The sequence below is a fragment of the Crassostrea angulata genome, chromosome 2 (assembly GCF_025612915.1).
Source record: "Crassostrea angulata isolate pt1a10 chromosome 2, ASM2561291v2, whole genome shotgun sequence".
In the NCBI taxonomy this organism is placed as follows: Eukaryota; Metazoa; Mollusca; class Bivalvia; order Ostreida; family Ostreidae; genus Magallana; species Magallana angulata.
This window is the reverse complement of record NC_069112.1, coordinates 37199562-37271650: the sequence shown is the minus strand read 5'-3', so window position 1 is coordinate 37271650 and position 72089 is coordinate 37199562. Positions and strand designations below refer to the sequence as shown.

General features: G+C 33.4%; 2 protein-coding genes and 1 pseudogene across 2 annotated transcripts; all 3 read right to left on the bottom strand.

Moving 5' to 3' along the window:
* Nucleotides 1–30052: 30052 nt before the first annotated feature.
* Nucleotides 30053–30949, bottom strand: LOC128172314 (olfactory receptor 52B6-like). The gene has a single exon (XM_052838107.1). The coding sequence runs from the start codon at nucleotides 30920–30922 to the stop codon at nucleotides 30053–30055; it is 870 nt and encodes a 289-aa protein (XP_052694067.1). The 5' UTR covers nucleotides 30923–30949.
* Nucleotides 30950–36022: 5073 nt separating this feature from the next.
* On the bottom strand, nucleotides 36023–41566 carry LOC128174281 (uncharacterized; annotated as a pseudogene).
* A 28719-nt stretch (nucleotides 41567–70285) lies between these two features.
* LOC128172315 (uncharacterized) lies at nucleotides 70286–71107 on the bottom strand. The gene has a single exon (XM_052838109.1). The coding sequence runs from the start codon at nucleotides 71078–71080 to the stop codon at nucleotides 70286–70288; it is 795 nt and encodes a 264-aa protein (XP_052694069.1). The 5' UTR covers nucleotides 71081–71107.
* Nucleotides 71108–72089: the final 982 nt, after the last annotated feature.

Here is a 72089-nt window from a genome sequence, read left to right as displayed (position 1 = left end):
TTATTATTTTACGACTGACAATCAAATTTTATTTGATCATTAGAAATGTATTCCGTATTCGTTTTAAATAATAAAAACAGAAAAATAGAAGTTGAAAGTAAAATTTGACCAAAAATGTTACCATACCTGTTATGTTGTTGCATTATAATTTGTTTATTGACATAAGCGACAGTCAGTTGACTGAATGGCAGAGATTCATCCTGTGAAAGCTAACATTTTTTACCGTAACATATCTTTGACAAGTTAGATCTGAATGACCAAAACCTCACAAAGACAATCGTCAAGTTGGTTACATATGGTGAAACTGAAATTACACAGAAGGATATCAAGACTTTGGAGTGTTCTGTACGTGGCGAAAAGTACGACTTGCCTTTTTTCATAGTGAATTCAAATACTTAATCAATTTTGGGAAAGAATGCCGGCACAGAAATTGGATCTAGTGTGCGCGTGCACTCGGTGAACAAGGACTTGTTGAAGGAAAACCCTACTGAAATCATATGAAGATATTATCAAGGGACTCGGTAAACTTCCTGGAATGCACCACATCACCATTGACGACACTGTTACTCAAATAATTCATCCACCGAGGAAGGTCCCTGTCGCTCTAAGTATTAAAAGCGAAAACGTTAGGAGTTATCGCAATGCAAGATGAGCCCCCCGATTGGGTACACAGTCTGGTTACAGTTCGTAAACCTATCAAGATAAGACTCTGCATTGTCCTAAAGGACTTGAATCGTGAAATTAAGAGAAAGCATTACCGCTTAAAAACAGTCGACAAAGTGATTGAAAACCTTCAAGACAACTTGTTTTCGAAGTTCGATGCAATCCATGAATTTTGGCACAGCAAACTTGATGAGACCAGTTCAATGATGTTGACATTCATTACCCCATTTGGTCGGAACAGATTCCTGCGTTTGCCATTTGGAATAAGCTTTGTACCAAAAGTGTTTTCTAAGCGAGTACAAGAGATGTTTTCGGATTTAACGGGCGTAGAGTGCATAGTAAACGACATCCTAGTATTAGGAGAGACCATTGCTGAACACAATTCCCGGGTACACCAGATGCTACAAAGATGTCGTGAACTTTAAGTTTAACAAGAGCAAAGTGGTGTTCCGTGTACCTGAAGTGAGGTATGTCGAACATTTGATTGCGAACAGTGGTATTAAGGTAAAACCCTAGGAAAGTACGAGCGATAGTAGACATGCCAGCACCAAAGGACGTTTCATGAGTCAAGCGCATTTTAGGCGTCGTACAATATGTTGGCAAGTTCATTCCGAACCTGTCTGATGTGACTGCACCACTTCGTACACTCCTGCAACAAGACGTCAAATGGCATTGAGATGCACCATAGCAGGAAAGTTTCGACACACTGAAACAACTGGTCTCCAGCACACCAGTACTCAGTATATATGATGTTCACAAGCCTGTAACAATTTCCAGTGACGCAAGCTCCATGGGACTTGGCGTAGTCCTCATCCAAGATAGACATCCGGTAGCATACGGTACGAGGGATTTAACAGAGACACAGAAGAGGTACGCTTAGATTGAACGTGAAATGCTAGCTATTGTATATGAATGCAAGAAGTTTCATCATTACATTTATGGCCGAAAGTTGACCGTGGAGACGGATCATAAACCCCTGGTCGCAATCTACAACAAACCACAGTATCGAGCGACGCCTAGACTTCAACGAATGTTTATGAAGTTACAACGCTATGGCCTGAAGTAAGTGTATATACCGGAGACGGATATGCATATTTCAGATGCATTGAGTCGGTCTTTCCTGCAAGAGAGTTGATGATATCGATGTTGATTTGATTGAGGCACAACTACCCAGCAACTGTCTCCAGCAAAACTACAGCAACTCAAAGAGGCGACTGCTGCTGATGATACATTACGAACGCTGAAAAATACCGTTTTGATTGGTTGGCCAGTCGGGAGATCAAGTGTTCCATTGAAAATTTTACAGTATTGGAACTACCGTGACGAAATCACTGCCATCGATGGACTTTATACAAAGTTACAAGTTAATGTACATAATTCAAATATAGATAGGACACCAATGAACCCCCTTCATATTTTTTTCAGATTTGTAAATCTTCAAAATAAGGCTGCAGCTTGACAGCTGATCTGATTAAACAGGTTTTGTCCTGTTCTTGAATTCATAATACATTTAAAACAACATGTAGTATGTCATATTGCTTTGATACTGTCTGCCAGTTTTGGGCAGAAACAATCCAGCTCAAGAAATGTTTGCATTCCTTTCCTCATATGTACAAGATGGCCGCACATTCCCCTTACATATAAGTGTGTGCTTTGAGTTTGTAATTAACTACATTAATGTCCCAGTATGTTTTATGGAACTGTGTTCATATCCAAGCACAGGGCGAAAAACAATCTTTAAGCAAGTCCTTAAAGGTGGCTTAAAGGATATACAATCTTTAAGCCACCTTTAAGTCATCTTTAAGCTGAGCTTATAGGTCTTTAATGTCCAAACCTCTTTAAGTCACCTTTAAGCCATCTTTAAGCTACCTTTAAGCAAGTTTAAGTGGCATTTACGCTCCCTTTAAGTTGTCTTTAAACCATCTTTAAGTTCCCTTTAAGTCAATTTTGATCAAACTGAACAATAAAAACATATATTAAATGCAAAAGCTCTTTTATAGGGAGGGGAGGGGGTGATCGGAGTGATGATATAATTTCCAAGGAAGGGGGGGGGGGGGGTGTTCCAGGCGGTTTTTGATTGTCGCTCCATTAAACACATATCGCTATCATCAACAACGCTCCGATGGACACAGATTGCCGTTATAAAATTCTTTATAATTTTTGTTTTTTTTCAAAATTATTCAAAATTATTGTAGGGCTGAGCGCAGTCTCCGTATCTAAATTTGCGCATGAAATTATATGTTTGTTTCCTATTATAAATTAATCGGTGAAATCTCTCTCTCTCTCTCTCTCTCTCTCTCTCTCTCTCTCTCTCTCTCTCTCTCTTAGTTCATCCGGTTATTAAAAAAAAAAAAAGATAATGAACCAAAACTACATGATTTAATTTAATAATCGGTTGAAGGTATGTATTTTATTTCGATTTTAATTATTTCTAGGTCTAATTGGAGATCTGCTAGATACATGTTAACAGAGACATAAATAACTATTTATAAATATTTATGTCTCTGATGTTAAAGATGAAAAGACTCTCAACTGCCTTTGTTATATCGGGCAGGATATTACTGCTTTGCTCGTCTAGACATAGTTTTGTTCGTTTGTGTATATCTAATTAGAGTCTATTGTTTGTCCAACTTAAGAAAACCCCTGGAACTAACACAGAATATACAAGATATACACAACAGTTGTGTCGTGTGCCCAGGTGCACGTTTGTGTATATCTCATTAGAGTCTATTGTTTGTCCAACTTAAGAAAACCACTGGAACTAACACAGAATATACAAGATATACACAACAGGTGTGGTGTGCCCAGGTGCAAGTCAGGGTTTCTGAATGCGTTGAAATCTTAGTATGTATGTGTATACGATAAGTCTAGTGAATAAAAGTTTATTTACATTTTTAATTCATTTTCAAAGTATTATTTCCTAACTCTGGGTTTTAAAACGTCTACAAATTAACGATACATGTATGTAAGAGTAAAATCTAGAGGCTAATTAATTCCTGTACCGGTGATAATAAGGGTCAATTGTTTAAATTTATGTATAAGAGTAAATATGTCACATACCCGGCCTGGTACATCATACAATTGTATGTACAAGTATATGTATACATCATTTGCAATTGCCACATGCAGTAAATACGTCACCCGTTATTGGTTATATTGTTTGTTTTAGAATTGATAGTCTAAAAATCATGTATACAATGAAATGTTTAAACATACTGGAACGGCGCCGTGATCATGAAAACCGGGAAAATTGCGTAGAACTAATACCCTAATAGTTTCAATGCATTTAATAAAAGAAATGATTTCATCTTCTTCCTTGCATTTCATTTAGCTATGAATTAGATGAACGTTTATCTACTCGGTTTAAATTTATTTACTAAGGAAGCCTAACGGTTTCCATTAAGGTATAATATATTTTTTTTTTCACCGAAGACCAAGTTCCGTATTTCATTCTCAATATATGCATGCATGTAATTTATAAATTATATATGATTGATTGTTACAAACTGAATGGAAGTAAAAATCTTCTCAAGTAAAAAATACACATTGAATACATTGATTTAATATCTACTGATATATAGGATATAAAAACCGCCTTAAATATGTAAGTTGCCGTGGCGCAGAGGAAGTGAGGTGATGCTGGTAAACGAAGGGTCCCGGGTTCAAACCTCGTCTTGGGCGTTTTGATTATATATATATTTTTTTTTTTCTAGAACAAAAACCGTTTTTGATACCTTTTCTATCATTATCATATAGTTAATATATTTTGTTGGTAAATTAAGCACAATATTAAATTAAAAGATTTTTTATGGCTTAAAAGTGGCTTAAAAGGTGGCTTAAAGGTAGCTTAAAGGTGGCTGAAAGAAGTTTGGACATTAAGGACCTATAAGTTGTCCTTAAAGGTGGCTTAAAGATAATCTTTAAGCTGCCTTTAAGCCATCTTTACGCTTTCTTTAAGTCATCTTTAAGCAACACATATAGCTTAAATGTGGCTTAAAGATCGTCTTTAAGCATCTTTAAGTTATGTTTTAGGAGAACTTAATGATGGTCATTCATCCTGTGAAGTGTGTAATAACCCCCAGTGACAGAGATGTTAGCTTATGTTGTTTTGGGAAACATGAAATCCACTGTAGACACTCGCTACAAAGAGTTGTCTGATTAGCATACAATCAGAGCAGTGGATTGAGATTATTGGAAAGAGGGTGTATATAAACTGTCAACGATAATAGTTACCATCTGCTTGTAATGCACTTCTCTTTTGTTTTGGCTCGCCTTTAAAGAAAAACAACACACATGTTACAAACAATATCTTTGCACTATTTTGGTTAAATGGAATGTTAGTTTTGAATACATGACAAATACATATTACCGTATTTAATAATTAAAGGTTTCGAATTACATTAACAGTAATGTTAACAATGTTTTTTTCGGCAACATTTTATGGGTATACCAAATAAACCATAAGCAAATGAGAATTGAAATTATCATGCTGTGCTTTAAAAAGAAACCAATAAGGCAGATTATACAATCGCTTACCATGTGGTATGCTGTCTGACGTGCGTCTTTTCAGTTTTTGTTCGCCTATGAAAGGTAACAAGACACATTAAATTGATTTTACAACGCAGTTTATGTTAAAATAAGTATTCTACATTCTTGTAAGAGTTCCCGTCCAGCTGAGTTTGAGAAAAAAAAGCTAGTTTTCAAAATTCATTAAAAACAAAATCACAAAAATAATGCACAATCACAGGATGAATCTCTGCCATTCAGCCAATTGAAAGGTGACTGAATGGTAACTGAAATGTGACTGAATGGCATATGTGTGCCATTCAGTCACCTTTCCAGACCATTCAGATATCATTCAGTTGACTGAATGGCAGAGATTTATCCTGTGAATCTTCAAATTTACCTGGTTAGTGTTTATAGCCTGTATAAACCTCTGTCAATCAACTGAATCGATGCCAAATATTGAATGTTACATGTAGAAAATGATAAGCATATGTTTACTCGTCCTCTTATCACACATACATTATTTGTATTTCATATTGAAGCAATACAAATACAAATGATTTTATTTAGATTAATGATGGGGTAATTAAAGTTGATATATGATATATGAGTAGTAAATAACTGTTACCCTCATTTTAACATAACACATAAATGTGCATTGAGCATTGATCAGATTTGTACAACGTCATGGCGACTTCATATCACGTACATGTATCAAATGCATGTTATGTTTGGCATTCAATAAAATCAATAAAACAGCTTGAATGTTTTACATTTATTCTTTCAGAAATTTGGAGAGAGCATTTTAAAATTGTTATGATTTTTTTAAGCAGGGCCAATTTTTTTGGTAGGTCTTGAACCGGTTTCTTTCTGGCACCGACACTTGAAGAGAAAATGTTCAGACAAACCTGGTACATAGGCAGCTGGTTGATTTAGATTTATACCAATAAAACACATATGTAAACAAAAACAAAGCTTAGGCTTTGTTTACAAAGATTTTAAAACTGTGTATCTTGCTTATCACTCAATTCTTGACTTTCAAATTTTGACAAAGCATTAAAAGTACTTTTATTAAACATTCTAAACATTAAAATTGGAAAAAGAAAATTTCAAGTTTTGAGCTTAAATCATGCCAAGTCCCTTTAAGAAATCTCCTTTTTCGGGTTTTTACCTACCAAAACTTCTCATTCATTGAAAATGGAATAGTTTTTAAGTCAAATATATATCATATGTCACCTGTTGTTCCTTTCAAGCTTATTGTGCGAAAGTCATCTTCAAAAAAGTCGATGTTCAGTTTGCTAAGTTTGTCTTTGTCGTGTTGCTCTATACTAAATAGTTTATCAATGTAAATTCCTCTGATCGATAAAACTATAAAAAAAACTGGTCGAGCGGATATATCCATTAACCCTGACGTCTTCTGTAGAACATCCAACTATATTGGCGACGGTTTCTTTCATTTTGGTTTCATCTTCGAAACTAAAATGATGTAAATTTGCATCTATGTGGAAACGAACGTTTTTAAATCCGTTTTCTGAAAAAAAAATAAAACAGCTATAGATAGATAGATAGATAGATAGATAGATAGATAGATAGATAGATAGATAGATAGATAGATAGATAGATAGATCTATCAGCTTTTAGACAATTTTCTTTCACAGGTCGTCATATCTGATGCAAATCATGCTATTTATTTCATTAATATTCTATGCTATTTTTCTTTTTAATTGTATATCAGCTCTGCGTCATTAAGTGAAAAACCGCGGTCATAAAGGCCTAGAATGAAATATTAATTATCAGGCAGTAATGAATGTTTTCAGTTTTTATCATATTAAGCCCCTTTCACAATTGGCGCACAAGCATTTCACGACACTGCGATCGGAATTTGTACAGCCCCTTTCACAATTGGCGCACGAGCACTTTACAACACTGCGACCGGATTTTTTTTAGATTTGCACGAGCTCTCTCATTCGTTGCACGAGCTCTCGCATGCATTAGTTGCATGCGTTTTAGTGCTCGCATCAAGTCTCCTCAAAATAGTGGACATGCACACTATTCAGACGCAACCAAATGCGGTCCAAATTATCACAGTGTAACGAACGAACATTAGTACGAACCTTTTACAACGTATTGTGTACTCGCAAGAGTGATGTTGAGTTTTAAAAGTCGTAAGATGAATCGCTGCTGTGTATATTGCGACCGTGAGACTGTTGCTCAACATGTCTCATGTAATCGTTCAACGTTGTACTATCATTGCACGACATATCAGCCTCAACATGTCATGCTTTGCTACTATACTCTGTCCCGAGTTTTTGCTTCCACCACTTTTTGCTTGATATTTCAATAATAGTAAATACCTTTGTGCTCAAACTAAGTTCATCCACTAATATAAAAAATGTCCAGATTATCTGTTTTGAAACGCCCCCTCTACCACTTCAGGTTTCAATACACATCCCGAAATTGATAGTCTACGGAGGTTTTGCATTGCATCAGCCATTAATAAGCCCGGATGATAACGTTAAAAAATTGCGCGATGTATTCCGAGTGTATTCCGAATGGAGAAAAGATGTAAACATTCCCCATAATAAATCTCCGTAAGGAATCTGTTTTCGTTCCTGTGAATTTTTCTGAGTGGAAAGGGATAATTGTTCAATGAAAATATCTTGGATATATTTCCTTTTAACGATTTCAAATGTATTTCTTTCACAGGTATGTGTAATTTTATTAAAAATCATCAAAAAGCGATGGAAGCAATAACTTGGGACAGACTATAATATATAAACCATGTAATAATATCTCTGTTTCAGAATTAAATTGACAATATACAGACGCGATATATATCTTAAGATTCAATTTGTTTACATCGCAGTCTGCTCGCTTAGATCATGTGAAATTCGTACAAATACCTTTTCAAATGCGATTATTTCGGCAACAATTTGCAATTAAAGCCCATTTTATAATTGGCGCACGATTAGAAGCGACCAAATATTCGTGCGACCGAAAAAATTAGATATGAATCGTAATATATATATAAATATATATATATATATATATATATATATATATATATATATATATATATATATATATATATATATATATATATGCCTATGACAAATTTAAAGTGCATAAAGAAGAGGGAGATGTAATAAAAAAGAGTAATAGTAGCAACAAAGCTCCTGACTTCATGATCAGGGACTAGTAAAATAAGATCAGAAGCTCCTGACTTCATGATCGGGGAATAGTAAAAACAAGATCAGAAGCTCCTGACTTCATGATCAGGGACTAGGAAAATAAGATCAGAAGCTCCTGACTTCATGATCGGGGAATAGTAAAAACAAGATCAGAAGTTCCTGACTTCATGATCGGGGACTAGTAAAACCAAGATCAGAAGCTCCTGACTTCAAGATCAGAGGCTAGTTATACAAGATCAGAAGCTCCTGACTTCATGATCGGGGACTAGTAAAATAAGATTAGAGGCTCCTGACTTTATGATCAGGGACTGAATGGTTACGTTACACAAGTTACACCAAAAACACAAAATACTGAGGACAAGATGATGTTAAGCTTCTATCGAAATGGATAACATAACGATAAATAACGTTACAACTTTAGGGTTGGAATTCTGATATATTTTTTAAATGCCAACGACTTCCACCTGCCCATTTGCTGGATTTGAACTTCGGAGGAGCCTGACGATGCTGCTGTCGTGGCTGCGCCAATGCGGAAGCTATGTGAATGGTACTTGTGTGTGTCAAGTCCACAAAACGCAAGTGATTGTTTGAGATTCTCCGTGAAGAATTTTCTAGATATTTGGGTTCCATCCATAAATGAAAATAACGGTTCCTCTATAGAAAAGTGTGATCGAATTAACAAGTCCGTTTGGCATGCTTTCAGAGGGCACAGTGCTGGTTGGGCCGTATTTTGCTAGATATTCAGTTTCCACATTTTTGGAATGCTTATAATGGGGAATAGTCAGTTCCAGGTAATCCTCTCTTTGTGTGTTGCAGACAAATGTCAGGTGTTTGCGTAGTAAAGAGTGCTGATTTGACCGGGTTGTTTTTGTGATTTCTCCAACTCTAAGTAAAGCATACAAGGCCAGGAGGTACATTGCCTGCAGTAAAGATTTCGTAAATTTTGAGTCGGTTGTACATGGTAATGCTTCGATGATTTTAAGTAAAACAGGAGGGGTGATGGTTAATCTGCAATAGTGTGGGTCGAACTTTAGAGAATCCTTGAAGTTATTTTTTCACCAGAAAGTTCTGCGTCAAATCTGGATAACCCGCAAGTTGAAATGTGTAACTTAAAGCAGAGATATGAGTTTTGGTTGTGGAGGCTGCCAACCCTTGTTTGTAGCAATGTGCAATGTACAGGACGAGATGGGATAGCACCGGTGGAAGCGGTTCTTTGTTTCCGAGCACAAAGTTAGTAATAAATGATTTGTATGCAGCAAAAACCTTCTTTTACGATGTCAGGGAATCATCAGACAGGGAAATGTTGATCAGCCAGTCTGCAGTTGTCTTTAAAAATGCAGTAGAGCTTGAGGGACTGGATAATTGTTGTCGTCCATAGTTGGGTACAGTGTCCGAAAGCGGGAAATCTGTAAACGAGAGAGAAGGTCAGCTGCAATGTTAAGAAGACCAGCTATGTGTTCTGCATTAAAATGAATATTATGCAAGAGGGAAGCCACCATGAGGCGCCTCATTAACTTCATGAGATTTGGATCTTTAGATGTGTTTTTGTTAATAATATGAACTACAGCACTATTGTCAGAATGAAACACTATGGATGAGTTTGATAGAGTAGCCCCCCACATTTCCATAGCAATTGGGAAAAATTATCGCACTGATATGTGGTAGTCAAGCCAATGTTCTGCAAAAGTACCATAGAACCATTTAGTCCCAAAAACTCCCCCATAGCCCAAATTACTAGCATCTGTAAAAAGATGCAGGGAGTGTGATGTGTGCTCCACCCCAGAGGGAAAGAAAGCTCTGCCATTGAATTTATCAATGAAGATAGACCACGCTTTAAGGTCAGCACGAGATTCTTTGTCGAGGTTTCTATGGTGATGTGGTTTTTGTATTCCCCTGGTTAAATTTATAATTCTTCTGAGGAAACTTCTCCCGCGGGGCACTACTGCACAAGCAAAGTTCAGCAGCCCTATAAGTGATTGTAGCTCTTGCAGTGTAGCAGTACGTTTACACATGAAGCGGCTGAGAACTTCCTTTAATGATGTAAGTTTATCCTCTGGTAATCTCACTTCGCATTTCACAGTGTCAATTTCTATTCCTAAAAAGGTCAAGACTGTGGTTGGAGACAAAGTTTTTTCCTCTTGTATTGGGATGTTGATGTCCTGAGCTAAAGTGCGAAAGGATTGCAGGGCTTTGGCGCACTCAGGGGAATTAGGGGGACCCACAAATAAAAAATCATCTAAGATATGGACACAATATTGGACATTAAACTTGTTTTCCAAAATCCATTGGAGGGAGGAGCTAAATTTTTCAAATAGATTACAATAGTAGCTAAGTCCAAAGGGTAATGTTTTGTCGCAGTAGAATTCATTGTTTATCTGGAAACCTAAAAGTTCAAAGTCATCTGGATTAATAGGAACTTGTTTGTAGGCATTTTCCAGGTCAGTCTTAGCTAGAAGGGCACCAAAGCCCACCTTTTGAATAGCTAGTATAGCATCATGAATGGACTGGTACTGCACTGTACAGAGTTCATGTGGTATGCCATCATTAATTGATGATTGATCTGGGTAGGATAAATGGTGGATAAGTCTGAATTCCCCAGGTTTCTTTTTAGGAACCAGTCCCAGAGGAGATACTTGAATATTTTTGAAAGGTGGGTACTGAAAAGGTCCCATCACCCTGCCAGATAAAATTTCTTCATTAATTCTGTCCAAGAGAATGTGTTGTTTATCTTTAAGAGACGAAAGGTTTTTGGAAAAACGAAACTGACGTTGACCCCGGAAAGGAATTCGAAAACCTTTAGAAAAACCAGAAACTAAGAAATGAACTTGGTTGCTATCGTAGCCAGTTAGGTAATCTAAAAGTCTAGGTGCCCGGATAGGTGTTACTATGGATTGAAGTGAACTACTTGGGGGCATTGGTTGGTCGCTTGGCTCCATCAGGGCTGTTGGGTTTGGAATTGATGGTGTAAAGGCTCTGCTTCTGTCTGCACAGTAGTCTGCAGTGTTTTCCTGAGCAGTACTGGCAGATGTGGGGAAAGGGACAGGAATTCCCTTTGCCACATGTACCTTTGTTGTTAAACGAGAAGCAGTACTTTGGTTTTGGTTGTAAGGAACGAAATGGCTGTCTCCTGATCTTTTGTTTATTGTCGATGCCCTTTGCTAGAGCGTCCTGAAAGAGTTCTATATTCTTTTGGTGCCACGGGCACATGTCAGGAGGAGCGTATTGACGCCACTGTCTGAATTTCTCATCATATTCTAGTGCAGCGTCATCCCCGCAAGTTTTAGCGATTCCCTGAATGATCTGGGCATAGGTCATCAAATGGCCAACTTCAGATGGGTGGTTTGAGCAGTATATTGCCACGAACACGTGGAATGCTTGAAGCCATGTTGTTAAGTTCCTGATTTGACCGGCCTCAGTTGATTTCATGAAAAGCAGTTGACCATCTTTCTCAATTGATTTAAATTTTCCATCCGCATCGAACGGAGACTTTGGCAGGAGGGAAGCGAACTTGACAAATTCGTTTGCAAAAATCTTTGCCTTAATTTTAGTATCCACTCATAGGCCGACTGGTCTTGCCACACCAGGTTCATGTTGTTGGGGTGATGTAGAATTACCTGTGTCAGTGGACGCACCAGTAAGCAGTTGTAGATTTGAAGAGTTGAACTCTGTGTGATCCTGTGAAGATTGAGGATGAGGAGTAGAAGTTGGTTGACTGGAAATAACATCCCGGATCGTTTCCCTAATGGTTGGGAGAATGGCAGCCACACATTTTTCCACCATATCCTGCGTTGCAGCATCATTTCCATTGGACTGAGTTTCAGTGTTATTAGCAGCTTTCCTTTTTCTTGGACGAGAGGCCATCCTAAAAAAGTATGATATAAATGAATCAGTATAAAAGCACTAATAACCAGTAGGACATATATTTTTGGGCAGCCAGAGCTGAAAAAACATGTATTATTTAGACAGCCAGTGCTGAATTAATATAGGAGGACAGCCAGAGCTGTATTGATAGTGCTTGACAGCCAGAGCTGTATACCTTAAATAATTTTGACAGCCAGAGCTGCATTATTATGTTTAACAGCCAGTGCTGCATTATTATGTTTAACAGCCAGTGCTGTACTATTATGTTTAACAGCCAGTGCTGTACTATTATAATGTTAAACTTGACATCCGTGGTGTGTTAAAATTCTTTGACAATGTTGACAGCCAGAGCTGTATTGATAATAATATTGTTGGACAGCCTGTGCTGTAATATGTACATGATAAAGTTTACCAGCCATAGCTGAATTAATACTTTTTGAACAGCCAGTGCTGTGTAAATATTGTTTAATGGCCAGTTTTATATGAAGATGATATACAGAATTTATACCAGAAAGCTAGAGCTACATGAATCAGGATATACCAAACATCAATAGTATTTAAACTGAATACATAAAACATTTTTCAGATATATATTCAGGTACCGGTACAATGCCAGTGACCAAAACAATAGGTTTAGCATCACAAATACAATAGAGGAGAATAAACATTTGTTGCTGATGTTGTACAACAATGGTGATCTCTAGATTGGGGGGGGGGGGTGAATAACTTTGATAGTACCAAGCAATAATGACAGAAATAGTGACTAACAACAACACAAACTTCAAAAAACCCTACCTGAAAAGTAATTTAACTATAAATACTCAAGATGAGTAACAGGCTAACCGCTTAGACATCCTTGTATATACATGGAGGTTAATAAAATGAAATCGCCAAAGCGCTACATGCGAGTCTCCCAGACAGAGCGTAGACATAACAAAGTCACGTGATGTTTGTAAACACCGAACTTAAGTGAAGTTATGTAAAACACAATCCTACGATAATCACAATAAAGTTTCAATGGACGTCATATAACCTAGTAACTTATCACAAAATAAACTGTTATGATGAAGAGAAGCGCTCATCTCTGACAGGAATGCTTTAGATCGTCGTGCCAAAACGGCCTACTGTCCCAACTCGCATAGTCACATATAGCGTAATTGAAATAATCTACATAACACACAGATAGTTACCTCAATCGATTGAGAGTCTCTGCTATTATGTGTCCTGGAGCTCTGGGCACAATTTGATCGCGATCCCGATCGCTATATTCGAAACCTTCTTAAAGCAAAGCTGTAAACATACGTTTCGTCAGAAGTAAACAATGGAGACTGGCGCTATCTAGCTGCGCATAAGCGTGGCAGAAGATATAGGTGCCACTTATGGGTTATACGCAAAACATCAAGTACAAATGCGTAACCGCTGTATGCAAGAGTCTCATAAGACATAAACACAGCAGCAAAATACAAACATAGCTATCAGTTTCTATAAATGTTTTTATAGATAAAAATTGTTTTTAAAACTTTAATGCTACTTAAATACTTGAAAACGAAAGTAAAATAATATCTTTTCATATCACAATACATTTTTGCATACAGGCTGAAAAACTGTTTACGACTGTATGTTAATTCACGGCGAAACAGGTTTTCTTAATAATGCAAATTGGATTGTGTAGTTACGCGTTTTCGCTAAAGTAGTTCGAGGAGTAATTAAGGTCTTCCGTTTCCGTTTCCAACGGAAGACCTTATAGTTTTCGTACTGTTTCTTATTATTAAGGTCTTCCGTTTCCAACGGAAGACCTTATTGTTTTCGTACTGTTTATTATTATTTTTTTCTCCAAATTTTGTGCACGCGATTTCTCAAAAACTACTCAACTGATCTCAACAATTTTTTCACAGATGATGGAACATTATCTGAATTTTATATGTTTTTGAATTTTTTGTCGTCGTCACTTCCGGTCCGGAGTTACGGTCGATTTTGTATTTTTTTACGACCAATTTTGTGCAGAGCTGATCTCAGAAACTATTAGAGATATGACTTTGAAATTTTCAGGGTAGGTAGAGCATGGTTTGAAGTTGTGCACTATTTAGTTGTATTGCACCAGTGGTGCTATTCCTTGGAGCTCGCTTAGGCACGAAAATGGGGTACAGATTTCGAATCCAAATTTTCATATGTTTTGATCAGTATCTTTTTATCAGTTGATATTTTGTTAAGACATATAGAACAAAAGTAGTAGAGAATCAAAAGTTCTTTACAACAAAATCAAGAAAAAGGGGCTGGCCCCTTAAACTAGGGGCCAATAGACTCCTAAACTCTATTACTCATACCTTAAAAATGATCAAGATTTTGTAATGCATTATAGAAGCAAAGTTGTTGATAGCAGCAATATATGTTTGTAAAACTCATTTCCAAACCCATTGATGACGTAATTAGAGATTTTAGGGGACTAAAATCTTAAATCTATAATGTGCTCTATGTTAAAAAGCAAAACACTTTGTTAAGCATTTTAAAGGATATTGACAATCGTATACATTATCTAAAAGGAGGTGGTTGAGGGAGAATTCTGAAATTTCATTGATATTTTAATCGAATCGTTTAAAAAATTGAACGGAAGACCTACTCGTAACGAGATCGTATCTACTTATTATTTTTTTTCCCAAATTTTTTGCACGCGATATCTCGAAAACTATTCGGCCGATTTCGACCATTTTTTTCACAGATGATTGCCAGTGGTCATAATTTTAGAAGTTTTTTTTGAAATCCTCACTTCCGGTTCCGATTTACGGCCGATTTTGTAAATTTTTACGACCAATTTTGTGCAGACACAAACTCAGAGACTATCAGAGAAATGAATATAAAATTTTTAGGATAGGTAGACCATAGATTGAAGTTGTGCACAATGCAGTTTTTTTTATGCCAGTGGCGCAAAGTTTAGGAGCTCGCCTGGGCTCGAAACTTGGATACGAATTTTGAATCAAAACTTTCATACGCGTTGATCTGTATCTTTTAATCAGTTAATATTTTGTGAAGACATTTATAACAAAAGTAGTAGACAATTAAACGTTCTTTCCAACAAAATCAAGAAAAAGGGGCTGGCCCCTTAAATTAGGGGCCAAGACACTCGTAAACTCTTTTACAAATTACTTAAAAACGATCAAAATTTTGTAATGCAACATAGAAGCAAAGTTGTTGATTGTAGCAATATTTATCAGGTAAAATCATTTTCACACCCATTTATGACGTAATTAGGGATTTTAAGGGGCCAAAGAACTTAAACTTTGACGCAATATATCTAGAGAAGGAGACATATTTTGTTAAGCAAATTAGAAAAGAAAATGTTTGCATTGATGATTCTAGTCGATTCCATCAATCAAAACACCAATGTCTGTCCCCATTAAGGATCTATAGGGCTGGCCCTTAAAATACTCAATCATTTGTTTCTCAAAAATAATAAATAATTTTAAATTGATGTAAGAACAAAAAATATTATAATTTGTGAGACCTTTACATTGAATTCCAGAAAAAAGGGGGCTGGCCCCTTCAATTAGGGGCTAAGACACTCGTAAACTATATTACAGATAACTTAAAAATGATTAAGATGTTGTAATGCATTATAGAAGCAAAGTTGTTGACGGTAACAATATATATCAAGTAAAATCATTGCCACGCCCATTTATTACTTAATAAGGGATTTTTGGGGCCAACGTACGTAAACTTTGACGCAATATATCTAGAGAAGGAGACATACTTTGTTAAGATTTGTACAAAAATAATGCTTGCATTGAAAATTCTAATCGATTCCATCAATCAAAACACCAATGTCTGTCCCCATTAAGGATCTAAAGGGCTGGCCTCTAAAATAATCAATCATTAATATCTCTAAAATGAACAACAATTTCTGATAAGTACAAGAACAAAATGTGTTAGTATTCTTTTCAACAAAATCAAGAAAAAGGGACTGGCCCCTTTAATTAGGGGCCAAGGCACTCGTAAACTTTATTACAAATAACTTAAAAACGATTAAGATTTTGTAATGCATTATAGAAGCAAAGTTGTTGATCGTAACAATATCTCATAGAACAAATCATTGTCACGCCCATTTATGACTAAATTAGGAATTTTAAGGGGCCAAAGTTCTCAAACTTTGACACAGTATATCTAGAGAACGAGACATATTTTGTTAAGCATTGTGGAAGAGAAAATGCTTGTATTGATAATTTAAATCGATTCCACTAATCAAAACACCAATGTCTGTCCACATTAAGTATCTCAAGGGCTGGCCCCTATGATATTCAATCATTTTTATCTCAAAAATAAATAAAAAATTAAGATAGGTGTAAAAACAAGAAAGGTAAGTATGCTTGTAAGTATACCTTTCGTATGAAGTTAACAAAAAGGGACTGGCCCCTTAAATTAGGGGCCAAGACACTTTTAAAGTCTTTTACACATAACTTAAAAGCGATCAAGATTTTGTAATGCGTTATAGAAGCAAAGTTGTTGCTTGTAATAATATCAGTTTGTAAAACTCATTGCCACACCCATTGATGACATAATTTGGGATTTTAAGGAACTAAAATATTAAATCTTAAATGTGCTGAATGTGAAAAAGCAAAACACTTTGTTAAACATTGTAAAGGGTATTGACAATCGTATACATATCTGAAAGAAGGGGTTGAGGGGGAATTCTGAAATTTCATTGATGTTTTAATGGTATCGTTTAAGAAATTGAATGGAAGACCTACTCGTTACTCGTAACGAGATCGTATCTAGTGATATTTACTATTTTAAAAAAAAATATTACATTGAGATATTTCTTTTGTATATGGATTATACTCAATTGTTGTTGTTTTTTTTAATAAGCGGCCTTTACAGTTAAATAACCTTAGGTGTAATTAGTTTGTCACCGAAGTAGACGTACGTAATCGGTCGATTTTTTTGTGTCTATAAAGCATTGTTTAAAACGTTCCAGATATAAGATTGTCAAAGACGATACATTCATTAACGATGGTATTGCACAAACAACATAGCATTTTAGAACAGTGCGAGAAACGGACATCTGGTGTCGTAGTGCGTCTCAGTGTCATTGTAACATAAGTGAGATAGGCGTTTATGACTACATTGTAACTCAACACTAAAATAGCCAAATAAATGGTGTTTTCTGACTTAAGGTTAGATATTCATCGCTATTGTGTACGTATAAACATGAAGTTGACTGTTAATATTTGCTAGCTGGTTCATTATGTAGAGATTACAATGATTACTATGTAGTACTACTTACATCAGATATCATAGTCAGTTGTTTCTAGGGATGATATTCTAAATTTTATATTCATTTGTATCATTTCCATACCCATCTTTCACTCTTAAAGTAATCTTGCTCTGTATTTATTCTTATTTTAGATATTAACGAATGTGAATCTACTATTTGTGGAATTAAGACGATCGAATGTTCGAACACACTTGGATCATTTATTTGTCATTGTGATTATGGTTTTGAGGGGGTGACATGTCAAAAAGGTACACTATCTCTCTCTCTCTCTCTCTGTCTCTGTCTGTATCTCTCTCTCTCTCCATCTATCTATCTATCAAGATAAGATAATATAATTTTCTAAGATATGTATTTTTTGTTAACTAGAACAACAAAGAAGCTAGCCGACATTTTATTTTTCTTTTAAAAAATCAAACAGCACTTTGATACAATGAAAGTTATCCTGCATATAGCACGTTAACAACATCGTAATTACTTTTCTACTTACAGCTCTATTTGAATATATATCATTCAAACATGTTTTTCTCTATAAGATATAGATGAATGCTCCAGTAGCCCTTGTCACAATGGTGGAGCCTGTTATGACGCAGTTGGATCGTACTCCTGCGTTTGTGCTAGTGGATGGTTTGGAAGTCGTTGTGAAGAAGTATATATCTATTTGCCGTTTTATGTATCAAAAGACACACACACAGATATATTTATACCTATTGATTTTTCTTCCCATTAAACTTTCCATCTATTCCTCTACGTGGTCTGTTCATCAAATATACCAAATGCTACATCTCTCTAATATTCTTTTGGTAACAAATCAAAAATGTTAAAGTTAGATTACGGTTTGAAGAGTGTACCCATCTTTATTTCGACCCCTCCTGAATGTTGATAAAAAAATCCTTTCATGCTATGAATTGCATCCAATTCTACAAATAAGATTCATCACAACCTATTCCGAGATATTTATATTCAATGATATAAGATATACAAACAAAATTTGAGGAAATAGAACTTTATTATCAAATTCATAAAATGTACGACAAGCATATTAAGGATGACGTATACTCCGAATGAAAAAAAATCCACTGATGATAATGAAAAACCATATATTGTGTGTTGTAGACCTTTGCTCGTATTGGTTTTTTTCACTTTCAGAAAAGTAGGTCAATGACCTACTTTTTAAGTTATTTGCTATTGAATACTTATTGAAAAATCAACAAAAAACCCATAAAATTTTACACTACGATTGAAAATTTCTTAATTATAAAAATATTACGAATAATTAAACACTTTAAAAAATAAGATACAGTTAATGAATGGTAGTGGCACTAAATAAGTACACAACATTAAGATTTCAGCATCAGTTTTAAAAATTAATTCAGTTCGAATTTCCTCTATCAGTTTTCAAATCCCTACCCATTTTTGATTCAATTTTACAAAAAATTGAATGATGATAATACAAAAACATTTGTGATATTGAACTACTTATATTGACATTATTCTGTTGCCATAAAATTGATATGAGGACAATGATCAAAATTTTGAGATATGATGTCTTTTATTGTTTTTTTTAGCATTTTTCAATATTTTTATTATTTCTGCCGTAAGATTATTTTAAGTATACGTGAGGTAAAACCAACAGAAAATATGCAAAATTACGTAGACTTAAATATAAATCCTAACTTTTAGTATTACATTACTGCCAAAAAACTTTTAGCAAAAAACAAAATCTGCAAAATTTAGTCCGAATTTCCTCTGTTTGGCTAAAAGTCAATTTCTGTTTGAGCATAATTCCATAATAAAGTAAAACTATTGAATGTTTTGTCAATAATAATTCATTTCATAAACACATTTTGTTTTTAGAACAAATTTTACTCATTACATTGAACTTTTAAACAATCGGAATTTGAAAACTCAAACCCTGATACAATAACACCCTTAAGCCAAATTTTTGGGGCTTTTGGCATTATGTTTACAGTCATTTGTATCAATGAGGTTTAGTCGTTCGCGAGGTGTGCAAATTACGAAACAAACTATTATGCAGACCATTTTCAAATTCGTGAAGTATAAAAAAAAAAGATGCCCATGGGCCATATCACTCACCTGAACAATAGCTATAATTGAATCAGCTTTGTGTAGTCATACACAGCAAATATTTGAACAAGTAGTAGAATAGATCCTATACAAAAATTATTTTCATTTTTTTCTCTAGATATTTTTAATGTTAATTATTAAGCTCCTTTTGTAGCAGGATTATGTCATATCACATATTTCCATATGTAGCATTCTTGTTCTCATGATAAACCTTCATCAAACTTTGAATGTTTAACCATTTGTGTGCTCAAGAATTGTCCAGGGGTTACAATTAAGAATCATCAACATGTCAACATACTTGCATACAAGTAATCCGATATATCATACCATTTGAGTTTTGGAAATCAATCAGTTTTTTCGTATGTAAATTTGGATACCTTAATGTGAACAAACCCAACTCCTAAAGATCATGGTTTTGACAAACTTGAAAACACACTACCTGATGCTGCTCTCATATAAATAATAGCTTTTCTAAGCAAATGTTTTTTAAGATGATTTTCTTTCTTCATAAACCTATCAAAAGACACACACACACAGATATATATTTATACATATTGATTTTTCTTCCTATTAAACTTTTCATCTATTCCTCAACATGGTCTATTTATCAAATATACCAAATGCTATATCTCTCTAATATTCTTTCGGAAACAAATCAAAAATGTTATAGTTAGATTTATTCCTTAATAAAATGTCTGAAAGGGGGGGGGGGGGGGGTGTACAAGAGTCGTTATCTTGTGATTGTATTTTAATATTACGGTTTGAAGAGTGTACCTATCTTTGTTTCGACCCCTCCTGAATGTTGACAAAATAATCCTATCATGCTATGAATTACATCCAATCCTACAAATAAGATTCGTCACAACCTATTCCAAGATATTTATATTCAATGATAAAAGATATAGAAACAAAATTTGAGGATATAGAACTATATTATCTAATTCATAAAATGTATGATGAGCATATTAAGCCAATTTTTGGGGGTATTTAGCAACATGTTTACAGTCATATGTATCGATGAGGTTTAGTCGTTCGCGAGGTGTGCAAATTACAAAACAAACTATTATGCAGACTATTTTCGAATTCGGGAAGTATAAAAAAGATGCCCTTGGGCCATATCACTCACCTGAACAATAGCTATAATTGAATCAGCTTCGTGTAGTCATACACAGTAAATATTTGAACAAGGTAGTAGAATAGATCCTATACACATTTTTTTTTCTCTAGATATGTTCATGTTAATTATTAAGCTCCTTTTGTAGCAGAATGATATCATATCACATATTTACATATGTAGCATTCTTGTTCTTAAGATAAACCTTCATCAAACCTTGAATATTCAACCCCTTGTGGGCTCTAGAATTGTCCAGGGGTTACAATTAAGAATCATCAACATGTCAACATACTTCCATACAAGTAATACGATATGTATCATAACATTTGAGTTTTGGAAATCAATCGGTGAAAACACACTACCTAATGCTGCTTTCATATAAATAATTGCTTTTCTAATCAAATGGTTTTTAAGATGTTTTTCTTTCTTTATAAACCTATGTAAAAACCGGACAACCCCCCCCCCCCCCACTCCTTAGTTTGGACCAACCCTTTCATCAAAGATCATGGTATTGACAAGCTTGAATCTACACCATATGTGGTTGATTTTACTTATTTAACATTTTAAGTTTCCTGTAAATTTACCTATGTAAATATTTTACCCCCATTGTAGTCCAGCCCTACTCCAAGGATCGTGATTTGAACAAATTTGAATCTAATCACTTAAAGATGCTTTCTGAATTTATTTAGTTTTTCTAACCAAATAGTTTAAAGAATGTTTTAAAAAATGACCAACAATTTTTTCAATAATTCTTCTTATTTCCCCTTTAAAGATCTATCGGTGTGGTCCTTCATTATAAAAAAAATACAAAAAAAGAAAAGAAAAAACAAAAACAAAATCAAAAACAAAACAAAAAAAACAAACAACTTGAATTTCCTTTACCCAATAATGGTTTGTGCCAAGTTTGGTTGAAATTGGCAGAGTGGTTCTGTAGAAGAAGTCGAAAATGTCAAATATTTACAGACGGACAGACAAACAGAGTAAAGACAGACAGACAGACGATCACCCGACAAAAACTCATCAGAAAAGCTCACTTTAGCTCAGGTGAGCAAAAACAAAAACAAAACAAAAACCCCAAAAATGTAAAATTAAAGATCAAAGCTGTAGTTGACGCATTACAGTTTTTTAGCGTAATCACACAGACAATTTTGCCTTACATGAAACTCACGTTCATTTAAGGTGAATCGTGTGAAGCTCGTCTCACGTGAATTTCACATGAGACACTAGTAGCTTTGCAGGATTAAATGACAATGTTTGTCAATTTGATATGAAAGTGATCCGTTGAATGTCGGGTGTCTACTTCATTTTTTTCATATATATGATCATCCAATCATAAGTCGATTTAATTTGTTTGTTTCAAGGTTGAGGTCAATTACTTTAAAATGTGATTCACAACTTATAAATGCATCGATAACTTTGCCCATTACTTGCATTGCAATAACATATACATTTTTTATAAAATGTATTTACATGAAATTATTCTCAATTACTTTGAGAGATTTATTTAATATATAAATATATTTATCAATTATTTCATTTTATTTAAAGAAAAAACAAAAACAGAAACAAAATACCCCAAAATTTATGTTTAAACAATAATAAGATACATATTGCTTTGTGCATAATAATGTTATTAAAATTAGAAAGGTAGATTTATAGTAGCGATATTTTATGCTCGAATTGTCGTAAAATTTATTCAGTACAATACAATATAATATAAAATCTGATTATCTGCATGATACGATAGGTTAGTAAACATATAATATGTTAATGTATCCTGCCGCCTTTACTATCGTATTATTGAACAGCCATCTTAACGACGGTCCTTTCTCTTATTTCAGGGATATTGAGAGGATGAAAAATGAGCAAGTTCAGTTTGGCTAGCAGATATGACATTATATACCACAGTTTTAGATTTTTTCAAACATTTAAAAGAATGCAAAACTTATTGTATGTACCTTTGTATTTCGTTTTATAAATCTTTAAGATGGTTGACAGTTTGTTATTGTCAATTATTCATAGGAAGAATACAAATTAAACCCCCCAAAAACTTTTATCAACAGAAAAATGAGGATATAAACCACTCTTGAAGATACTTTGCCTGCATATGTATTTATTTATGTGTTGTTTCTTTCTGTTTATATGGTAAACTCATTAAAATTAGGCATTTCGCAAGGTGCAGCAAATTCATCCTTTTTTATGACACTCTGTCACAAAATGGCAATTTTATATTTGTTACAATGCATGATAATTTTCATATTTTTCATGTATGGTTTAAATCATGTGATTTTCTATTTCTATTGCATAAACATGTAAAAAAAGATCTCTTATGATTACGATGGTATTTGATTTTTATCCGACGAGTTGTGTTTTCTGGGGCTTGGGATAGATTACAAACAACGAATAGGATAAAAATTATATACCATCGCAAACCATGAGATTATATTTTTATCACATGCTTTACCACGTCTTTACATACACCTTAATCTGTCCTGAAAAAAATATAATTTGGAGCCACTAAACGTATGTCATTTTTCATTAGTGTATCACATTTCATTTTCGAACACATTTTAATCAATTCATGAAAAGAATTAAAACAGTGATTACCGCTTCACATTTACAACTCCATATTTCAAACCTATGTAATGTTTAATTATGACGTCACGGCGAGTAAGAATACACAGTGTAACATCCAAAGTTTATTACGTGCCTGAAATCTACCGTATATAATAAGTTAAGAATGTGAACAATCTTGAAATGTTGTATCAGAAAATAGTTTTAGCCAAAGCACCATGTCTGACTTTTGCATAATTAAAACATTAAACAAACCTTCCCCGATTGCGTCAACAGAAGTATCCTTCGCGTTTTTGCGCCATCCATGCATTACATCTGTAACAATATTGATTCCATCTAAATAAAAATAAGTGCCTATCTCTGCGTAGAGAACTTTGGAATCTTATACGCATGCTTGGCGATCTTTTTTGTAGTTTTCGAAGAAAATTGTTCATGCACCCTATTCCAGCTCCGTAAGTACTTGTATAATGGGAGGTTGGCATTCCACTACAGATATACTGTGGTTTCATCAATATTCGTTGAATACCAATTTTCGTGGATTTCATTGTTTAGTTGATCCACGAAATTAAATGTTCATTGAAGTGCAATTTTTATTAACATTTTTTATTGATAGGGTCATTGGCCACGAATTTACGTATCCTTGAAACTGTGAGTTTCACTTTATGCACGAAAATTGATGCCCTTGAAAATTAATGAAACCACAGTATTCATGATTGACTCGCTTGTTTACAAGATATTCATTGTTTAAAGACCAAAGATATATTTTTTTATCAATAATTTCATTATAAGAATGTTTCTCTTATATATCAGAAATGAGAAACCCTTTCATTTATTCAATGATTTGCAGTAAATAAGTGTTTCTCAAACATTATATGAAACCTATGCTTACATCAGTTTGAATTTTAGTATTCATTTTACATCGATTTTTGTTATTAAATTGATCTAATCAATAGATGTTAAAAACAATAAAAAAAATCAATTGATGCACATTATTGTATTCTATTAAAGGGCTAGTATTGGTAATTCCAAAATCTGCCTGCCCATGAAGTGAACGTGATGTTTATTTACGTAGTAAACAGATTATATCTCCCTGAAACTAAACATTATAATCAACAACAACACAATTCCATGCAATTCCTGATGAAATTACGCATATAAGTAAAAAGGAATCAAATCATTCGTTGGAATCATGCAGGACGATAGTTGATATTCCGCTTTCATGCTATAAGTTTAATAGTGCTTCGTCATCCTCTTCAAAACGTTGCTACGTCTAGGTTAAGGTATTCAATGTATAATCAAGGGATATTGAACAATTTTGAATCTTTTAAAACCAGTTAAATAAGTACTACTAAAAAACAATGAAAGTGAAATGAACCAAATTCACATGACTGACAACATATAAGAAGCCGGTCATTTTGCACCTTAAATTTTTTTTTAAAGAGTTATCTCCCCTTGTTGAAAAAAAGAAAATTTTAATTTCGTCAGAATATCTGCGGTAAATGATTCATTTTAATTCATATTTTGATAAAGAGAAAGTTTATGCATGTATTAACCAAGAGTGTTTTACAAATTTTAAGTTTCTTTTTACAATATCGCATTAAAACATACGTTGCCCATAGACTTTGATACAACATTCAAGGTGTAATTAGTTGAATCATAATTAATATTTTGAAAATTCCTTTGGTGGAGTATTTTCATTTGATAACACCTTCAAAATGATACCATGATTAGGAAAATCGGACCATACATTTCTTAGGTACAAAATGTGGTCGTTATACATCGGATGAGGTAAACTGCACGAAGAAAATATAAAAAGATGACTTTGAGTTTTATCACTTTGTTAGGAACACCCATGCATTCATAGTACTTCTGGGTGTTCTGGATACCTCTTCTAGCCTGGGTGAGTAACAAATTAAGTTAAAATGGTTCTGATGTTTACTTTAAACTTATACTTGTAACATTTCAACTTATTATTTTTTTTTCTTAACCAATAATATGTGTTATTAGTTAAGTCTCATTTAGAATACAATGACCGTATTCAATTCTTTGTGCGACTTACGTTAACAATTTTACATTTTTAACCCCTTCTTGAAAACTACACGGTAAGGTTTAAAATTATGGTTCAACAATCTAAGATTAGAAGAATATAAATTTTGAAATGACTATATATGATGAAGGCCTAAAATGGTCCCTTGAAATGAACCTCATAGTTATACTGTAATTCTTAGTTTAAGTTAAAGACTGGTGAACTTGTACAAGCTTTTTGTTAAAAATTATTTTAATTTACATGCTCTCAAATAAGAAATGTTTCGCCGTTCTGCATTTTTAACATTAATCGGCATATTTAAAACACTTTTTTCTTTCAGAAAACATTGAGCGAATGCATGCTTGTGATAACTAAACGTTTTCATCAGAGATGTAACTATCCAAGATTAATATGTTACAACAAAATTCTCCTTGTTCAAATTCGCGCTCGGTATTTCCAATTAAAAAAGATTAGAAAATATCAAATTTGATTAAATTATTAAAAACCTCAATTTTGACGTTATATATTGCAAGCGAGTGCAAATGTCTTAAATAAATACATGGAAAATATATCTTGCATCAACATTTAATATAAAAAAAGACATAACAATTTAATGTACCTGAAACACATTTAATAATGGCGATTTATGAGGGCCGAATATGACTTAAATCATATTTAGTTGATAATGATCATTGATACTACCACCAAGGCTTTATGGGCAAGGCTAAGTAAGCGAATAAATACGAGATTTTCCAAAACCATATTTTCTACACCCATACATGTTGAAAAGAACTAAAAACATTGTTCCATGTATCCTAAAGCCTTCTTCAACAGAGAAGTTTTGGATTAGGGTTCAGACTCCAAATTAGAGAAGTAGAGTTCAAAATACAAAGTGAATGAAACCTTTTGTTTTCAGTTCTGAATAAAAAAAAAACACACACAAAACATTAAAATTATATCTGCAAAAATTAAGAATAACGTAAATATTAAGGGGTTTAAACACAGAAATTAAGATAAAGAAATTGAAAATAAAAATATACAACATGCAGATGACATGACGCTAACACTTAAAAATATTGACTCTTTGGCACATGCAATTAATACAATGGAGGTCTTCGGTAAACATGATGGGTCAAAAATTAATTTAAACAAAACGGAATGTATACTTTTGGGTAAAAGATCAATACGATACCATAAGCGAAATTAATGTCTCAAAGCACGTAGGCATATACCTAGGCCACGACTGAACACAATGTTATACAAAAAATTGAATGAAAGTCTATCATGCAATAGAAAAACAATTTGAATCTTGGAAGAAAAGGAAATTAACACTTTTTGGTAAATGCTTTATAATAAATACTCTAGCAGTCCCTAAATTAATATATTTATCCACAATGCTAGAACTACCGGAAAAAAAACTATATCAAAAATATAAAAAGATTAATTTTTAACTTTCTTTGGAACAACAATGATATAATAAAGAGAAATACTGTGGGAATATAAAAGAATGAGGAATAAGTGTAATAGATATTGAATAAAAATTAGAAGCAGCATGGGTACAAAGATTATTAGAACCAAAACATGCCATTAACGACTTTGTAAACAGTTTTTTCAAAGAATTAAACATAGACATTCGTTTTATCTCAATCACATCAGAAACATGTATAAAAAAAAGTCGATATGTTTAAAAATTGCACCAATTCTACATGGAAGTTTTTTTCGTGTTTTAATATTTGCAAAACGAGGCCTGAATTTAAATCAACAGAATCATTTTTGAAGCAACCTATTTGGTCTAATAGCTCTTTTATAATCAACAACAACTGCGTCCGTCAGTCCGTCTGTCCGTCCGTCCGTCTGTCTGTCCCACTTCAGTTTTCCACACTTTTTTTCTTTACGCATTTGAGGAATAATATGAAGTTTGCTGAGCAGCTTCAAAATGTCAAACTACAGATCAAGTTTACACTTTTGTAGCGTCTGATTGACATATCTTCGAGAAAATTAATTTTTTATATTCCAAATTTTTAATGTTCGGGTTCGATATTCTGCATAACAGTGCATTGTTTTCACAATTTCTACAAACCGGTAGGGGACGTGTATTGCTTATGCAATACTCTCAGAATGCTTGTGATTTCTAATTATTTATGAATAAAAAAATACAAGTTGTAGAATTCAGTCATTTTTTGGGTATAATTCAAAACCAACTGTACATTTTTATGTCTGCCTATTTGCACAATGTCAGTGGGGGCACCATATAATTGCAAATTTTCTGAATAATGTGTTTTCTTGCGCTGTCGTTTGTAAGCGTTTGGCCTGTAAATTTAGCTCTTGTAGCCATCTCTTTCATAAACAAAGTTTGTTTTCTCCAACTTTTGATTTCATAAACCATATATCGCTATGGGGTTCATCTAAAGAGATGGCTCTTTTTGATAACAAGAATGCGACGAAAAGCCTAAAGGTATTTTTTTCTGCATATAGTTTGAATAGATCAATCGGATCTCATGCATTCCAGGTCTAATACATTTTGAGTTTGATTTTGCGGATATCCCCCCTTTTTGTATTCGAGAAAATCTGTGCCGTCAACTGATTTTTTTTAATTTGGTGTCCACCAATCCTAAATAAAAATGTTCTGTCTCTACTCTTAGAACTATTTTAACAAGAGCTTGGACTTTGGGTAGTTGTGTTAATCGGCGATGTGACATAGACCTGTCTATTTTATTGCTGGCCACTCAATCATGGCTCTTTGAAATCAACAAGATTTGGCTGGCTGTTGAGGGAAGACTACAAAATCGGTGCATATATCGCTTGAAACCAGCATGGTTGCAAAAATGGATACATGTAGTTACATCCTACTGAAAGTGCAAGACCTTGTTAAAATTATTCTAAAACCAAAAATGAATGATATCATTTAACCAGAGAGTGTACAAAGGTGTTTTATTGCCAATAATTTTCTTTTCGTACAATATTCTAATTTCTTATTCGTCTGTTATAGCGTCCGTTTACACTCGTCAGGGTCTGATAGGTATCGATAAGAGGTCATTTTACACGACCTGTACATTTGCATACCAGCTAAATACATCTCCAACTTATCACATAGATATCTTTGGTGTTTTATGAGAATAAAATACTCTGCAGTTAGAGGTTACATAGAAAACAGGCATGAGTTTATTTGTGTGTCAACTTTTGAAGAGTTCCAAATAATTGCCTAAAGCCCTGATTGTTCAAAAGTTAATGTCGTGTCAAGATAACCTCCTATCAATACCTGTCAGATACAGACAAGTGTAAAAAGAAGGGGATGATTTTATTTAGACTGATTGACATTCCTATTTTGACTTGAAGCTTGCAACGAGCTCAACTCTTGTTTTGTTTATATTTTAGTCACCCTATATCATATAGGTATCATATATGATATATGATATCATATATTTCCTTTATCTCCCAATCATGTATATCTCCAAAATTTACAACAATCGATTGATTTTTTTTTACAAGATATTGTTCTAAATGAAAGAAGGATGTGCAATAGTCAGTTGTTAACATAAAGATTATGGTCTCCTTCTAACATCTTAAATAAGCTGGTTGCGAGAAGACTTTGACCATGCGGCTTTATGTTTAGTCAACGATATACGGCCACATTGTTAACAAGCAGCACTTATATCTGATAATCAAAAATTTTGTCATGTCAACCAGTCACACTGTGCACTCCAATCAAGTATACCTTTTTATTGGTAAACACGGTGGACCTAAACCATGCAGTTATGCATTGTATTGTATTGTATCACATTCATTCAATTGACAGACTATATAAAATGTGAGCGCATACCTGTTAAAGTAGCGAATGATTAGCGTATTGGATAGGCAAATATAAAAACCGATTTAACAAGTTTTAGTTCAAATTACCTCTATCCTTGGTTCTACATTCTTCCTCTTTCTGTGCTCTCTGTTAACTGAATGACTATGGGGTTTATCAAACACTGATATATAATGTTATACATGTAACTACAATATGCTGACCATTATCGAAATAAAAAAAACCATATCTTCGTTTATAAACTGTAGCTTTATTAGAGTAATCAAGATTATAAGCATTTGAGTTAAATGTACAAAACAATCTTTTTTATAGTTATACTTACGAAAAATTAAATACATGTAATTACATTTACAAATTACACAGTGATACATTGTGGTTTAAAAATACGCACCTAAACTCCATCATTATTATCTTTTTACAAGCTTGGTTAAAGTTAATGATATATAAATTATCAATAATGAATATATATATATATATATATATATATATATATATATATATATATATTGAAACAGTGTTTTAAAAGTTTTTTATTATATATATATATATATATATATATATATATATATATATATATATATATATATATATATATATATATATTGTGCGATATTGTTAGCTCTATAAAATTACTAGGTGTAAGTCTGTAGCTCCTGGTTGAACGACCTTGCAGCTACAATTCCGTACGTGTTAAAAGGTGCAATTTACATGTATAAATAAGCTTAATCAGTCAAAAAGTTTTAGCTTTAGTGCGTTGTAAATTGCAAAACTAGTTCCCCAGTCGTTCATCTGATTTTTTTTGCAGATGGAGAGCTACGAAATCGGCAGACACAAAATTAAACAATCTAAACATATCGCCAGCCTCAATGTAGAACAAAAACGATTTTATTTGATGACGAAAATCACAATTACAAGAAATTATATCAAATTGTAAAAGAAAAAATGGTTTACCATGCTATTAAACCTGTGAACACAACGTAGGATTGCGTATGCGTGGATCTGTGCCATGATAACATTTTCTTAATCGGGAGAGAAATCTTAAAACGGGGGGTGAAAACATGAAATATACCAAAGGATTCAAACAAGTATTGACAAGCAACGAAAAAGAAAAAATACCATAAACTAAATCTAAGCTTATATCTAGAAGTGAACTGTTCAAGAATGCAAAGTTAATTGTGTAAATTAAAGGATAGATTGTGCTAAGTAGATAAATCAAGATAATAATCCAAAACATCAACGACATCGTATTTGCTATTCTAGTTCGCCGAACATTAGCTGTTTGGTTATACAGATAATACAGCTTTCGAACATTGAAAACTACTACAATAATAAATGGTAATCCACAAATATACAAGGCAAACCCAACCTCAGCAAACTCTACTGTTTCGAAAGATATTATGTTCATTAAATCTAGCACTCTAAATGCTCCGTATCCGATGGAAACGACAATAGAGCTTATCCAAATGGCAAAAGACATCCATAAAATTTTTTTACAAGTCAGTGTCAAACTGTGGAGAGGATTTGTAATGAAAACAAAACGTACATATGACACTAACACCATATGGAAAAATGCCGAGTGAAGAAATAAAAAGGTGACTATCCCATATATATATCTGTGTGAATATTCTTTAAAAAGAGAATTGTCAAATACTTGAATATATCGCGTCACGGAGGCGAATACGTCAGACACTGCTAGGCAACCAATCAGGACGTATGTTGGAGTGTGCAGCCGTTTGGATCCAGCAACAAAACACACGGTGATAGAATTTCCGATTAATCCAATGCAGAACAAAATCGATGCAGCAATAACAACATACGTATTCGCCATTGTACTGCGTATTTTCCCGATACACAGTTTTACTAAAATGAATATCAAACTTTTCCTGCAATACTGCTAGTATCAGTATATAAGTTCCTTCGTTGTCTGTAAATTAAGATTGAAAAACAGTTATATCATAAACGCAGAGCATATTCTTTGGAAAAAAAAGACTGATACCGGAAGGAACATAACATTTCATCTCTTTAACGTCCGACCAAAAAAAAAAAAAATACACACTGAACATCAACTGTAAATTTAAACAGAGTGTTAGAAAATAAATGAGTATTCTACTCACTGGTAAACTATGCTAAAACTATTTTCTTCGATTTGTATGACCAGGATCCAACGACATCAAAATTGTCTTGCCACTCAACTGAGTTCTCAATGAGAATCATTGAAGAGAAGTGCATTAATATAATGTTAATACTCAGACATTAGGTTGCGTACTGCTAAGGGGAGAGTGGTTTTGTGGGTGATGACAGTGGGGTTAGTATCCTTTTGATGTATCATTTTTATTGCCATCCAGTTTAAAGTTACAATGTATGTCACGTGACATAGTTGAAGAGAACCAACAGTGTCTCTTTGTGTTGTCTTCACAGAGAGTTATGTATGTGCAATTTATCAAGCTTACATTATCTAACATAATGTTATGTACCAAGTCCCAGTACACCAAATATAAGGTCAACGTATTCGCTACAAAGTACATGAATGATCGTTCATACTTTGCAAAAATTAGAAACAATTAAAACCAAAAGAAACAAGTAGAAAAAAAAATTAAAAAATGGATTTCTCTACTTCTTTTTCTTTCAAAAATGTAACAACAAATAATTATTTAATGCTGCATAACACTGCAGTGCTTTTTAATATAGATGCGTATTGTTATACATATACACCCTATATACAGAATAAAACATTCGATATTTTTACTTTATAATAGAAATATTCATTTGTTAGTCAACATGATTAGGTTGGTTTCATATCTTTTATTCTGTAATGATATTTATAGTACGGAATTCAAAAGTACTGAAAGATTCTTGAATTATTTTAAGACACCGTATCTCAAAATAGTGATCTTGACATCAAATAAAATTCATGCAAGCAAAAGAAGGTCAATACGTACTTGAAATGTTTTAGTGTTAACACCATCTATTATTTTATTGTTGAATCAAAAATAGGTTTATCAAAATAAAATTATAGAAGAAAATTGGACTTAGAAATTTTTTTAAAAAATATTGGCCTAATATTTTGTATTGTTTAGGTTTTAATGCTCTTCATTTCAATTGTTCAATTTCATTTTTAGAGGGAATTTTTTTTGGTACACCGAGAGAGAGATAGTCTAATTGTCTTGTTTTAAAATCTTAAAGTGAAATGGTCTAATCTAAAATCAATGTTCAAATTGTTAAAGTAGTAGATACTTTTATTGAATACATGTAACACTTGAAATTCTTTTATAACTATTTCTGAAAACAGTGTTTAGTCTTATCTTTTTTTTTCAAACTGGTACCAAATTTGTCATTTTTTCTTTTATCTTTTTTTTCAATTTCTATCATTTCTTATTCTGTGTTACATTATATTGAACGTTTAAATATTTCATTGTGTTGAATTTGACCTTGATGTAGGGAGAGGGCTAATATAGGCTTTGACTGCTGCTTATTCGAATTCAATTTATCATGTATAATATAATATTGTTGAATTAATATAAAATGGCGGAAATTATCGTACTTTGCTTAAAGCCAATTCACGTTGACCTATACACATTAAAACACAACATATATGTAAAAGCATAATTCAGTCCTGTTAATATAGAAATGTTGACCCTAAATTGGTTACATTAAAAAAATGTAAGCTCAAGTATTCCTAGACCGATACATTGAAATTCGAGGATCTGTTTAGGCATTAAGGATATCAGATGTAGATGAGCATGTAACCCTCAGGAAACATTTGTCCCATTTTTTTTTAGTCTTGGTACTTTATTATTTAGTTGTTGAAAAAGGAAAAAGAGTAGAGGCATGTTAATTTGCATATGGATTTGATTTGGGGAATTCGTTTAGGTCATGCTCGTATTTAAATGTTTAACTGAATAAAATGCTCAGGCCATATATTTTGTAGGAAACCACATTTAAGTAAGTAACCCAAAAAATAAGCCAATCAGCGGTACGCATATTCTACCAGTTGAAAAAACTGTGTGTTTCTGAGGAAGGTATTGTTTTTGCTCGCTAATGCTTTTAAAATTCGAACGTACGCAATTAGAAACGTCACATCAACAAACAAGTTGATGATATTTGTGTGTGCTGTGGTTTAAAGTTGAAACGTATTTAACAATTCTTGCGGCATCTTGTTTGATGCTGTTTAGCTGCATTAAATTTCATTACACAATCATAAAAAGCAGACCTGGGTATGTGATGTATTTTTTTGGTTGTGTATATATGTTATTTTTTATCGGTTGGCCTATTACATAGTATAACTTAAGTTATACTCCATGGCCAATAAGAGTTTTCCGTTTAAATACCATAATTTTTATATCTATCGATAAGTCTGAAATATTTTGTATCATGTTTTATTTGAGATGATGTTTTATTTTTAATTTTTTGTAATGAATGTGGATTTGAATTTTTTTTTATTTTGAAACCAGTGATTGAAAATAGCATGGCTTAACCACATTGCATTTTTTGGCAATAGTCGTTGATTATCTGGTTTTATGATTGTCAAGATAGATCAATCGTGACGGCTTGTCAATAGTAAATAAGGTTAAATATAACTTAAATCATTGGTTTATTATGTTGTTAGTCAAATATTGTCTATGCAAAGGTTTAAGTAAATTGAGGCATAGTTCACCCTTATCTTCTTTAGTAATGGGAATTTAAGATAAAGATATATGCAATAGTATGAAGATGCTGCCGGCTGATATTCTATAGGTAAACGTGTTAATTAGAAATTAAAAAGCTTTAAAAGCAGCATGGGTACCAAGATAGTAAGAATCAAAACATGCGATAAACGACTTCGTAAAGTTTTTTGTATAAGAATTAAACATAGATATTCGTTTTATCTCAATCACATCAGAAATATCTATCAAAAAAATCGATATTGTTAAAAAAATTGCCCCAATTCTACAAGGAAGTTTTCTCGTGTTTTAATAACGAGGCCTGAATTTAAAACAACATAATTCATTTTTGAATCAATCTATTTGGTCTAATAGCTCTTTTACTTACAAGGGCAAAACTGTTTGTTCAAAAAAATGGATAAAAAGTTGAATTTTATTTAAAAAGCACCTTTTCAATATAAATGGGAAACTAAAATCCTTAGGTAAGTTTGCAACTGTTATACATAACAAAAGGAATTGGCTTTGTGAATATACCATAATTCAAAAAGTATATAGGAAATATGAAAAGAACTTTGATTTTTCAATTACAGATTACATTCATATAAAGATTGATAAATTGATTCCAGAAAAACAGAACACCAACAGAACACCAATTATTTTTATTCCATACTAGAAAAAATAAGAAATTTCAAATCTCATGTTCACAGCAAAAATTAAGTGACGAGTTCCAAATTAGCCCGAAGTCAGAATGGGAACGTATCTATTTCAATAACATAAAATCAATGGAAGATAAAAAAAAAATAGCAGAATTTAATTACAAACTCTTTAATAACATTTTATGTAATAACTTATATCTAAGCAAATGGAACAGTCAAGTAAATAAAAAATGTAAAGTGCATCAAAATGATACAGAGAATATGACATTTAATTTTTAATTGTAAAAATGTTCAGAAAATATGGAATGCAATAAGTGATTTTGTAACTTTTCAATTTCAGTGGAAAGTTGTTATTATTGGTTTTTACCCGTCACAAAACAACACAATCAAAATGTACAACCTACTTTTCTCTTTTATTTCATATAAAATATATAAACAAAATGTACTGTCGACTTCAGAACACGGAAGAAACAACAGAACAATCTTTGTTTTATGCATTAAAAAATTCTGTTTTGATCTATTCAAATGTTTTAAAATATATGCGTAAGACCTGTGATGGAAACTTTAAAAAAAAATTATATTTAGAGCCATTATTGTACAAAACTCAGTACATGGTGGGTCAGCCATCACGTAGGTAATTCAGTCCGGGGTAGCTTTATACAGACTCTGGAGATGTGTCGGGATGCTACCTCCGGTTGAATGATACTGTTCATGTTTTTATACATTATATTATACCACCTTGAAAAAAAAAATATATTCTGCTGAAACGTTTTTTTTGCAATTTACACATGGACCCAGCGTCATCAAAATTGTCTTGCCACTTAATTCAACCTAAACCCTTTAAAGAGAAGTTTTTTTTATATATATGAGGTTAATACTCGGACTTTTAAACTGAGTACTGGTAGGGGGGGGGGGTGTTGTTAAGAAGGAGATAATACATTTTTTATGAAACATTTCCAGACGTTTAGCTGAGTTTTGACAGGGAATGATGACAGTGGGGCTAGTATCCTTTTAATGAAACGTTTTTATTTATATCCGCTTTTCTGAAAACACATTTGTCGCGTACCATGTTTGAAGAGAACCTAACAGTGTCTGTTGTGTAATGTTCCCAGTGTTTCTTTCATCTTTTTTTTATGAAAACAGAGATTAAAAAAAAACAAGTTTGATAAAATAATAAACCCATTTCATGTTTTACAGCCAAAGCTGTTACATTTGTACAGTTTCTGCGAAAATACTAAATAGTGTTGCGTATGCAGGATGCTGCACCAATGCGATAACAATTTAAAAGCAGGATGTGTGTGTCTGACCAATGGGTGTTGATGTATACAATAAAGGGGTTGTATCTTTAAGTAGTTTAACTACAATACGGCTTTTTGGCGCAGTGCATTTAATGTAAACTATTTTTTAACATGAAATGTGAAAGCATGAAGTATTTATGATCGGTTTCGCGATTTCCTGTGATCGAGAGAACTTTTACATTCATAAATCAGTCTTTGTTGATACTGAGTTAATACTTCACTTAAAATTGCGTACTGTGAAGTGTGTTTTCAGACAAAATAACAAAACGAGCACTGCATGGTGTTATTGTTACACAATCTTAAAACCAGTCTATATATCTAACACACAAACACATCATTCAATCTCGTAGAAGATCTGGTTAATTTTTGATTCACAAGATAGAAGGCATACATTTAAAACTGTAATGGGATGTACTTAGATCATCCATTAGTCCCTTAACTCAAATAATTTAAATTTTGAGTTATATTATTATTTGCCAGAGACAAAGAGATTATTTTTCATAATTATGAACATTCAAATATTCTAAATGCCAATACAAGTGTTACTTGTGTTTGCCAGAAAAGTCAAAGCATGAACACGATATGAATTTACCTAAGACATTAGTGAAAGTAAATTCTTATTGCCATCTCAAAAACTTCGCAGTCTCCTCCTTTTTGTATTTTACGCTGACCGAAAGGTGTTTCATATATTTCTCGCTGCATTTTTTTTATATCCGAGTTGGGCGTAGTGACGAAACTTGTACATACATATATAGAGGTCGTTTTATTTGCATTAGTTTATACATTCGTTTTATAATTATATCATAGAAGCGGGGAAAATATTAATCCTTTTATTGTCATCTAATTTTTCAATTGGTTTATCAGGTACGCTTAATGAAATGCATTGGGAAACACTTGTCTTAAATCAATATCATATTGGCCGAATTTAAAACGAAATGAATACAAAATAAAAGTATTAACACTTATGGCAAAACTGCTTTTGCATATAATTTCAGTAATATAGTGAAATGTTTTGTTCATAATAAAATTGTTAAACCTGAACATGACTCTTACAAATACGTTCACCAGAAACAGCAGATGTGTAATAAACTGTACAATTAATTTTTTGTTGACCTCTGGTATGAACGTTTTAAAATAAAAATCGATGAGTTTCTCATGTTTGCCGACCAGTTTATGCCCTTTACAATGCGAACAAAAGTCAGATATGTAGGTATCAATACTATTAAATTGCAACATTTCTTCTGGTTGATATACAACTAGCGCTGCCCTTGAATTCAATGGTAATGATCAACGTCATCTTTTGGGTGCAAATACCCGTCTGTATTTTCTAAAAACAAACCATTGTTCATACTCGTAGTTATCAAACGTATAGTGGGAAAATATTTTTAAGACCAGAAAGATGGGTAATACTGTACAAAATGTATAATACAATATTTAATGATACCAAGAAAAAATCCAGTGACTGTTTCAACTGCGTCTTTTACCTTCATGTCTTTAGCCGAGTAAGGGCACATTACCTCAATTATCTCACCCTCTAGATATTTCGCCACCTTTGTCTGAAAATGAAGTATACCGGTATGTTCTGAACAATGGTGTTAATGGGTGGCTATACCATCAGGTAAAGCCCTTATGGCTCCAGACTCGTGTAGCCAATCTCCTGCATAATTTTGAATAATAATTATCACATGTATTATAAGCACATACCATATTTTTCAAAGAAGTTCATATTTTTTCTCTGGAGCAGATCACATGACTTATGGTCCAGAGCGTAAATTAGTCAAAAATTTGTATAGAATTCTAAAGAAAAATTAAAGACAAAGTGTATTTTTTAAAATTTTGAATTAAAAATGGACAATTTGACTTCAGGTCCACATCAACTGATCATCAAATATAGTATATATAGTATTCCAAAAAAAATTACTGCAAGTATATTCGACTGGAAGAATTACTAATACAATGTATATTAATTTATTAATCTGAATATACCCGTCTCCTCAAGAGAAGCCCCTAAGAGTATGTAGCTGTCAATTACCATTCTTTAGTTGGTTATCCCACATGAAATGGCAGGACATATTTCTAGGTTGTATGCAGAGAGCAGTCTTTTCAACAAAGACTTGCTCATCCTAAAAAAATGCACATCAAAACTAGCAACATTGAGATGGTTTCCAAAGAACCTAATGTTTTTCAAATTACATTTTTCAAATTACAATATCAAGAGCAGTGTTCAAACTCAAAGTCCATTCTAAAAAAAGGGAGATAGTAAACACAGTCATTACAGAGTGGACTTACAAAACAACTAAATTAAATAATACCTCTTCCGTCTTACAGCCTTTAAGACTTGTCCAAACTTAGAGGCTGTTATTCTCAGTTTTCGGACAATGGCCAAAACAGCATTATTTCTCTGCCCCTTAGTTTTCTCTGCTGTCGTATTTATAATGTCCACCGTGACTTTGGGTTGTGTACGGAGCCAATTGTCCTGGTCTTCAAGCTTTCCGAAACCAAAAGGTCTTCAACCAATGGCACTGGTGGTTTCTGTACTGGAACTTCTGGAGAAAGGATCCAGTGGAGCGCTTTAAAAAAAATATTTTCATTAAAGGCAAACAATAGAATGATTAGTAATGAAATACAAAATGCACAGGCATAAGATTTTTAGAGTCATTCAAAAAAATTTAAAATAAAAATGAAATACTGAAAGTACTGATAGAGGGAGGCATCTATTCGGAGGAAATGAAACATATGACAATATATGATTTTTTTTTTTTATTTAAGGAAAAACAGCGCGCTTACCGCTTATCATGTTAGAATATTTGCGAAGCGGTTTAGTATTATGGCAAGTTAAGGTCGCGAGGATATTTTTCAGGTTGACATCAGAGTTAGGTAGATAATATTAAAATAATTAGTGTTGTTCCTTATCTTCACCTTATAAGCTTGTTAATATATTACTTCTTAAATGTGTTTATTCTTTACAAAAAAGGAAGGAGGAAATTATTTTGCATCACAAAACAATATGGGAAACTGTACACGTTATTAAATGTATACAAGAGAGAGAGAGAGAGAGAGAGAGAGGGAGAGAGAGAGAGAGAGCGTTTTAGTCGTAATTTTACGTATATTCATTTGAAATATACTAATATTATATATTCATAACATTAGTATCCACAAAAGAATATAACACTTTGTGACAAAGTCCACGTGTTACCCCTGTTAATCAAATCAACGCGCGAGGTGCACGTGTTCCTTCCAAGATAAGGGAAAACAGTTTCGTCCTAAATTTTCATTTCAAGTAAGGAGAACTGAAGTATGCCTAAGAAAAACGTATTCTACACTGTTTGTGATGTTTTGATTTCTAGCAAGTAGAAAAAGTATGTCTAACAATGAAGTACAAGTATTCTACACTGTTTGTGATGTTTGATTTCAAGTAAAGAGAAAGGAAGCACTCCCATCAATAAAGTATCCTTCACTGTTTGTGATGTTTTGATTTCTAGCAAAAAGAAAACGTTTGTCTAACAATGAAGTACATGTATTTTACACTGTTTGTGATGTTAAATTTCAAGTAAAGAGAAAGGAAGCATACTTAACAATGGAGTATTATACACTGTTTGTGATGTTTAATTTAAAGATCTCTCTCTCTCTCTCTCTCTCTCTCTCTCTCTCTCTCTCTCTCTCTCTCTCTCTCTCTGTTTTAATGACATGTTTGCAATAGATACATTTTTTTTGGTCAATTCTATCTATTTTTCTTCACGCGCAACAATGTTATCAGCTTGTAAAATACACCGACTTCCCAAATCACTTGTTTGGGGGGGGGGGGGGGGGGGAGAGGGGGCAGCTATAGAGAGAGATACGTCTCCGATTGAATCTCATAATTTTTCATTATTTGACGTCACGGGCAAGACAATCACAATATACGGATGCTGTTAAAGGGGCATGGTCACGATTTCGGTCAAAAATTATTTTTCCGCTTTTAATATCTACAATGCTTAAAAGAGGCATTTTTAATAGGCAACCGAAATTTGAGTGTCATTCGTTGAGTAATAAGCGAGTTACAGAGCTTGAAATTCTTCGCTATGTAAACAAAGCGTTTGTTTACATTTTGAACGTTAAGGTAAAAAATTCGGCTTTAAGCCTAAAATGAATGTGTTAAACGTTAGGAACTGTTTATCTATGCCTACAATAAATAAAAAGATAGACAAATAAGCGGGAAAAAGTTTTTTACTGGTATATTGAACCTATGTAAACAAAAACAGGGCACGGGCCTTGTTTACATGACAAGAATTGTGAGCTCTGTATATTACTTAAAACTCAACGAATGACTCCCAAACTTTATTTAATCATTCGAAATGCATTTCTAAAGCATTGTAAATAATAAAAACATAATAATAAAATTTTACCAACATCGTGACATGTCCTTTAAGCAGCCTCCGTCTATAATAAATAATTTCATTAAAGGCAAACAATAGAATGATTAGAAATGAAATACAGAATGCACATGCATAAGATTTTTAGAGTCAAGACTATTACTTATAAAAAGAAATACTATCTCTAGTATCGGTACTGGTATGAAAGATAACAGAGTAATGAATATTATATAACAGTATATAAACAGTTTTACAGTTATGTATTTAGACCAGACATACAGTCAATATATTACATGATAATTAAATAGAATACATTGAATGCAGGAATGTACTGTTGTAAGGTGACAGTTTGGGGTGGTAGCAATTTTTGTGGATAGCTAATATTTTACTTGTTTGTTGTGATGTAATTTCATGGGTAACTCTTTATAGTGAAAAGATATCTTTACTTAAAAAAAAAGTCATTCGTTTGCATGTAAATTCGTGGGTCCATGATACTCACAAAAACCACTAATTTTAATGATTGCACGATAATTTGTAACTAAAAAATGCACAGTTTGTAAGCCAAGGATTTCAAGAACTTTATTGTACAGTTTACAGGTATGAATCCAGAGCCAACACATGTAATATTTTATGTTATTAAGTACCTAATGTTGTTTTCAAATAATATGCATTTCAGTTATTAAGATTATATGACGTTTGTTTTGACTCAGGAAACAAGGAAATATTTGGGTTTAACAATCAAGATTTAGCAAGAAAAATAAAGATAAATTGAGCTATTGGAGTCAATATTACTCAGTTAAAGTATGTTAACGAATGAGTAGATTACAGTTCAAATAGGAAACATTTGGCAAGCAAGCATGAACAACACAGTGATATAAAAAAATATTATACAGAATTGCAGTCTTTTAAAAAATGGTCAGTTCCCCCCTTTATTTTCAAAAATTGTTTAAAAAACCCAACACATGACCTATGAATATTATTAGGGGACAGGGGCTAGTAGGATAAAAACAAAGTACATTGTACCATTTAATTAAGTTTTATAAAGACTGCTTATGCCTCTACTTAAAAATAAGAAAAACAAACTAGTATCATGGGAACAGTTCTTGCAAGTGCATTGTTACATCTCAAATTTACACAAAATATAGGATGGTCATTACTTGTATTTGACGAGAACTGGTCTAATGCCAGAACTATTTTAGAAGTAATTTTTAACACAAAAGTGAAAACCCCTCTTCAACACAATTGTTTACAAAAACATTTTAATCAAAAGTTAACCATAGTTATACCAGTAAATCGCCCTAAATGTCCTGGTATTTTATATAATGCATCATGGTCGGTGTCGTAAAACGGCCTTGAACGAGCACTGTCAATCAGTTTCATATAAATACATTGAAAAATTAGCAAAATATTTTTATATTCACTTTAGTACTTGTATACCCTAGTATATTTGAATATTAAAACTAATAATCTTTTTTAGTATTTAAGAAATTACCTGTATGTTGGAGTTGGAGATGGAAACATTTCATCAATCGTCTCAATTTTCTTAGGTTGAGACGGGGCGTTTTAGCCAACTACATTTGATGTCAGTCTTGCTGACATTTTTGTAGCTATTGAAAGGAACAAAAAGAAACGATGTTGTTTTAAAATAGCTTTAAATCAATAAAACTTTAAAGTTTAAGAAACTATTGCTGCACAAAGAATTACATGTTCTTACCCAAAAAGAAGAGCAGCAGCAACATGATGGCAGTAGTAGTCTCTCATAACACATTCACACGCCGATCGTGACTGTGTCATCATCTAATTCAATCTAAAGTGAACGACAGATACATAATACATGTAGTTATTTTGTATAATTAAGAACAATTACGCGTACCGGTAAAAATACACAATGTAAATACTAAACAATTTAACTTTCCGAATTTCCTATCACTTCTATGGTCTCTATGTTTAATTATTTACAAGTCAAAACAATTGTGAAGATTGTCATAGTTTGATCTAAAATATATATATTTCTTGATTGTCTTGATCATATACAAACTTCAGAACGTGATCGTTGTTCACGGAGTTTTCCGATCGTCGCCGAAGTTTGGCACGCCCCTCAGTATATGAGGCCCAATATTGCAAGGTTATCGCCATGCGTATGGTTCCCAGAAGTGATGTATTCTTTTAAATCACGCGGCGTCCAAGATTCATTTACACAACCTATTTTACCTTTACATTTTGACGACTCATTAATAAATTCTTATTATTACCTTTTTTAAAAACTAAAATAAAAATAAACACATTAAATCAAATCCTATTGAAGCATTAGTTGTTTCGTTTACATTTATGACACAAAGGAACACATGGTCGATCCTGTTTTTGGTTCTTGGCCTGCCAATTTTAACGTCTCTGTTCGAAAAAAAAATGACGTAGTTTGCATCAAAACATTGATAAAACTAATATTTAAATGAACAGAAACTTAGAAAATCTGACTATAGAATTTTGAAGTCATCACCTCTATCATAAAGTTCTGTTGTTATGTGACTGTCAATGTCCCTTACAAATAAAATATCCAAACATACAACACAGATGACGCAGACTATGTTGTTTCTTTTATTTCAAGTTCACTAGGATATACATCGAGTAGACATAAGTATGTAACTAACTATTGTTAATTTACAATACGTTCTAAATAGCACGAGTTTGTAATTTAAAGTTTCCGAGAGTAAAATACTTTGTTTACACTGAAACCCTAGGTCATTCTCTTATTATAAATGCTGCAATATATTGTTTGGGGCATTGCTTTAAAATCATATATAACATCAAATCTTAGTGGGGATGTAAGGTATCTGACCCTCTCATGATATATCTTGTAAGGGTTATCAATGTAAATATGTTCAAAATTGCGTATACATTTAGTTCATATTCAATTACTCAATGTTTTTATTTAGTCTGTAAAAATATCATATAATGAAGTCGTTTTCAAGAACCAAGCTAACTATATCATGCATACTTTGATTTACTTAATCAAGCATTAATTAAACGAACAAAAAAACCCCCAACAACCTTGAAACCAACAGCAGCGAGTTCCAAGTAAAGTATCGAAACCACTCCAGTAAATATCTGAACTAATATGTCGTACACATTTATGTTTTATATTTACAGATTGGTAATTATTTTCAGGTAGCATGCAAGAGTTTTTTTTAAAGAATCATGCTTGTATTTTAATCAAATACATTATTTTTTTCAGATTATTTATCATAAATTTCAAAATAATCTATTTTAAAACTCATAGACATGCACCAATTGCATTAAGGACTAAGTGCGGTTTTATGCAATTTTTGCCCCCCAAAATCAAAGTTTTAGAAAGAGCTTAAAAATAAGGTGAAAGATAGTTAAAATCATATTGGAAATAAAAGGTGTAAAAGGTTATCACCACAGTGACGTCATAATGTAGAAATGACGTCATGAATATTGCATTTTTTTGATAAATTGATGTTTTGTAGCAAAATATGGGTGTTTTCCGATGGATTTTCGACTGATAAACATCGAGCGCAGGCTTGCTCAAGTACCATATTTTAGTATAATGTGTATAACTATATGAAGAAAAACATATGTTAAAATCGCACTTGAGCAGACCTGCGCTCTATACTTCCGAATGCAAAATATAGAGCAAAAATGAGAATATTTTCATTTAATTGCAAATTTGCGGGAATTGGGCCATTTAGGTGACGTCATAGATACACAGCGAAAGAGCAATGATGACTAAAATCATTATTATCGTTATAGGCATCCTCTATACAATAATTTGTGAAGATTTTATTTTTATACGATACTATTTAATTATTGGTTAAAATCGGGGGCAGATATTTGACCATACAGCACATAGTCCTTTCAAGTTTGAATGAAATCAATGCGACCGTGTTTTGAGATGTACAATGGTGTACACATGCATTGTCTTTCTCAATAACGATGCTTTTTCTTTGTTAGGAAGTATTATGATATCTTAATATATACTCTAAAAATGTGTACATGTATAAAAATCAGGGCAATGTTTCTTTTTACATTAGAGTTATCATTATTCATACATTGTCTTTATAAGCTGCACGACCCAGTCAGACATTTAGTTATATCGACGTTTTTATAACGTCTAAACCTTTGGTTTTTGTGATAGCAATATGCCTAATTAACCCTCTGGCCAGACGGTACAATCGCACACCCATCGAACAATTGCTTAAGTTACTTTATGAAAAGTGATCTCGAAAAATCACGATGTTTCCTTTTTTTAAGGGCTTTTCGAAAGAAAATTATGGTTATTGAAATGGTGAACATAGCGGGCAGACAGTCGCCAATAAGGTACTCATATTGTGCGGATAAATCCTCCTAAAGTTTTTAAAATAGGAAGCTGTTCTTTTAAAGAGCAATTGTTCATACATTAGAGGTGTTCATATTGCTAGATTTGATTTTTGATAATTTATTTTTAAAAAATACCAGCTGTTGAACTTATTATTTTTTGGCAAAATGATGCCTATAGGGTATCCCTGGTGTACGGATAACTCTTTCTAAAGTTTTCAAGATAGGAAGTAAATGTTTCGCTGATCAATTTTATATTAGAGGTGTTCATATTGCTAGGATTTTGATTTCTAATAATTTGTGAATAAAAAATACCAGCTTTAGAGTTAAGTCATTTTTTAGCTATAATTTAGAACCGACTGTACATTTTTTTGTCTGCTTAATTGCATAATGTCAGTTGGTGAAACATTTTTTCACGAATTTTCTGAACAAAGTGTTTTCTTGCGCTGAAGTTTGTAAGCGTTTGGCCTGTAAACTTAGCTTTTGTAGCCATCTCTTTCATAAACAAAGCAAGGTTTTTTCTCCAACTTTTTATGTCAAAAAGCACAAAACAATCGCTACAGGGGTCATCTGAAGAGATGATTCTTTTTGATAGCTAGAACCCCTTAATCTAACAAATAGCCTAGAGGTCTTTTGGCCGCATATAGTTTGTAAAGATAAATCGGATCTCTTGCACCCCCAGTCTAAAACATTTTGGGTTTGATTTTGCGGATGTCCACACTATGTTCCCCTGTTCTTGTTTTTGTTTTTCTTTCGTTATATTCGAGAATATCTGTGCCGTCAAGTGATTTTCTTTTAAATTTGTTGTCCCTCATCCTTAATTGTAATGTTCTGTCACTCCTCTTAAACCAAAATGAATGATATTATTCAACAAGGGAGTGTACGTAAGTGCTTCAGGAGTTTCTAGGCAAGGATTTTCTTTTCCTACAAAATGTTAATTTCTTCTTGTTAAATCTAAACCTTATCTAAAAGAACTCCCATCTTATCACATAAGTGTCTTTATCTATTGATGAGAGGTGTAACACTTCTATTCTCTGCAGTTTGGAGGTTACATAGAAAACTATCATGAATTCATTTGTCTATCAATTTTTGAAGAGTTCCAAATGATTTTACAAAGACCTGATTGCTCAGAAGTTAAGGTCGTGCAAAGATGACTTCCTATCAATACCCGTCTGATCTTGACAAGTAGAAAAGGACTGGTTTTATAAAGTCCGATTGACAATCCTTTCTTGACTTAAAACTGTAACGGAGGCCTCCTTGTTGCTTGTAACGAGCTCAGCTCTAGTTTTGTTTATATTTAAGGTCTTCCGTTTCCAACGGAAGACCTTATTGTTTTTCTTAGGTTTCTTTTTCCCTATTATTATTATTATTTTTTTTTTCTTACCGATTTTGTGCACGCGATATCTCGGAAACGGCTCAACTGATTTACGTCAAATTTTTAGTTCTGATAGCTATTGATCTGAACCTTGTTGGAAATTTTTTTTGTTGATGACGTCACTTCCTGTCTTGAGATATCGTGGATTTAACAGTTTTTATAGGGGTATTTTGTACCGAGAACTCCTCTTTTACCATTTAAGATATGATGTTGAACTTTTCAGGGCTGATAGACGAAAGACTGAAATAGTGTCTAATGGTCTTTAATCATCTTTATCTCAAAAAGCGCCGAAGCTCGCCCGAGCTCGAAAATGAAGATTCCAAAGGCGTCGTGATTTTTGTTGGTTTACTTTAAATATCTCTTTTCCCGAAAGTATTTTGTTAAAACATGTAGAACAAAAAAACTTAATTAAATCAAGAGCTTTTATTTGAGATCAAGAAAAAGGGGCTGGCTCTTCAAATTAGGGGCTGAGAGGGCTCTAAAGTCTTTTAATAATAACTTTAAACTGTGAAATATTTTTTAATATGTTATAGAAACAATTATGTTCATCGTAACATTAGTTATGTATACATGATAAGTGTTTGCTCCTATGTTACGTAATAAGGGATTTTCAGGGACCAGAAGTCCAAAATTTTGATCGTCGATACCTCAAAATGGAGAAAAAATTTGAAATGCGGTATTGAACAAAAGATGCTATAAATATTGTGGTTAACGATATGGAACTATACTTTCTTTGTTATCCGGTCCCTAAAAGGAGTTATAGGGTTGGCCCCTAAAGCGATCTTTTTTCAGATATCTCGAGAACGGTTCATAATTTGTAAACGCTTATTGAACCAAATGTGTTTGAAATGAGATCCTCGATTCACATTTTGTTTGATTACAAAATATATATAAATACATCAGGGTTAAAATGATGTGCATTCAACAGTATGAACAATTTTTCTCTTGAAACGCCCTTGTACATGTAGTTTATCAGGTTTCAATGTGATGTATACGGGGATTTTGTATTGCAGCAGACGCGGGTGATAACTTTGAAAAATTGCGCGATCGAGGTATTCTGATTTTGCTCCTGTGTTTTTTTTCGATTGAAAGTTAATTATAATGTGTCAATGAAGATATCATAGAAATTTCTCTTTCATCGATCAATCGGATCTCCTTTAGATGCTTATTTATTTTATTTTTTTATCAATATGCTGAAATACTAAATGTTTGAAAATCTTGAACAACATCGGTGCATTAGAATACAATAAGAAACGTATTACTTTACATATTTCCCGGTACCTTTTACTAGTGATCAGAAGAATTTAGTTTACGAAAGATAACTCTAACGTATTGTGAAAAGAAAATCAAAGACGACAATGGGGAGTTATCTATCTTTTATTGTTAATGTAGTATCGTCATTCTCACCATGAAAATTGTGTTTAATGGTCCCTGTTTCGATTGTGATGATCGGCAGGCCTTTCAAACATTTAAGAAATGAATTTAATAATGTTTCTATTGATCGACGTATCAAATGAAAAATTGACCGGAAACCTTAATTAATGCACGTAGTTATTCCTATAAACATAATTAAGAAATCAATGTAGATTGAAAAAAAAATAATTTCATTGCAAAAATCGCGCGAAGCCGTCAGAATATTACACAATATAATATACACAAATTAGATGATTAGATTCTCTTTACGAAATTTTATCGTACAAGTTAATCAGTTGGGTTCAGCGAGGTGAATAATTAGAACAGCGGATGGTACATGAACTACGCAGTTACGAGATATTGGAACTTGCTGCAAGCAAATCAGCGTTACAACGCCTAAAGATATTTAACAGCATAAGAAGTACAAGCTATTTAAAGTGTTAAGTTATATTGATCTCTCGGACTCGGTAAACAGTGTAAGTTTAATTTTGGGAATAAAAACATTAATTTTGTATTGCAATCTGGCATCAGCTCGGCAAAGCCGCCATTGTGAAACAGTACATGTATTGACCCATTTTCAGAATTCCTTTAACGTTATCACGTGGAAGTCGTTTAGGGGTCCTAGTGAACAAAATTATATTTTGATATGTTATTTAGTTGTTGTGTGTCCTTTGTTCTTGTATTCGATACTTTAAAGGTGATTGTTACATCGAAAATCGGAATTATCTCTGGTTAAATTCAAAGTCCGACAACTCGATTTTGCTTTACTGACTATTTAGACACTGGCAATGTTATTGTTCTCCTTCACTGTCCAAGTATCTATTTTACACGCTATTGTAATTAACACAGCATTTATTATAATATAAAATGCATAGCCAGTAAAGAGGTGTAAATGTTATGATATAACTTGCACGTTATTCATATTTTTTCCCATATACACACATATTTATTGACCCTTTTGCCATAACAGTTATTAACTCTTGTACTGCTCTCTTGCAGGGGCAAATTGATATACTTGTCTGAAGTTTTAGTATGTAGAAAATTAAATGACGTAATTTAAACAATTGATGTCGCGTCATATTTCAAACTATGTCATTTTGTCCTGCAAAAGAGCAGTACCACAGTTTATACTGTGAAAGGGTCAATTCAGGTACTGGCAGTGTGCGACCATTTCTCACCGAGTACCTTTTCTCGCCAGTACATTGTGACGTCATTTTATCAACACATAAAAATTTAGATGAAAAATGACGTCACAATGTATTGGCAAGAAATGGTACTCAGCGAGAACTGGTCACACGCCAGTATTGTATTATATAAACATGTAAGTTATATCACAAAGCTAGTGATTTGGACCATTGTGAAAGTCATCTAGTCATTAGTACCATGATTATTTTGTACATGTCCATCATTTTATATACTTTGTTTAAAGAGAGTTATAATTCAACACACATATCCCCGTTGCATTCTTTATTTATAAGGTTCCATCAAAGTATAAACAATTTCCTTATTTTTTACAATATGAATATGGATTTTTTAAATACATCTTTTCAAAAGTAATTACATGTTCTAGTTAGCATGGGTTTGAAAGATATATGTAGTTGTTTAATATCATTCATTTGATATTGTTTTATATAAATGATCACAAAATAGTCATAAATAACTAAGTAAGACACTGAAAAAAAAGATACTTATATTTAATCTTGTTTCACCCCCCAAAAGGAATGGGTTGGTGGGTGGATTTTGTTTTTTATTAAAAAAATTTTTTTTGAATGGCTTGACCTGCCATTTTAGTTTTCAAGATCAATATCACAAATCTCATCATTTTATTTCAGATGGATACTTTTTTGAATAATTTAAGATGAATAATACAAATATAAAATTGACCATAATAAAATTCAATGGAAAATCAAAGTGTTTAAAATATAGATATCCAGATAATATTGATTTTAATTTAAAAGTCTATGTTGTTATATGAGTCTTCAAGAAACATTTATAAATGGTTTTCCATGAGTCCTGTGATAAGCATTGAAAACATTTTCATGACTTTGACATTATTACATGATTTGAAGCTGATTTTAATGGGAGAGGGAGAAAACATCTGAAATGTTGACATGGGAAAAAATATTTATCAATTTAAAAAGTAATTTTAGAATACCGGTATTACTGATCGATGATAAGATTAATCACTCCCGGATTGAAACACTAGTATAGTCGTAAAGTTTTAATGATTGATATTTTTATTTATCATGATTATGACTATCTTTGCAAAACAACTGTGCAAACTTAATAGATACATTGAGTTTTAGTGAATTAACTGAGCTCATGATAAGCATGTGAATACATATTTATACTAATATTGTAATTGTAAATAAATGGTGGGAGGGTGAGATATTTAACACCCCAACTGAGATTTATTTTTGTGCAAGCTTCTAACAATTTGACTAACGCAGGTGTAATAGACTTGTGTGAAACTTAGACATAAGCGCATTGACTAAATCAAGATCGGCTGAATCAGGATCCTCCAAAGTTTTAAGAATGATTGATCTAAACCCAAGTCAATTAGTTTGTGGTGGCCTGTTTTGTTTTTAAGCAATCAATCAAGCAATCAGGTTGTACATCATATTTTTTTGGTCATTTCAGTAGAATATTTACACAGAATTAAGGAAAAAAGTAAATCTATGACAAAATTTGCCGCACATATATTACTTTCATTGCCCAAAATATATTTTAAAATGATATGCTTATAAGTACGTGTGTGATGCTGCATCTAAAATGGTCTGATTGACAGTCGGTGTATCTAAGGAAATTGTGTTTTTTGTGTGAAACATTTTTTTTCAGTATTAGGTGGTGGTAACAGTCCACTGATTTTAATATCTCAAATATGGTTTGCTTAAAAGGACATGGTGATGAGGCCTAACAAAAAAAAATAGTTCTTTCCGCTTTCATCCTGAAAGAAAGTAGGGGTGGTTGGTCTGAATTTTTTTTTTTAATTTTTCAAATATTTTTTTTCCTTTAATATTGTAGTATCCATACATGCTGGTTAGAAACTGACAGTGCTGAATGGTATAAAATGAGAAATACTTTTAATATCATTCCTGACTATTAAGCTGGTCTTAAGAAAATACAAAAATGATATTATATATCAGATACTTCCTATGCCAACGATGAGAGCATTATTAAAATCTACAACTCATGAAAACATACAGCCATTATTGATTTTGAAACAAAACGTTTGAGTTACACTGATTTGAGAAGAGTAACTGCTTCAAGCGTTTTTGTGACCAAAATTTTGAGTATTTTTTTTTCCAAATCAGATAAAAACAAAAATAAACGATTTTCCATCAGAAATCCTTTAGAAAAATTTTTGAGTCGGGGGGTAAAAGCTAGGGTCGGTCGGGAAAGCGGAAACAAACGATTTTTTTTTTTTAGGCCTGACTTGATTTGGAAATTCAAGTTTCATTGTCAAATTGAATTGTTGACTTAGCTACACATTCCTGCAAACAAGTTTATAAGTATTTTGATGAATCATTCAAGCTTTTATTAGCTCACCTGAGCCAAAGGCTCAAGTGAGCTTTTCTGATCACAATTTGTCTGTTGTCTGTCGTTGTCGTCGTTAACTTTTCACATTTTCGTCTTCTCAAGAACCACTGGGCAGATTTCAACCAACTCAAATTAAAATGGGAGCATCCACAGGTAGTGTGGATTCAAATTTGTTCAAATCATGGTCCCCGGGGTAGGGTGGGGCCACAATTGGGGGATCAAGTTTTACATAGGAATATATAGAGAAAATCTTCTTCTCAAAAACTATTAGGCCATGAAAGCTCAAATTTGAGTGGAAGCATCCTCAGATAGTGTAGATTCAAGTTCTTTCAAATCATGGTCCTCGAGGATAGGATGGGGCCACAATAGGGGAATGATTTTTTACATAGGAATATATAGAGAAAATCTTTAAAAATCTTCTTCTCATAAACTATTAGGCCAGAAAAGCTCAAATTATAAACTGACGGTCTACTAATTCGCAAACATCTTGTTGAGTTTGAAATTAATGCGTGACTTTGAATTAGAGGTATACAAACACTTTTTTAAAGTCCGATGAATGATTAGTTTTCAAGCATGTGTTTTACATTGATCGATGAAAGAAGCCACTTCCAGTGATTACATTACTTAAAAGACATTCCCATATTATCCCCAGCAATGAAAGAAAAGGTTTGCAATTCTTCAAGATGATTGAATATATCTTTTAACTTGGCCATAACAGTAAACTTGACTTGCAGTTAAATTATTGCAACACTGCATGATTTGTGATAAGGGTGTAAACTTTTTTTTTTGCTATTGAAAAAGAATATACAATTTCCAGTGATTACATTACCTAAAAGACTTTCCCATATTATCCTCGGAAATGAAAAAAAAAAGGTTTGCAATTCTTAAAGATGATTGAATATATCTTTTAACTTGGCCATAATAGTAAACTTGACTTGCAGTTAATTTATTGCAACACTGCATGATTTGTGATAAGCATCTAAACTTTTTTTTTCCTATTGAAAAAGAATATACAATTTCCTAAAAGTTGTAATTTCTCTTATATGTTACATTTTGGTAGCTAAGGTTATTTCTAGTAAGCAAAGGCAATTGTGAAAGTTGCTGCACTGGAAGATTATTTTTCCCTAAAATCAAAATAGCTTAATAATTTGATGGTAAATGCATGAAAACTTTTTGTTGTACGGGTTGATTGTACTAAATTTCAAAAATCTTTCATTTTTAAGTTGAAATTGTTAATTACGATTATCAGAAACCCCTACTACATAATTTAATACATGCATGTATATAAAAATATGTGCTTTGAAATATGCGCAAAAAGGCCACATGGAATGCTACTGTTTTTTGGTTCTAAATCACTGGCAGTATTGACATTTGTTGATTCTCAGTTTAAAGACTGGACCTGGATAATTCTTAAGCTTGGGACACACAAAGGGTTCAAAGTTTGATATAGGTTTATATTTATTTGAATAGACGTTTAAGATCTTTTTGAGAATGCCAATGCTCAATATGTTATACAAATACAAATATACAGATTTCATTGGCACTAACACAATTACAATAATTGGGAAAGGGCAAATGAATATACAGGAACATTATTGTATGTTTACAATAACTGCATGTACAGTATATAACTACAGTCAGTTCAAGCATATCGTTTACAACATACACCCTAGCATAGCATGGCATTGAAATCTCATAACATATCATAAAAATCTCATACCATGGCATCAGAATCAGGGTTGGCAAAAAAGCGGGAAATACTCATATTTCCCAGGACGGTGGGAAATACTGGTAATTCCCGGGAATTACTGGTATTTCCCGGGAAATACTGGGAAATAAAGTACAACTACATATTATAGTACTTCAAACTTATACATTAGTCTTAATCAAATCTGTAGGGATGTAGACAATAGTACACCTTGTCAGCTTTTTGACATTTTATAATGTTCTTTGATTTTAACAAGTTTTGACTGCCCAGTAATGCATTGGTTATCTTCTTATGAATACTCCAAACATGGTTCATTCATTGACAACATTGTTGTTTTGTTTTTAAGACTAGTCAGTTATAGGTGAATCTATACAGTTATCATAAACATGATATCAAAAGTTCTATTTTCTGGTTATTTGGTGAATGTGAAAATGGTGCAAAAAAATTGTGAAAAATAAAGTGTGACTGTGTCACTACCTCAGTATGCAACACACCTAAGAAGAAGCCAATCAGCCCCACTTATAGTATATATCTGCCCAAAACAGGAGCACAACACTGTCAAGTGTCATTTATTAAAACAACATGTGTGATTATTAATTGTTATTTGTAACACCTACAGTAATTATAACAGATTATTTTGTGCTTTGAATTATAAATCTGTAAAAAAGAAAACTTGAAGTTCAAAAAGCTGGACTAAAATTTGTTCTTTAGCAGCTATAGAAGTCTTTGGGAATAGGTGATTGGTGAATTTAAGATTCATAAACTGGCAGTGAAATGGGAAAGTAGGATAAATTGGTTTGTGATGCTTATTGTTAATATCTTTTATCATAATCATATGTTTTGCATTGAAAAAATTAAAGAAATAAAGATTATAAATTTGTATTTCCCAGATTAGTGAAAAACAGTAGTATTGACCGGGACAGGAAATACAGGTATTTACCACCGGTAATTCCCAGCAGTGGTATTTCCCGGCCAACCCTGATTCAGAATTTCATACCACAGCATACAAACTCAATACAATCTCATTCGTCATAGCATTCAAAATTATTAAAACCCGGTATTAAATATTTTTATCTAAAATAATAAATGTTCTCATTGCAGATTAGTGCTTAAATCTGACTTCTAATAATTTTACTTCAAAATGTTCAGAACTCTTTTGCGTATATGTTGCACTATCACATGTCAGAAACTTACTGGTGTATAGTTTACAATGACCCATCCACCTACTTTTCGTGTTATTTTACCTCACGTCTGTAATTTGTAATTTCATTGTGTAAAGTCAACACAACAGTCATAGCCGCAGGTTTTGCATTTTACTTCCGATTCTCATGTACCTAACATATGGGGGCCTACATATTGCATATCAATTTCAACAACAGACACCCCTCTAACTAATGATAATCATTAAAAATCATAAGCCTTCAAATACAGCAACTCTCAATTTTACAAAAATATTGACGGGTACTTTATCGGAAACTGTCCCTTGCTACCTTTAACATACACTAACAGTCTCTGAAAAGTCATCTTGTCTTCAAATTAAAAAGTTTATGCTATTCTGAGAAAAAGTACACCACATTTTGCCAATTCCATTGAGGTTTAAGAAAAATATGGCCATTTAAGTGAACCAATCATTTCCACTTTCCTCTATTTAACACAGATTCAAAGGGTTCTCTATAAATAAAGCATCTTTGCCCAATCTTTTAGAGGTCAATTTGTTGTTCAACCTCCATAAATAAGAAACCTTATTCAATAATACATACATCTACTTGATATTATCATGATAAAAGCATCACATCACTTTTAAATACCTTTACATGTATACCCTCCCCCTATCTTTTGATTTTCACAAGAAGCATTAGTTTGAACACTTTAACCTAATATTATGAAACTTGTGGCAATTTCCTTGAGTCATTCCTTACACATATTTGAAAACAACCATCACTGATATTGAAAATTGATCTTTTTTGGTAAAAAGATGATTTGTAGCATTTTCATTCACAAAAAGACATGTCGCCTTACATGTGATTTCTTGTTTTCATGAAAAAATAAGCCTATAATCATATTTAGTGGATATCTTATATATTCTGGTTTCTAGTCTCCTTTTAATTTTGTTACATTAGTAAGACCTACAAGTGTGATGTGTGGTTTTAATTAAAATGAAATTCAAACACACCCAGGTACCTGCGGGTGGATGAGAATTCCATGAAAAATGTTCAAATTTTACATGTTTTTCTACATTTTTGATGTCCATATACAATAAAAGGGTAAAAATATGTTGTTTGTTCATTTCAAGAGTGATTATCATAGCAAATGTTATTTCAAAGTCAAATATACATCTACATATCCTACATGTAATGGTAATGGAATCCATTGGGAAGAGGGGATGGCTTTTTCAATTCTGTAAATACATCTAAAATATCATTTTTGGATAGGAAGGAGCAAAAACTTGAGTTTTTTGACATATTGTATACTTTTCTACATGTAAAGTAGTACTTTATCCGAAACTGTCCCTTGCTACCTGAACTTTTCTGTCACATTTCTCAGAGATGGCTGAACAGAATTGTACAAAACTCTTGGATACGATAGGCCTGGCTATATAGATGTGCAATCTGGTTTGATTTTTCTAAATCGGGGTTGGCCAACCACTTTTCTGGGGGGTCAAAACGTTGGGGGTCTAACATTGGACCTTATGGGAAAAATTGTAGACTCTATTGTAAATGGTTATAACTTGAAAATGGACAAAGGTAATTATATAGGGTTTTCAGAATCATATATTGACTGTTACATGCAATATATAGGGTTTATTAGACCTGACCCCTGGGGTCATCCCCACCCCCCCCCCTAAAATTGGAAATGACCATATATCTCAAAAACTGTTAGAATTCTGAGCTTTAAACCATATACCGGTATATTCTTGTTCCATGTCTTAAGGGGAATCAAATGTTATGTAGATCATGGGCCCTTGGGGGTGGTCCTGACCCCCCTCAAACAGGAAGTGCCCAAATATCTTGAAAACGGTCGAGATCCCCACCCTTAAACCATATATATTCTATTTCCTTGTGTCAAGGGGAATCAAATGGTATGTAGGTCATGGCTCCACGGGGGTGGTCCTGCCCCCCCAAAACAGGAAGTGCCCAAATATCTTGAAAACGGCTAAGATCCCCACCTCTAAACCATATATATTTTAGTTCCTTGTGTCAAGGGGAATCAAATTGTATGTAGGTCATGGGCTCCGAGGGCGGTCCTTACCCCCCTCCTCCCCCTCAAAACGGGAAGAGCCCAAATATCTTGAAAACGGCCGAGATCCCCACCCCTAAACCACATACATTCTTGGACCTATTGGTAAGATGAATCACATGGTAAGTAGGTCATGGGCCCCGGGGATGGTCCTGACCCCCCCTCAAACAGGAAGTGCACAAATAACTTGAAAAAAGTTAAGATCCCCACCCCTAAACCATATATATTCTTGTTTATTTTGTCAAGGGGCATCAAATGGTATGTAGGTTATTGGCCCCAGGGTTGGTCCTGACTCCCCTCAAACAGGAAGTGACCAAATATCTTAAAAACGGTTAAGATCCCAACCCCTAAACCATATATATATATTTGTTCCTCGTTTCAAGGGGCATCAAATGGTATGTAGGTCATTGGCCCCGGGGGGTGGTCCTGACCCCCCCCCCAAACAGGAAGTGCCCAAATATCTTGAAAACGGCTACTAACTCAGCCCCTTTTATATATATTTATTCTTGTTCCTTGGGTCCTGGGGAACATCATGAAACTTCAGAAATAAAAATAATCAAGTTCTAAATCTTTTTGTCTGTAAAGTTTGACCCATCTACCAATGATGGCCTCGTTCGTTTGGGAGACTTTATAATCTCCCCGATTATAATTACATCTTGTTCTTCATAGCATAGCACACAAATCGCATTGCATTGAAACCTCGTAGCATATCATTAAAAGCTGATACCATAGCATGACATAAAATTGTAAAAGATATGCATCGAATGACTGTATGAAATTATACTGTTCTGAAAGTGGCTCAACATAAGAATATCTAGGAAACATTTTAAAAATCTTTAAATACAGGATTTATTTTATTCATTGTCCCAATATTTTGATTATAACTTCATTAAGCTGATTTTCTAATGTCTCTTGTTTCTTAAATGAGCAATGTTGCCCATTTGCATCTCTTATTTCTATAGGTAATAACTAAAGTGCTAGTATTAATCCATTATATTTGTTATATTACTGTGGTTTCATCAATATTCATTGAATACCAATTTTCGTGGATTTCGTTATTAATTTGATCCACAAAATTAAGTGTTCATTGAAGTGCAATTTCTATCAACATTTTGTATTGATAGGGTCATTGGCCACGAATTTATGTATTCTTGAGACTGTGATTTTCACTTTATCCTTGAAAATTGATACCCTTGAAAATTAATGAAACCACAGTAATTCCACTTATGCAGTGGTAAAACAGTTACTGTTTATTTGAAATTTGTGCTTATTTTTTATATTTTTTCCATTACATATATTGCGGACAATTTTGACATGGATTATGGATACAGCTCACATAAAAGAAAACCCGGTTTGCTGTCAAATTGACAGCTTTTCAGTTGTTTAGTTTTATTTACATATTCTGTTTGTAAATAATTCATCAACAATTTTACCTTAAACTAAGTCTTAATTGCAAACAATTTTTTTAATGAAATTCGCTAGAGCTACGTCACTAAAATTTCTCGACACAAACCATTCCTTTCTGAACAAATGAGAATAACATCATTGGTTTGTTAAATGCTTAAATCCCATGATCCAATTTACAAAATAAAATCGTCAAGAATAAAACTAATATTAGATTATTTGATGTTAGAATTTACTTGAACAAAGTGCGGAAAATTCGATAATTTTAAATACGTCTCGACAGAGTAACATAAAATAGCAAAATGTATATCCACATAGGTGAGACCTGTAGGTCTGCAGCATATATAGGGGTTGTAGGGATAGTGATGATAAAAGACAAACATATGGGGGACAGTGCCTTTATATGAGTGGTGTTCAGCTTTATGCCCATTTCAATTACCGTAATAATAATGCCTCTTTCTTTTAATGATTTTCAGTTGTTAAAAAATACTTGGCAAATATGAAGGTTAATTTTAAAAAAATATATTTCCTTATAGATGCCAAAAAGAAAAAGACCAGTTAATGAACGAAAGCGACGAGAAAGAAATAGAGAAAGAAGAAGGCAGCAAAGACAGAAACCTGTCGACGAAGATGTACCACAAGTTGTAACGATATCTTCTGTCCCCTGCGGGACAGAGGATGGAGCATGCTTAGCTCCTCCCGGTTATTTTCCGGGGCTTGGTTCTATGGGGTTTCCACCTAAAGAGGAAAAACCCCTGGCCAGGGTGCAGGCCTCGCCTCGAGTGAAAATGCATTCACCTGCCCTGAGGTTGCCATCTCCTCGGGGAAGTCGTCTGTTTGTCCATGAACAGGACAAGGCACCGTCCCCTGACTCCCTAGAAAGGGTTTGTGCTCCACCGAGGGCACCTGGACCGGACACCGTGCACGTGTCCGGACCAGCAGGTCAGGCGCAGCTGGAAACCTCTATGTATAGAGGGACCAGCAGGAAAACAAAAGATGAGGGCTACTTAACGGAAAACAAAAAGGAAACTGAACGGAAAACAAATAGATATGAACATGAAAACAATGAGAAACATATTTCAGAGATAGATAATGAAAGAAACTTGAACAAAAGACATGCAGATCAGTGTTCACCACAATCAGGTAATGAAAGTGACAATGACAAATATTGCTCAGTTCAAGGTTCATTTCATCAAGCTGATCCTTTGTTTCTAGAAAACTCTGGTACTCAATGTGTTGCTAATTGTTTAGCAGGATTAGCCTATCACAAACTAAAGAATGCAAAGTTTTGGAAAACAGTTGACATGGACAGAGCTTTAATCACAGGCGACGAGCTGTACACATATTTGCAAAGAAGCTCAACAATTAATGATAGGTACCTACTTGTAGAAGAATTGCCAGAACGTTTTGAGTGTTTTGATCACTGTTACAATTTTCATGCAAATGAATCGATCACAACTGTTATTATGGCTGATGATAATTTAAACTATGCAGATTTTAATGCAGTACACTTAGATGATGCAATTCAGATTGCACTTGCAGACAATGATGGATGTTTTGTGTGTTTTGGTGGAAACACTCTGCTCTTAGGCAAAACAGAATGTGGCTTTTTTGCTTTTGACTCCCATTCTAGATCTTTAAATGGAATGTGTAGTGTTACTGGAAAGAGCACAAGAATTTTACTTAAAGATTATAAAGAAGTGTACTCACATCTTCAAAATCTTGCTCTCTCTATGGGGTATTCAAGAAATGTTGAGTGTAACTTGACAAGTGTTTCCTGCAAGATGATTTCATTGGAGAACACAAATTGTTGGTATGAAGACGACGGAGATAAGGGTATATCACAAAAAGAAAAGTTGTCACTAGGAAGAAAAGATGAAACACCTGATGAAAACGATGATTTGCTATTGGTTGGTTGTGACAATGTACAATATGATTATTTTCCAATTGATACAAAGTTGAAAAAACAGCTATGTGAGTACTTAAATATTCCTTACATCAGCACTGACAATTCTAGTGACATCCAGTGTCATAGGACACATATCAGCAAACCAAGACATGAACAGGCGATTTCAGGAGACGGAAACTGCTTCTTTAGAGCTATTTCATTCAGTCTAACAAACTCTGAGGATTACCACAATATAATTCGTAATGCTGTTTGTGCTTACATGATCAAAAACAAAGACTTATTCAAACCTTTCTTACGTGATGGTTTACAGTCAGTTGATCTCTACCTCTCTTCTACCCAAATGTTACAAGAAGGTACGTGGGCTACTGAGGTTGAAATATTTGCAACAGCTGACTTACTGAATGTTGATATTTATACATATTCTGGAGACTGTTGGTTAAAGTTTTCAGTCTGTCAAATAGAAACTGGTATGCAAAGCAGACCTGGAGCAATTTACCTAAATCATCATCAACAAAACCATTACAATATTGTGCTTTCTGTAACTGGAGAGGAATCGGATTTAACCCCAATGCAACAAAACAAACATCCCCAAGAGTATAAAAAACGACACCAAAACCGCAGACGTATGAAGCAAGAAAGGGAATCAAAATCAGACATGCAGGGAACATCTTGTGCTGTCGAGACACGAAAAATTTCTCAAAGAAAGAGATACCACGAAGACGTGGAATTTAGAGAAAACAAACTAAAAGCAGCCTATATTAGATACTCTGAAGATGAGCAATTTCAAGCTAGTGTAAGACGGGTGAGCAAGGAGAGGTATAGAAATGACATCGAATATCAAAACAGAACGAAAAAAAGACCCAAGATGAAGTATTCTACAGATGAGAAACATAAAGACAGTGTCAAAAAAGAAAGTATTCTGAAATATGCCACGGATTTTGATCATAAGGAATATGTCAAAAAGAAAAGTGTTGAAAAATATGATATGAATGAAAGGCATAGAAATTGTGTCAAAAACAGAAGCATCGAGAAATATGCAACAGATGAAGAACATAGGAATAAAGTCAAAATGAGGAGCATCAAGAAATACGCAATCGATGATAAACACAGAGAAAATGTAAAAGCAAATAGCAACAAAAGGTACAAGATGGATAAAAAACACAGAATGGAAGTCAATATTTCAAGTACAAAGAGATATAGGGAAAATGAAATATTTCGGGAGAAAAAGCTTTTAGCTGCAGCTAAAAAATATAAACTTGATGACACATTCAGGTCAAAGACAAAGGCTTCTAGTAAAGATCTCTATGACTCTTCTGCAACTATAAAAACAGAAAAGAAGGAAAGAGTTAAACGTCAAAGACTTGCTAAAAAAACTATCTTTGAAAATCAGGAACAGGTTATAAAGGCATTTAAAGCAAAGGCAATGCAAGGAAATGATTATTCGTGTTGTTGTTGTGATCGACTACTGTTTCAAAACCAAGTTCAAAGATGTGAACGAAAGACCTATGCCAAAAATGAGCAAGCAGCAAATGTTGCAGACATGTGCATTCAGGATAAATACAGTCACCAATGCACAAATTCATGTCCTGAAAATTGCATCAAATCAAAGATATGGATTTGTTACACTTGTCATCGGAAAATATTGACAGGAAATATTCCTGCAGAGGCAGCTATTAACAAAATGGCACTGGAGGATATTCCAAAAGAACTGAAACAACTAAACAGCCTTGAGAAACACTTGATTGCTATGCATATTCCATTTATGAAAGTATCTGCTCTTCCTCATGGAGGACAACAAAATATTCATTGACCAGTCGTATGTGTACCATCAGACTTGAAAAAAGTTACCAGGTTACCAATGAAGCCGGATGATGATATGTTACTTAGAGTAAAACTGAAGAGAAAGTTAAATTACAAAGGGTATGTTGAATACCAGTTTGTTGATCCAATACACATATTTGAGGCTTTGAATTTTTTGAAACAGAACAACCACTGGTATAAAGATGTATCAATTGACACAAGTTGGGAAGGAAATGTTGAAAATGATCATGAAATATCTGGGAAACATGACTTATTTTCAGACGATGATGATCCGCAGACCATTGCAACAGATACTTGTTTACAGCCTGTGGATATTGCCCAAGAAGTCCTTGATCATTACTTTGATGACATTTACAATATTGCCCCGGGTGAAGGAAATAATCCAGTCAGGATGTTACAAGAACAAGGCAATGAAGCAAAGACGTTTCCGTATCTTTTCCCTAGTGGACACTTTTCCTGGAATGACAATAGAGACACAAGGATAACATTGTCAAGATACTTTAACAATCGTCTTATGAGTACTGACGACCGATTTGCAAAAGACAGCAATTATATTTTCTTTAGTCAGTTTATGTCTGATTTGAATCAAGTGATAGAGAAAACACAGATATCTATTAGGACAACGGTCACAAGATTAGGAACTTACGAAAACGTGACGGCAAAAATGGTACAAAATCCTGAAGTACTTTCTAAGTTGATGAAAAACGACGAGGCTTTGCGATTTATGCAACCTATACGTGGAACACCAGCGTATTGGTCAGCTGCACAAAAGGATCTGTTTGCTATGCTTCGCCAGTTAGGAATACCGACTTGGTTTTGCTCGTTTTCTGCTGCAGAACACAGATGGAATGATGCAGTTGCAACAATATTAAGGCAACAAGATGATAGCAGAGATCCCAGCAAGTTGGATTGGTCTGAAAAAAATGAGGTGCTTAGAAGCAATCCTGTAACAGTGGCCAGAATGTTTGAGCACAGATTTCATCTTTTTCAAACTGAGGTGATATTTTCTCCATCGGAACCAATTGGGAAAGTATCAGATTATTTCCAAAGAGTTGAATTTCAACAACGAGGGTCACCACATATGCACTGCTTATATTGGATTGAAAATGCTCCAAAACTTGATGAAAACGGAGAGGATGCCGTCTGCAATTTCATAGACAAATATATCAGTTGTGCAGTGCCATCTGAAGAAGAAGACATGGAGCTCAGGAATACAGTATTGGCTGTTCAACAGCACAGCAAAAAGCATTCAAAATCATGCCGAAAGAAGGGCACAGATTGTAGGTTTAATTTTCCAAGACCACCATCTGCATGCACATTCATCAATTCGCCACAAGAAGAAGAAAACGATGATGATGTTAATGTTTTAAAACAGGAACACTCAAGTGCTAAAGAGATATTGCTTCAAGTATGGAATAGTGTGCAAGAAATAGCAAATGAATCAGACAGAACGGAAGATATTTTTGAGCATCTAGGTTTGACACAACCAGAATACGAGGAAGCACACAGACGATTAGCGAAGAAAAGAACAGTTGTTCTTAGAAGACAACCATGTGAACTTTGGATCAATCAATATAATCCATGCCTCTTAAAAGCTTGGGATGCCAATATGGATATTCAGTTTGTTTTGGATCCTTTTAGTTGCATCGTTTACATCATTTCGTACATATCAAAGTCTGAGAGAGAAATGGGAATGGTGTTAAAACAAACAAAAATAGAGGCAGAAGAGGGAAATGAAAGTGCTCGTACGACCTTGAAAAAAATTGGCTCTGCATATTTAAATCATAGAGAAGTAAGCGCACGAGAAGCTGTTTATCGTGTATGTAACTTAAAAATGAAGGAATGTTCGAGAAAAGTTGTCTTTATACCTGTAGGTGACAACCCCACTAGATTGACTAAACCTCTCTCTCAGCTTGAAAGAAAACAAAAGACAAAAGATCATGGCAGTCTTGACGATGACGGTGATGAAGAAGATATCTGGATGACAAATATAATAGAAAGATATGAAAATCGACCATCAAAGTCAACGTTTCAGAATATGTGTCTGGCAGAATTTTGTTCAGAATTCAGAGTACTAGCAAAGTCCCAGGTTCCTAAAACTTTCAATGGAAATGTCTTTGAACTGCAAGATTCGAAAGGATTTGTCCAAAGAAGAACACGCACAAAACCGGCAGTAATCAGATATCCAAGATTTAATGAAGAGAAAATGTCTGAGAAGTATTACCAATCTATCTTACAGTTGTTCTTGCCATACTGGACTGTTAGTCAATTGAAACCACCTGGGTTTGATACGTTTCAGATATTTTATGAAAATGGACATGTAAAAATTAGAGGAGTGAATGCTCTGCAATCAGTCAAATCAATCGTTGACACAAACCGAACACGTTATGCTCAAAATGAACATTTACTTGTAGAAGCGCAAGAAACGTTCGAAAACATCGGGGAACCAGAAGATGCATGGGCACATCTTTGTCCAGAATCAGAGTTAATGAGACAAGAATGCACTATATTAAGAAATGTACCAGCTGATTTGAATGTCACAGAGGAGCTTCCAGATATGCAAACTGATAACAACTCGGATGTACTTTACAAAGTTCAACAAAATTCACAATCCAAAGACGAGATGTTGCAAATCCTGCAAAATTTAAATGACACACAAATGAAGGTTTTCTATTTAGTTCGAGAGTGGTGTTTAAAGAAAAACTTTGGAGAAAATCCAGATCCACTGCACATTTTCATAACAGGTGGTGCAGGAACAGGCAAGCGCCAACTTATCAAATCCATACACTATGAGGCGTCACGCATTCTTGGAAAAAATGTGACACGTCCTGACTGTGTTTCAGTGCTATTAACCGCGTTTACTGGAACAGCTGCATTCAACATAGGAGGAAATACAATTCATCATTTATTTTCACTACCGAAATGTATGCGTTTCCCCTATGAACCTTTGGGAGAACAGACTCTAAGTGAAATGAGAGTTCAACTAGGAGATCTCAAAATTCTAATTATTGATGAGATTTCGATGGTATATAAAAAAATACTGTTGTATGTTCACGAAAGACTTGTGCAAATCAAAAAATGCAAAGAACCTTTTGGTGGAGTGTCTGTTATTGCAGTTGGAGATTTTTACCAGCTCCCTCCAGTAAAACAACGAAAAGATGAAAGACTTTACAAAGACAATCCACTTTACCCAGTTGATTATTGGCTTGATCTTTTCAAAATGATTGAGTTAACCGAAATTATGAGACAACGTGACGACATACCGTTTGCAACAGCGCTAAATTCACTTCGGACTAGAGTAGTAAAACAACCACTGTCAGAAGAAACAAATTCCATCCTGAACGAATGCATAAGGGAAGGTCCAGACGATGCTCTCCACGTATATTCAACAAATGATGAAGTAAATGACTACAACTTAGAGATGCTTAAAAAAACCTGTAAAGACCTTGTTGAGATTGACGCCCAAGACTTTACTAAAGATAGATCGACAGATAATCTATTCTTAAGAGATAAGCCAATAACAAAACCTGGAACATGCAGTCTTTCAGCCACTTTGTTAATGGGAGATGGAGCAAGGGTAATGCTGACAAGAAACTGTAATGTTGATGACGGCCTTGTAAACGGAGTAATGGGACATGTATCTCATTTTGTATATGGTCAGAACCATGCAGCCAACTGTGTTGTTGCAATAGGAGTAATATTTGACAATAATAATGTTGGGAAAAAGTCTGGAAAAAGAACCAAAAATGGAAATGCTGTTCTGATTGAAAGAGTTCAAGAGGAGATACTACAACAAAAAAGTAAGAACGTTGTACGACACCAGTTTCCATTACGATTGTCATGGGCTTGCACAGCACACAAAGTACAAGGAATGACAGTTGACAAAGCTGTTGTTAATTTAGACCGCACATTTTGCCCGGGGCAAGGCTATGTTGCATTAAGCCGAGTTACCTCAAAGAAAGGATTATTTGTTGAAACCAACAAACCAGAATTATTCAAGAAAAAGATATTTGCTGACCCAGAAGTCCAAATAGCCTTAAAAGAAATGCCAATATTGGTACTACCAAACTTTGATACTCTCAAAGATGGATTCACAATATTTCTTCATAACATTCAGAGTCTCAATAAACATTTCAAAGATCTTAAAAAGGATCCTCGATGTTGGAATGCGGATATCATATGTCTAACAGAGACTTGGATCAAATCTGGACAAAATGTCAGTGCATTCGAGATCGATGGTTTCAGTTTTCATCAATCGGCTAGAGGAGATGTGTATAATGACAGCAATGCTCAAGTTTTACAACTACAGTCTTCAAAGGGTGGTGGTGTTGCTGTTTACATTAACCAATCTGAACAGGAAAACCATGTTCATTCGCTGCCTGAAAAAAATTTAGAAGGCATCTGTGTAAAGTGTATGTCAGGAGACATGGTAATTTTAACTGTATATCGTCCACAGTCTTTGAGTGTTACTCACTTTTTGTTCCAACTTGAAAAACTGATAGAATACTACAAACTACAAAATCAGAACTTTGTTTGTCTTGGTGACTTCAATGAGGATGCCCAATCACCAGGCCCTATTCAGACTTTTATGACTGACAAAGGTTTCAAGCAAATAGTTGATTTCAAAACAACGGAAGGTGCCACTACTCTTGATCATGTATATTTGTCATCATCGATTAATGCAAAAGTACAAAAAATACCAACGTATTACAGTTATCACGATGCACTAATGTTGAAAATTAAAAGAAACGCATAATGCGTGTGTGTTGTACTCAGATCTGTTGCCTGTAATTATTATAGATCACTTGCTTAGCAGTAACGTTTAAAATTTATTAGTATGTCTTATACAGCAACAAAAGTTGTCTCTTAAAAAAATTTAAGAAAACAAAATTGAATGTTCCAAATTAATATTTACAAACTTAATATGGTACATTTATAAGCCCAATTAAAGTCTAAAAACCAATAACTAATAGTACACTCCTTCGAATATTTATTTAGTATTACTGTATGTAACATTGTCAAAATATATCTGTTTTTTCATTAAACAAAATAGAATAAAGACAAAATTGCTTTCTATCAAAGATTTACTGCATGTAGATTCCTTATATTACGCGAGCACTTAATTTCGCGATTCCTTCGTTTTGCATCAAATTGCGAGAATATGAAATCGCAAAAACAGAATTTCTACCATAGTTTCAATTACTTTACATCTGGCAGAAAAATTAAAGCGAGATTTTAAAACCAACGAGATGTGCTTTTCGTGTTTCTACACGGAAATTGAATCCACGCCTTTAGTACCTATAATCAATATAAACAATCATTGTAAATGTATTGAATATCTCAAAACCATATAATTGTGAAACATGAAAAGAATATAAATGAAAAATATTTTTGTTCAGAAACATGTTTAAAGGCCGAAAATAACAGTGTAAAAAAAGTCATTGTAAAGAAAAGTAAAATGCCAAATCTTATTTATCGAAAATAAAACGTTTAAGAAACACTAAGAGGAGTGAAGCTATCAGTAAACTGCGGACAAACTTTAAATCGGACGAAAGAAAAAAAAAATCGTTATGTATGAAAAGCAATATATGCTTATTTCGAAATGTTGCAGAAATAAAGAGATACATATTTTTAAACATTTTGTTTGTGGAACTTCAAAACATGATTTAAATTTTCAGAAATGGCTATTTCTAGCTCTTTACTAGTGAATATTTCGTAATAATACAATACAATATGAACATTTTAATAATCTCATGTTACTTAATTGGAAGTTTTTAGCAGTCAGGAGTTCAAAACATTTGGAACCTAAAATAAGGTAATCAAAGAGGTCTTTTATTTATAACTGTTAATTTGGGGATATTTTGTAATTGATCATAGAAGCTAAAATGATTACCTAAATGTTATGCACCCACAATATAATGATTTACTCGTGTTCCGTAATTAGCAGTTTTTAAGGGTCACAAATACAAAATTTTGCTCACCCATATATCATAAGGAAAATATCTTGGTAAACAGTTTAGAAGAAAATATGATTATAATGAACTACTTAACAATATCTTACCATCAAATTCTCATTAAACAGTCCCGACAATGAGATAAAAGGTCGCCCATTAAATATTCTAGCTTAGAACAGTAACAAAATTCCAAACACTTGATGTATTTACCTTTGAATGCCCTTTTATCTAATACCAAGAACAAGGAGTTTGCCCATAAAATTGGGGACCAAGAGACACTTGTTGAACAAAATGTATTTCAAATTATAAAGCCTTACATTTAATATAAAGAACAACAGGATGGTCACTCGAATTAGGAACCAAGAGGGTTCTGAATGTTTCCGACCAGCCACTTACACCTCAAATTAAAAAAAAATCTCTTGCACTTAGAATGAAAACACGTTCTTCTATTTACAAATTATCTGTAGCTGTTAAAATGCAAACTCAAGGTCATACAATTTTCTCAATTTCTAGATCGGACGGAAGACCTCCTCGTTGCTCGCAACGAGATCGTGTCTAGTTTTGTCACTCTGTTTCTACCAACATGATTGGCCTTAGTTATTTTCTGTTCCTGTGTTCCCAAAATTAACAACAATCAATCGATTCTTTTTACCCGATTTTGTTCAAAATAAAAGAGAATGTGCAATAGTACGTTGTTAACATAAAAGTCATGGTCTCCTTCTAGCATCTTAAATTAGCTGGTTGCGACAAGTCTTTGATCTCGCGGCTTTCAAAGGTATTCAGTGTAATGTAGAATAATGACGGGGGTCATTTTTTGACGAAGAATAATGCCCCCCCCCCCTTCATGAAGAATAATTGGATTTTTCTGAAGAAAAAAGACCCAGAGGTCATTTCTCTTCATGTAAAACATAAATAAAAATGCCCCCCCCCCCCCCGGTAAACAAGAATAGAAATTGGCTTCCCCGTATCCAAGATACGACTCTGAAATCACTTGAATTTTAACTGTTCAACTGGTTTTGAAGTTAAAAACACCAAACTTTTAAATAAATCGCTGTAAATATTTTTATATCCGTAGCAAGCACACACAAAACACTCTGACATTGGCACAAATTGATTGTTACCATTTACACCACTGCTCTCGTCGACAAATAGCGGTAAATGACGGAAATAAGAAAAAAACAAATTCATACACGATGAGGATATTGTGTGATAATTAACGAACAATAATCATGAAATAATAACTGATGAAATAATATAAGCAATTATTATATTGCATTTCATTGGTGAATGAATTGTCAATCAAAGATTGATGCACGAAAAAGGCCAAGGAGGCAAGTAACGTAGGAATATGAATACTTCTTATTTACATTTCTGGGGGAAAGTGATTTTGAAAAATCATTTTACGTTAGTTTTGTTTTCTTCTACGTTATACACGAACATCGATATTCTAAACATTTGTTGTAATGTTGTACTCTGGGAGCAAATGTGTGAGGAGTACATGACAATATTAAAACTTAAATCGATAATAAACACTGATTGCTTATAATAAGAAGACATTTTTTTTAAGCGTTGATAAGGAGTTCGGGCTCATATTTGAAGTTTATATCCCCCTTGAATTGATCACACGATCTTTATTGCACCCAATGTTGTCAATGCTCATACAACTATTGATGCATTAATCATCTTGATATTAATTAACTATGCTTATGATAAAGTAAAATATATGTTCGAGTACTCTCAATACTTTGACGATTTTTCTTAATGGCCGTCTTCTGCTTCTACCGGTGTAATGGCTGCTGTAAGTGCCCGCTATTGGTTATATAATGCCTTACAGTAGAGTAACTTTCTCATAATTTTGGTTTCATCATTAATTCCGGGTGATGCACTTGCATACCCAGCAGTTTGTAGTTATGGAAAATTGACAATGCACGTATAATTCATGAACAATATTGAGTAAACTCTTTCATCGCCAATAAACAGAATTTTGTTTTATAGTGTCTTGTATCTCCAAATAAATTTAATGTATTGTCACTCGTAATCATGAGATACATGTAAATGTAATCGTTAAGATGACAACCATACCCCAATGTAATATTGTCAGTATCTTGTTATAACGGAAGGATTTTTCTTTTAGATATACCCCTTCTTTCACTTTAAGTTTTTTTTAATATAAATTATAATTTCTCTTACTTTCTGTAAACTGTGGTAAAAATATAATATTGTAAAGACTATTTCACAAATAATAGAAAATATACTGGAAAACTTTAATCTATAAGAGGGTCATTATTCCACAGGGGTCACTTTTCTTCATGTAGAGTGTGCTCATTTTTGTGAAAATGACACTTATTCTTCAGGCAAAGAGTCATTTTTCTACGTAGATCATTTAAAATTATCCCCGGTCATAATTGTACGGGGTCATTATTTTACGATACACCTGCCAAATTCATGTTAACAAACAACACTTATTTTTCATGATAAAAAATTATGTCATGTTAACCAGTCATTAACCACACACCTCAGTCAGTTATATTTTTTGGCTAAACATTGTGGATCTAAACCATGCGGGTGTAGTGTATTTCATCACATTACATTCATTCAGTTGACAGTCGATAAAATTTTGAGCGCATACCTGCTAAAAGTATCGAACGGATAGCGTAATAGATAAGCAAATCGCGGGTTCGAAACCGTTACAGACGTTGTATTTTATTTTATTTTTTTTATCGAAGATCAAAAATCGATTTTAAAAGTTACCTATATCCTCGGTTGTGCAATTTTCCTCTTTCTATGCTCTCTGTTAACTAAATTGCAATCGGGTTTATCAAACACTGATATCTAATGTTATAACTACAATATGCTGACTATTATCAAAATAAGAACAACAGATTGTTTATAAACTGTATCTTTATTAGAGAACTCAAGATTATAAGCATTTCAGGTAAATATACAAAAGAAGACTTTTTTCCTTATATTTCAAAAATGACAACTAAAACGTGACTGACTTAAAAAAAACCTTAAACGCGTGCGATAACATATACAAACTACACACAGTTGTATCTTGCTGTTAAAAAATACACAATTGAACTGCATCATTATTTTTTTTTACAAGCTGAAGTTAAAATTAATAATATATAAATTATCAATAATGAAAAAAATGTTTTGTGATATATTGTTAAGTCTATAAAATGTCTAGCTGCAGGTCTGTAGCTCCTGGTCTAAATATCTGATGGACGACTTTGAAGCTACGATTCCGTACGTATTAAAAACGTGTGGAAATAGGCTTTATCAGTCAATACTTAGCAGAATGTTTAGTTTTAGTGCGTTGTAAATTGCAACTTTTTAACACGTACGAAACTAGATCCCCAGTCGCTCATCGAAAATTGCTGCAGACGGAGAGCTACTTACCTTCAGCTATAAAATTGGCAAACCCATATTCAAACAATTTTATAAAATTACTGGCTTTCTGTAGAACAAAAACGATTTTATTTGATGACAGCAATCCCAATAACAAGAAGTGACATTAAATGGTAAATCATGAAATGGTTCACCACATTATTCCACTTGCGGACACGACATAGGATTGCTTATTCGTGGATCTGTGCCATGATTCCAACATTTTCTTAATCGGGATAGAAGTCTTAAAACAGGAGGTGAAAACATGAAGTATATCAAAGGATTCAAACAACTATTAACAAGCAATGAGAAAGAAAACATAGCATGAACAAAGTATAATCTTCTGTTTAGAAGTGACCTGTTTTTCAACACTGCATAGTCGATTATGTAAAATAAAGGATATATTGTGCTGAGAAGATAAATCACGATAATAATCCAAAACATCAACGGCATCGAATTTGCTATTCTGGTTCGTCGAATCAAAGCTGTTTGGTTATACAGATAATACAGCTTTCGAACATTAAAAACAACTACAATAATAAATGGTAATCCACAAACATACAACATAAACCCAACCTCAGCAAACCATGTTGTTTCGGAAGATATCATGTTCAACAAAAATAGCACTGTAACTGTTCCGTATCCGATGGAAACGACAACAGAGCTTATCCACACGGCGATAGACATCAACAGAATCTTTTTACAAGTCATTTTCAAACTTTTCAGGGGTTTAGTAATGAAAACAAAACGTACGTATGATACTAACACCATATGGAAAAATGCCGAGTGAAGAAATAAAAAGGTGAATATCGCATATATATATTCATGTATCTGGACGTATGTTGGAGTGTGCAGCCGTTTGGATACAGCAACAAAACACACGGTGATAGAATTTCCAATTAATCCAATGAAGAACAAAACCGATGCAGCAATAACAATATACGTATTCGCCATTGTACTGCGTGTTTAACCGATACACAGTTTTACTATAACGAATATCAAACTTTTTTCTGCAACACTGCTAGTATCAGTACATAAGTCTCATATGTTGTCTGTAAATTAAGATATAGTTATATCATAAACGCATAGTATATTCTAATTCTAATGTAAATACGACTGATAACGGAAGGAAAGTAACATTTCATCTCTTTAACGTCCGACAAAAAAAAAATACACATTGAACATCTATTGTAAATTTAAACAAAGTGTTAGAAAAGAAATGAATATTTTACTCACTGGTATACTAGGCTAAACCTATTTTCTTCAATTTGTATGACCAGAACCCAACGTCATCAAAATTGTCTTGCCACTCAACCCAGTTCTCAATGAGAATCTTTAAAGAGAAGTGCATAAATATAAATTTAATACTCAGACATTAGTTTGCGTATTGCTAAGAGGAGAGGAGTTTTGTGGGCGATGACAGTGGAGTTAGTATCTTTTTATGCATTATTATTATTTCCATCCGGTTTAAAGTTAACATGTATGTCACGTGACATGGTTGAAGAGAACCAAGCAGTGTTTCTTTGTGTACTCTTCACAGAGAGAAATGTATGTGCATACATATAAAGCTTACTTTATCGAACATCCTGTTATCAAGCATTTCCCAGTACACTGAATATGAGGTCAACGTAAACGCTACAAAGTACATAAAGGGTCGTTTATACTTTGCCGAAATAAAAAAAATTAAAACAGAATTAATGAACAAAACCAACTTTGATTTCTCTACATATATTTTTTTAATAATGTAACGGCGCAGCACTAATAATGCATAACGTCAGTGGTTTTTAAAGTGAATGCGTATTGTTATACATATACGAGGGTCAATCAAAAAATACGAAGACAATGTGGCTGTCTATCATATATTTTTCATGAAAGTCATACTTAACAGATTAATCTGTGCACCAACACTTATATTATTGATATGCAAAGTTTTAGTCCATTTGATGAAACGGTATTTTTGTTA

Bases quoted from the DNA above. Each gene is read 5' to 3' on its own strand.
- LOC128172314 (XM_052838107.1), bottom strand. From the start codon at position 30,922: ATGGCGAATACGTATGTTGTTATTGCTGCATCGATTTTGTTCTGCATT.
- LOC128172315 (XM_052838109.1), bottom strand. From the start codon at position 71,080: ATGGCGAATACGTATATTGTTATTGCTGCATCGGTTTTGTTCTTCATT.